Source organism: Meleagris gallopavo, chromosome 1, assembly GCF_905368555.1.
Source record: "Meleagris gallopavo chromosome 1, MGAL_WU_HG_1.1, whole genome shotgun sequence".
In the NCBI taxonomy this organism is placed as follows: domain Eukaryota; kingdom Metazoa; phylum Chordata; class Aves; order Galliformes; family Phasianidae; genus Meleagris; species Meleagris gallopavo.
Window position 1 is genome coordinate 7,561,529 of NC_139404.1, and position 63,475 is coordinate 7,625,003.

At 41.3% G+C, this 63,475-nt stretch overlaps 4 protein-coding genes across 11 annotated transcripts; 3 read left to right on the plus strand and 1 right to left on the minus strand.

Moving 5' to 3' along the window:
• Positions 1-16,774: 16,774 nt before the first annotated feature.
• Positions 16,775-27,592, plus strand: HSPA14 (heat shock protein family A (Hsp70) member 14). Its single transcript, XM_085216213.1, has 14 exons — positions 16,775-16,927; positions 17,021-17,101; positions 17,178-17,260; positions 18,092-18,140; positions 18,762-18,855; positions 18,950-19,040; positions 19,546-19,650; positions 20,412-20,573; positions 20,983-21,138; positions 22,339-22,441; positions 23,847-24,062; positions 24,449-24,622; positions 25,548-25,618; positions 27,014-27,592. The coding sequence occupies exons 1-14, from the start codon at positions 16,871-16,873 to the stop codon at positions 27,090-27,092; spliced, it is 1,521 nt and encodes a 506-aa protein (XP_085072339.1). The 5' UTR covers positions 16,775-16,870; the 3' UTR covers positions 27,093-27,592.
• An 836-nt stretch (positions 27,593-28,428) lies between these two features.
• On the plus strand, positions 28,429-38,143 carry SUV39H2 (SUV39H2 histone lysine methyltransferase). 3 transcript variants are annotated; one of them, XR_014881103.1, is made up of 7 exons: positions 28,453-28,534; positions 29,179-29,324; positions 30,267-30,938; positions 32,183-32,329; positions 33,847-33,976; positions 34,060-34,207; positions 35,050-38,143. XR_014881103.1 is itself a non-coding variant. In XM_085216236.1 (6 exons), exons 1-6 carry the CDS (start codon positions 28,516-28,518, stop codon positions 35,157-35,159), a joined length of 1,224 nt encoding a protein of 407 aa, XP_085072362.1. In that variant the 5' UTR covers positions 28,429-28,515; the 3' UTR covers positions 35,160-38,143. The 3 variants fall into 3 exon arrangements, 2 of the variants coding, with proteins under 2 accessions (XP_085072362.1, XP_085072353.1); XM_085216236.1 differs by lacking the exon at positions 34,060-34,207 and having other exon boundaries at positions 28,429-28,534; XM_085216227.1 differs by lacking the exon at positions 35,050-38,143 and having other exon boundaries at positions 34,060-35,043.
• A 263-nt stretch (positions 38,144-38,406) lies between these two features.
• On the minus strand, positions 38,407-48,894 carry DCLRE1C (DNA cross-link repair 1C). The gene is made up of 14 exons (XM_003201850.5): positions 48,747-48,894; positions 48,605-48,656; positions 47,653-47,737; positions 46,718-46,777; positions 46,100-46,155; positions 45,710-45,811; positions 45,350-45,422; positions 45,045-45,185; positions 44,443-44,544; positions 43,733-43,869; positions 43,105-43,159; positions 42,590-42,678; positions 41,676-41,776; positions 38,407-40,438 (listed from the first exon to the last, which is right to left on the minus strand). Exons 1-14 carry the CDS (start codon positions 48,853-48,855, stop codon positions 39,456-39,458), a joined length of 2,145 nt encoding a protein of 714 aa, XP_003201898.2. The 5' UTR covers positions 48,856-48,894; the 3' UTR covers positions 38,407-39,455.
• A 28-nt stretch (positions 48,895-48,922) lies between these two features.
• On the plus strand, positions 48,923-60,745 carry MEIG1 (meiosis/spermiogenesis associated 1). 6 transcript variants are annotated; one of them, XM_019617402.3, is made up of 7 exons: positions 48,923-49,078; positions 49,508-49,604; positions 50,962-51,094; positions 52,592-52,754; positions 54,341-54,460; positions 56,377-56,439; positions 59,960-60,745. In XM_019617402.3, exons 3-7 carry the CDS (start codon positions 50,991-50,993, stop codon positions 60,248-60,250), a joined length of 741 nt encoding a protein of 246 aa, XP_019472947.1. In that variant the 5' UTR covers positions 48,923-49,078; positions 49,508-49,604; positions 50,962-50,990; the 3' UTR covers positions 60,251-60,745. The 6 variants fall into 6 exon arrangements, with proteins under 6 accessions (XP_019472947.1, XP_085072401.1, XP_085072387.1 ...); XM_085216275.1 differs by having other exon boundaries at positions 56,377-56,493; positions 59,960-60,084; XM_031552774.2 differs by having other exon boundaries at positions 49,008-49,144.
• Positions 60,746-63,475: the final 2,730 nt, after the last annotated feature.

Genomic DNA, 63,475 nt, shown 5'->3' on the forward strand with positions numbered 1-63,475 from the left:
AGTCCAGCCTCTAACTGCGCAAAACTCACCTCGTGTAGACACAAGTGCAACAAAAACTTCATTTACTGAGTCTAGGAGTCATAGCTATCAGCTGTGAGTGAGATCTACATAGTAAAATTTGGGCCCTGATGGCTGGGGCTGCCCTGCAACACCAACTACTATGCAATGTAGGCAGTTTGGCACCAACAGGCATGTAATACATATGTGTATTCGTGCAATGCACTTGTTTGAGATTTGTTTACAGTGCTGGAAGGAAACACAGATGGTGGGGTTTGCTCCTGCCTCTGCAGACATTTCACTGACTCACATTCTTGCTTAACCCTCACAGGCGATGATCCAAACATATTATTGTAATATTCATAAAAACAGATTATCCAGAACTTTACCCACAGTTACCCACCTACACAAGTTTTAACAGAGGGGTGTCATTTTTACAGACATTTGGACCATGAATGAGCCCATGACAGACCTATTGCCACTGCACCTCCATATCACTTCCACACTCCATGTATCATAATTTAATTGAGTTCCACAATTAAAACATCCTCTTTTTCTTACACCCACAGCTCACAGGTGCAGCTTTCCACCGCTTGACTTGCAGGGCAGGGTTCTGCCTCTGCAGCTGCCTGCCCAACTGAGCCCAAAGCGCATTTAGCAGCTGTCTTGCTCTCACAGATTGCTCCAATTTCTATGAAAATAGTTTTAAATAGCTGTTTTCTCCTCGCTTTCAACTTCACAGTGATATGATCAGGTCATGACAAACCACAGCATGGGTGTGTTTTGCTCTACCTTCAAAAACAAATATTTGGCAAGAACAGAAGTCACTGGCATGCTCAAGGTGCTTCAGGCTTGGAAAATATGGCCCTTTATTCACATGCCTCAAATATGAAAATAACAGCCAAATCTCAGCAGCAACTGTGAAAATCTCATTGCAACTGGGTCTGTCTGCATCAGGTGTGGGTGTGCGGGTGGCAGAGGAGCAGCTGAGGCTGCTGTGCTGCAGAGTGAACCAATGCCTCACATCTCCTACACCCAAACACCCTTAAAACTGCTGATTATGGGAGCTGGTCTTATGCAGACAGACAGGGCAGGCATAGACTGGGGGTATTAAGAATGTGGATTCTAGCAAATAAATAGATGTCAAACTTGGCTGGCCCGAAAGTTGCCCAATGCTGGCTCTGCCTGCCCCATGCTGAGCTCCCTCCTGGGATTTTAGTTATTTTGGGATAGCTACAAATTTCATAGCTGCATTTTGAGATCCCATGAAATCTCTCAATTTGCAAAAACTCCTCAGAAAGGCTGTGGGGAAGCACTCACTGATAACAGTGTCACATCTAAGGAGCTCTTGGCTCAGCATAGCCACGTGCCTCCAACGCTCCCAACAAGACACTGCTCCGTCTCCACCCATAGGCACAAGCACAGCCAGAAGGTCACATCCCCCCAGGTCCTTTGGACAGAAATTCTTTTCGTAGTTCTCTTTCCAGCAACAGTAACCATTGCTTCACAACTTCCTCCTATGCTCCACAGCAGGTGGACAAAACGCTTTCTCTCACCATGTGATGCTAGGAGACAGAACGGCTCTCTTTTGCCAGAATCTACAAAATGGAGGTCTCAGCAGTAGGGAGAAAATAGCTTTTCAGGCTGCTGAGTTTGCTGGCATCAGCAAACGTTCACTTACAGAATGAGACTGCTCCAGAACGCTGCAGGCTGATGGCAGCTATTTTCTGCATCAGCTAATTGGGTTTGGGAGTCCCACCTGGTACACAACACATTCACAGAGTAAACATTTTCCTTCCCCCTATTTTTAAAACTATTTCTTAAACATGCAGATGATGTGAGCTCCTTTACCACTAAATAATTTTGCATAGGAAACCCTACCAAGCCATGGTACAATGGAAATTTTGGGGCTCTGCTGAGCTCATTTGACTCACGGCAACATGAGTTTATCCTCATGTGACGCATGGCTCCATGGTCACACCTCAGGCAAATGTAGTCATGGCTGAGGGCACAAGACAACATGGAACTCAAAATAAATACATATTCTTGGCCACAAGGAAAACTGGTTCTTTAAAAACTGCAGGCAATGGGTTTCATTCATTTACCAAATTTTTTTGGCAATGAAATACATATATGTGTTTTTTGTACATAGGTTTACCTCACTGCAAAATGATACGGTAACTTTGGATAGGAAATGCAGATCATCTTGCTTCCATTTTGGGAGGAAAATGGAGGTAGAAAGAAAGTTTCAAATAAGTTCTGCTTGGCCAGGTCCCCAAACTTTACACTCTCCTCCTTTATGAAGTGCTAGAAAATCTTAACAAGATGGAAGTGAAGATGTGCAAAGGCACACGTCTGGAAGATAAGTAACATCAGCACCAAAGCACAGCCTTCATTCACTACCAGCTGACACCCAGCCACCCCAAAACTGAGATTTTACACTTCAAGCCATAATTCCTACTCAGTTTCCTCCTACTGAGCTACTGTGAAACTCAGCTCAAGTAGTAGGTGAAATTATCTGCTGCAAATGGAGGGAGATCTGGTCAGAAAGGCAGTTTGATTGATAACTGATAATTACTGAATTAGGAAAAGAAATCTGGTGCTTCTCAGAGGTTCTAGCTGCCACTTTGCTTTTCTTCAGTATATGTAAAATGGAAAGTTCTGTGTTACATGAAAGATTGCTCCCTTAATCCCTGGAGGAGAAATCTGCCCAGCCTTTTCAACAAAACTGCACCAGTGGGCAGATGGATTCAGCCCTCCAAATAGGTAAAAATAAAACAATTGGGCTGTAAGAGAAACATACAGCATTAGTGTAAAATCTATTCAGAGTCTTAACATGCTCACTGGAGCACTTCAGCCACATTTGACACATTAATTTCCATGCAGTCCTGCACCTCCTTGTTTAGAGCAGATATACCCAAATATCTTACTAATACATACTTTTTTTCTATCCATCTATCTTTCTACTTATGTTTGTGACGAGAAATACTGAAAACTTGCTGAGAAAACAGGTAAGACAGGCTTAATTCAGTGACTTCAACACATCTATCTCATCCAGTGCAGGCCGACATGACCCAGGACCTCCAGCAGATGCACATCGTTCCAGGCCAGCTGGAAGTTCCACAGGTCTCCTGGGGTGTACTAAATGGCACTAGAGATGCTCAGACCAGTAATCAAATCTAAGTTTACCAGACAATGCAAGACTGTCAAGGGTCAGAGGTGAACCCTTAGTTGTTTTTTTAATTTGTAACACATTAGAAGTTTGGTCATTACTCCTGGGAATACAGGAAAGGCTCTTTCCTCCTGCTTGTGCTACATACGTGCACTCTGACCCTCTTATTCTTTTCCTTGCCTTTGCCAAATCTCAGTAACTTAGCTTTGAGTTACACCTAAGAAAAAGAAAAAAAAGGATCCTGAAGTTTGGCCCATCCTCCTAGGAAAACACAGGCACAATGCCTGCTCAATGGGCTGCTCAGGGACTGCATCAGTGCCTATGAAAATTACAGCATCATGAGTTCATTAACCTCAATATACTGACACAGAAAGCATGCTTACAAGTAACCACTGAAATTGAAGAAAATGCAGTCTGAATCCTTTTCCTACTGGCTTGTGATGTGGCACTGAACTATGGAAATAACAGCCTATTTCAAAGCCTTCCTACACACAAAAAGGCTTTTTTCCTAAGTTCTGGATCGTGTTTTATTTTTCTCCCCCAGCTAGCAATAAGCAGGTCTCACTTTTCCAGAGTGGCTCAATCAGATGAAAGATTTGTCCTGCCACTGCTGCCAATCTCAGGCTTTGGGACCAGCTCATACCTTGCCCACCAAGGCTGAAGCTGCTCACTCATGTTTCAGTTACAAATCTGTCCTGATTTTCTCAACTTTTCTAGGCACAACAATGCAGGCTGGGAGATGGCACACTCCCCTCTGGTGAGGTTAGAGGTTACTCTGCTGACTCCAATGAAGGGACAGGAGCTTTCTAAGGCAGAATGAACTGTGCTGTCCTCTCATGAGTTGTACTGATCTTCCTGCATCATCTATTTGTCAGCTTAAAATTAAGCTGTATGGGATCTACCTGTATGGAAAGCAAATAATTCATCTAAACAAGCAAAACGTCCTGGACTAGCAGGATTTTTAGGGAGGGAAGATTTAGGTTGGATGTTAGGGGGAAGTTCTTTGCAGAGAGAGTGGTGAGGTGCTGGAACAGGCTGCCCAGAGAGGTTGTGGATGCCCCGTCCCTGGAGGTGTTCAAGGCCAGGTTGGATGGGGACCAGGGCAGCCTGGTCTAGTATTAAATGGGGAGGTTGGTGGCCCTGCCTGTGGCAGGGGGGTTGGAGCTTCATGATCCTTGAGGTTCCTTCCAACCCTGGGCATTCTGTGATTCTGTGATCCTGTGATTCTGTGATTTTCTGGTTGTGTGACCATCCACTGTATAAACACAGAATAGCAAGGGATTTGAAAAATGCCAAACAAAATAAAATGTATCACAGTAAAATATTTCTTGATCTTAAATATGAGAGATGAGAGCTCAAATTATATTGAAATCCTCTGAAAACTTCAGTTTAGCAGAGTAAGCAGAGGCAGCAAAATCCCTGGCTATCTATGGATTTTGGCAGAATATAATACAGGTAGACAAGATGTATCAAAAGAGTTTAGTGATCTATCAAAAGAGATTAAATAGTTTATGTTTTAATTTATGATTGCTTCTAAAGTTCTTTAGACTGAGTGTATGTGGCAAGACGCTGCAAAGACAATAAACACAAGAGAAAATGCAGGATCGTTCAGTAGTTATCCCCAAACAAAGACCTATGGTGTATGGAATAAACCCCACGGTAAATCACAGATACAGATCAGACGAGCCATTCAAGAACTGTGGGGAACTATCTGACCTTTCTGAACTAGCAGGAAAAATTCACAAAATCAAACCGGTCCTTACCTTCCTCAAACCAGTCTGTGCTTATGCTGTATAACTGCAGAATCTATCACATTATCACTCTGGCATTGGAAATTTTTGTTTTAATTAGAGCATAGCATACATTTATGTCCTACTGATCATCTCATCCATGACAAAGATTACAAGTGAAACTCATTATTCTGTCCTTTGTGCACTACTTTGTGCTTTAAAAACACAGACTCAGACTGTTTTTCCAGGATTTGGCTTTATTCAGTAATAGAAAAAGGTTATCTGCAGGGTCCCTGCCTCTCTCTTTTACCACTAAAATGAAAGGATAGAAGCTTTTAGGAAAGCCTTGATGCTGCCAACAGAAGGTGCAGCCAAATAACAGTGTATGAGATTACAAGCTGATTTTTGCTAAACCTCAGCTTCCGATAGAACTGGGTGAAGACACAGTCACATGCCATGTTTTGTCAGAACTCACAGAGCCACAACCACCAGCAAGGTGCGAATGTAGCCTCGGAACCCTCCCTTCAGCTCCCAGCCTAAATCTTAGCAGAGCTCAGAGGCAGCTCATGCAACATGGCCGGAGTGATTTAAACCTGCCTCACGTCAGTATAACTCGTGCTTGTAAATTACAAACTCTACTGGTGTCGGCCACACTCAAAATCAATGGAGAACCTAATCTCTGCTCCAGTTGGGTATTGATTGAACTCCATTGACTTAAATTCAAATCTACTAAATCAATAGAGCTCCCTAGCACCGACACAAAATCTCAGGTTAGAGGTACTTCTGTCAGTGTAGCTTGTCCAAAGAAAAATCATTTTAGCAGGATTAATTTTTTTTTGCCTGGGTTTCCCTGTGGATATGGTTGGACAATTGCAAGTGGGCAAGTTAGTTCCTGAAGGCATTTGGGAGGAAACAGCACCACTGCAAGGAAGAAACCTCCACAAAAGACTGGAAAAAGCAGAAGGCAGGACACTCTGCATGGTCCTCCAAAGCTTGACTGTCTGTTTGCTGAGTGCTTGTGCATAACAGTGTGCGTGAATGCTGCCAGTTTTCTGCCAGAGTAAAATGAAAAAATGAAATAACTGAACCGCCTTGCAACAAACGTTTGATGTTAGAAGCTGATCAACCCATCATGGGGGTGGGTTTAAGTCAGCCAGTGGACCTGGAGAGGAACGTGTTCCGTGCCAGCTCCTAGCAAGAATTTCTTACTGGATTCAAGGCAAAGAATAAGAAAATCAGAAGAGCAGATGCATACAAATAGTGGTGATGCATAGTAAGAGGCAGAGTGTTTCCTAGCAACACAGGCTTTAGATGGTTAGTTTTGGTTAGCATTCTCTGGCTAACAGCTGCAATTTTCATCTGCTGCTCACTTGCCCACCCGTGCTGAAAGAGACAAGAAACAAGAGAGAACATAGAATAGAATCCATCTGTGCTAAAGCTCATTTCGAAAGTGAGATTCCTGCTTGTGTGGGCTCCTAACTGATGGATCAAAAGCAGCTCCAAATGCCCATTCCTGCCACATGTGAAGAGCTCAGAGCTGGACTTTGTGCTGCAGGACACACAGCTTTCACCTCAACTCTGCTCTGGCACTCCCCTCCTTCCCTACCATCATCCCACAGCACTGGAATACCCCATGGTAAAATCTGTTTTTACTATCAGCAAATAGAGACCCTGGACTTCACCAGTAATAGGGCAGAGACCTTGAGTTTTATTTACTTATGGAATTCTTCTGTGGCTTTACTCACATCATGTTATTAGCGAATAATATAGGAGAACTGTGTGTGTGTGTGTGTGTGTGTGTGCCTGTGCAAGTGTATGCACAGGTCATAGCTAATAGGGACCCTGGCTTACCTATTGCAAGGTAAATAATTCATGCTTGCATGTCTGTTAGTAACCTTTTCTGAAGGTGTTTGAAAAAAAAATGTCTTGTGTTGCAAGGTTACTACAAAGGCAATTCCTAATAAACTCTGCAACAATACCTTCAGATAATACCTGTGAGCAATATGTGCTTGGTACCAGTGTCTGCTCTGGGTTTTTTACACGGACGCTGAGGGTTCAGCTCCATACTCAGGCTCCAAAGTTCTACTTTCCCCATAACAATTCCACTCACTCCTCCCCAGCCTGTCAGAAACCTCAGGTTCAGCCCTGCTCATCCTGGAAAGCTCTTTGGATTTTAAGTCCAGTTTCCTTTCTGTAAGAGGAAAGTATGCAAGAGATGCTTTAGAGAGCACGTAAGGCTTCACATTGTCCTTAGCTCCACTGTTCTGCCAGAGAGGAAAAAAACACATAGCTGCTGAAAATTGCTGAAAGGCAGGCAGAGAGAGCAGCTGCTGCACCCCAAGCAACCTGGGCTTGCAGCCTTCTGTCCTTCAGCCTCCTGTGCTTAAAGTGTTTAAAGCTCAGGACCAGTGCTTTCGTGGTCCATGACACCCCTAGAGTTGGTGGCAGCAGCTCCTCTGTCACATTTCTTTTCCCCATAGCTAGAATTCTCCATAGCCCCTAAGAGGAAGGTCGGAGAACAAATCTTATCAGCCCCAGAGCAATCTCTCAACAGAATCACAAGACGAATGCCAACCCTTGTGCATTGCTGAGACAAAAGCAACAGAACCACAGGACAGGAAGCCATGGGAAATGGGGCTCCATTCACTCCCTTTGCTGGCTGCTTATATGCGACATTCAGGTTTTATCTGCCACCATACACTGTCTGAGTAAGAGGAGAGCAAGTGAGTTTTTGACATATAAAGAAAGCAAAGCCTAATTAACTGAAGGGGAAGAAGAGATTCCATTTATTCAGGTTATTTAAAACTCTGCAGTCTTTGTTAACAGCTGCTCAACTTGAACAAGCAACCTCACTCTCAAGAATTCAGCACCGCTCCAGCTTCATTGAAGAGCTGGGAAAGTGCCCATCCACGTGTGTGAGTCATCCAGACTGCTCTGTCTGGGATGAGAATACAAGCCCCAAACTCTCTTTTTCCTGGCCTGATCCGTAAGTAGACACAAAAAGATTATTTCCCTTTCTTCTTAGGTTTAGAAAGTCAAAAGAACGGAAGGAGTCTGTGGGCAGGGACCCAAGAGGGACAAACAAATGTGACCAGAAAAGACCCCAAAGCCCAGAAATTTGCTTTAAATCCTCAGCCTACTTACACAATCTGACGAATATCTGTCTTCTTAAACTTTTCACACATCTTTTGAAAAGGTACGTGGTCACCAACTGACTTCAGCAATGATTTTTGCAGGCAAAGAAGGGAACATTTTCAGCACTTTTGAGAGTCCACAGGTGTAGAAGATGCACCCAAAAATCGGGGGCTAACTTGGTCAGAAATCACCTGCCACAAGGATGGAAATCCCTCTTCTGTGGGGTTAAAACATCTCCTGGCAAAGCAGCACAGAGGTGCCAGAGACCTGCTCATAAAAAATGCCCACAACACGCAAATAAAGGCTTCTCTATTTCTAGGTGGTATTGAATGATGTTATTATCATTTTGTTTAATTTTGTATCTGTAATAAACCCTGTTGTAAACCTTGGACTGTGGCAGCTTGTCACATTAACAAACATAATGAATGTGCAATTAAATGAATTAATGCATAAGGTAATGCACCAATGAAATATTCCTCTCATGCTGGAGTGCACCACACAGAAAACAGTGGGGGATTTCTGCTAACTTTTACTGTGTGTGAAAGGCAAACAGACTGCCTGTGGTTTTAATTCAATGATGAGAGCCTACTGTCTCTACCTGTTTGACCTGCCCCACTGGGGTCCATGGTGAAGAAGTCCTCTTCAGCACAGGATTGGGAATTCCTGTTGGTTTGGCTCATGTCTTTGCTTTTCACTTTTCTTATGGCTGTAAGTTCTTCAAGATCTTGTGTTTCTTTCTCTGTTGTAGAACAGAACTCGGAGCAATAATATCTGAACATAAGAACAGCTCTGGGAAATCACCAAATGGTAACCTGGAAAAAAGACTTGAAAATTCATTTTAATGCATTTCTTCAAAGGGTGGTTCCATGGGAGAGATTGATGCTACTGATGGTGTCTGCTGTGTGGAAGGGAGAAGACAAAAAGCAGCAAGTCTTCTGCAGCAGCTCTTCTGCAAAAATCTCAGGGGTTGCCCCACACTTCCAAGGAAGTGAGGAGTCCCTGCAGCATCACTGTTTAACATCAGAGCACGGAGAGATTTTACAGTGTAAATGGTGTGATTGCACAAAGCTCCTGCAGTAGGACCCACCAACATAATGAGTCCCAATGGTGCAGTCCTCACATCTGCCCTGAAATTGAGTCAACCCTCATCAGCATGCACAGCTTTCCACAAATATGAGAGCTATTTTGCTTGTGTGCAACTACCTGGACCCAGGTGGCTAATACTAGTGACAAATAACAGGTGCCTGAAATACATCAGCCCTAAATTTCTCACCAAGGGAGAACAGGGCAGTTGTCACCTGATAAGCAGTGCAGCGTCCCTCCTCTGCACCCCTTGCCTCTCCCATTTTCAGTCTGGAAAGGTAAAAGGGGTTTCAGTCCATCTATTCAGTCATCAGCTGCCGAACTGCCAACAGTTGTGCTAATTTTCTCCTGCTGTAATGTGGTGTTTAGTGTCTCAGCCAACAATCAGGGAAGCTGCTGGAAAGAGTCCCACTGATTTCAATGACTGTCCAACAACATGGAGCCATACACGCTGAAAATTAAGCACTGATCCTCCAGACTCATTTCACACAGGCCACAGGACTGTCCTCTGTTACTAGTAATTATCATTATTATTGTCATTATGGGATTTGAAAAAAAGCCCATGAGAGCAGATGGACAGTGATTTTTATCTATCAAAATTCTGCCATTTAAGGAGGACTTTATCAGAGCCTAAAACAAAAGAGAATGGTTCCAGATGCTGTTCTGTTCTCTTTCCATCCTCCCAGCTGCTGACCAGTGATGGTGTCCACAGCAAAATTTGAATTTCATTCAAGTGAAATGCAAAACCTGTCAAAAAAAAAAGTCCTTACATACTGCAACAAGAAAATAAAAGCCTTAAGTTGAACAGCAGAAACTGGTAAAGCTGCCAAAGGAAAATTAGCAAGTTAGCTAAAGACAGGGTTCATTAACACTTTTTAATTTTTTTATTTAATTAAAAAAAGAGAGATGATTGCACTGTAGTTTAGAAATAGAACTCTAATTTCATCTTACAGAAAATGGTGGGCTTGTGGGAAAGGAATTTCTTCTGTCAACTCTGTACGGATCCCATTAACACTTCTTTTTTTATTTTATTAAAAGGAGCTCAGAATCTATCAACACTTTCATCTCAGCTCAATAAAGCTAATCCTAGAGTCAGTTTTAACATGGGCATTTAATTGTGTTTAATCACCTTCTGCAAAAATCAATTTAGGTGACACGATACTGACCAGGACTGGTCAGTAGAGATAAGGAAGAGTGATGTTCTAGCTACCCCAGCCTATTAAACCCATCTCTAAGCAGGCAACTAATTAATGTAGTTATCCTCATAACACCTTTGGGAGGAACAGAAAATGCTACGCTTGGGGTTTTTTTCAGACGAAGAACTCAAGAAACAGTAAATTTAAATGACTTCCTCAAGGTCACACTGCAAATCTCTGACAGCATGCAAAGTCACCTTCTTGTTTCAAGCTTGTACCCCCATCCCTAAATCAGTTTTTACACCTAAAATTAAGGTACCTGTCACTGACTTGCAGCTAAGTGTGACTTATTTTGGCAATCAGCTCTTCCTACACTGCTAGATTAGGCACCATTCTGTTTTGTAAGGAAGTGATACTACAGCGTACCAAATTCACCCAGTGCTCAATGAGCACCAGGGTTTCCACACAGAGCACAAAATCGAATTTCATTCATATTTTACCTTGGAACCAGCTTGGAAAGCTCTGGCATTGCACCATGACATCTTCTCTCATTCACGTTGTCACTCAGGCCTGCATTATTAACCAATAACATTTTATATTTACTGAGCACTCTCCAAGAAGGACCTCAGCACACTTCCTGCCTATTATTAAAACCTTCCAATGTCCCTGTAAAGTGATTCTGGCATCATTTAAGAGATGGGAAAACTGGGGCATGGAGAGGAAAAAGGCCAAAATGTAAAACGGAGTTATCTGAAGATTTTTCTATTATTTTCCATGGGGAAAAAAAAAAAAAAAAATCGAATGTACATTTTAACATTGCCAGATTTTACCTAAGTAATAAAATTGTTTAACCAACCATGACCATCACAGGTGTGCCTGGAGACAACAGCACCTGATGAGACTACGGCAATTCTCAAAACAGCAAAGAGAATACATATTTCTTTCTTTATTAACATGGATTGTGTATGCAATTATCTGAAGCACAGGCTTATTATTACTCTAAAGAAAATCACACACATTTTATTTTCATAATTGCGAACAGAGCTTTCTCAAATGTGACTTGTGTGAGTTCTCAATTCTAGCAATGAAATATATTCCCTGTGTGTCATTGGTGCCTTCCTCTTCTGTTGAATAACCTGCAATTGGATGAATAGTGGCAGAGGAGAACAGTGTCAGAGCAACATGGAAGAGGTTTGCATCTTTGGGACAACGTTACTTTCAAACTGAGACACTGGCAATTTCCCTCAGGAAACTTCAGTGTATGGGTTCACAACTCTTTGCATGAACACTGATCAGAGTCCCAGTCTCTTCCCTCTCTGCACTGTGCTGGTAAGAACACATCTGGAATACTGTGTCCAGTTCTGGGCTCCACAGTTCAAGACAGGAAACTGCTGGACAGTGTCCAGCATAGTGCCACAAATATGATGAGCGGCCTGGAGCATCTCCCTTATGAGGAAAGGCCAAGAGACCTTCAGTTTGGAGAAGTCTGAGTGAAGGATCTTATCAGTGCTTATAAACATCTAATGGGCACAAGTCAAGAAGATGGGGCCAGGCTCTTTTCAGTAGTGCCCAGCGGCAGAACAAGGGGCAATGGAAACTGGAACATAGCAAGTTCCACGTGTACATGAGGAAAAAAATTACTTTGAGGATAACAGAACATTGGAACAAGCTGCCCAGAGAGGCTGTGCAGTCTCCTTCTCTGGAGATATTCAAAACTTGCCTGGACACTTTCCTGTATGACATATTGTAGGGAACCTGCTTTAGCAGGGTTGTTAGATTAGATGTCTCCACGGGTCCCTTCCAACCTTTACAACTCTGTGATTCTGAGACTTCCAAACAAAAGCAAACTGATGTTCAATAGGCTTTATGTCATCTGAAGAAAAAACGTATCTTCTTGGGATATTCTCTAATAAGCACTCCAGTGTAAGTTAAAAAAAATAACAAACTGGCTTCAACTTTACTGCAAACCTACTGAGCCAAACTGGCTCAGCGCTGTAGATAATTTGTAACATTGCAATTACATGCTGTGTTGATGCCACCTGCAGGTATTAATTCCAGCCTTTCAACAGATCTTCCGGCCAAGCTTTCTATGCACTTTTTCTGCCAATTCTGATTCTGCAATCGGAATCTCGATCCATAAAAACACTCTGCCCAGCTTATTAAACATTAAAACAAGCATTTAATTCAGTGATTAATCACAATATTTAATTATTGACCCACTGACTCAACTTGCCTCTTCCCCGTCACCTAGCTACTGTGATCATGAAGCAATGAAGACACTGAAATCAACTTTATTATGTCCCTTTTGCAATGGATGGAAAGTGTTAAAGCAAACCCAGAACTCATCTGCATCCTCCACTGAAAGTCAACAACTTCAGGAGAGTTGCACAGGTATCTAGAAATCTAAAAGCAAGCAGTGCTTTAGTTATTGCCAAATACCGATGGTATAACTGCTTCTGGGGATTTAAGCAAGCTGTTTGAGGAGCTTATCTTATACAAATTTATACATATATATAAGATGGATGCTTTTACGAAAACAAGTGATGGGCAGACATCAGTAGGATGTTAGCACCTCCCTGTGCAGCCTCATGTTGTCTGGGGAAGGCCCTCTTTTTGAAAACCAAGAATGAAGTGCCACCTAGTGGATCTCCGTCGAGGTCTCCTCACAACCAAGCTCTCCCCTGAGTTTTCCTTAGCAGCTCCAGTGACTCCAGCCCCATCTCCAAGCTGGAGATCACAGTCTTCCAGCTGCCAGATCCTCCTTGGAGCTTAATTTCCCGATAATGAAGTCAGAAAACACATAAGAAAATTAAAAGGAATTCTCTCATCCTTCCTTTCTCATCCCAAGGGACATTTTAGAGTTTATACACTATTTACCAGCCACAAAACAGTCTGTTGTTTAGAGATACTTGCTCCTATTCTAAATACTTAACAGATGTTACTGCTTTCTTTTTTTTTCTTTTTTTCTTTTTTCTTTTTCTTTTTTTTCCTCTTCTATAATCTCCATGATTTTCCCGCTACGGACAGTATTTCTGCACTTAAGCCTTGCAGACTGCCTGGGAATACAGACATTATTTTGAGCAAGTTCATGTCACACTGTGTTTCCAGCTGGCCTCACGGTGGCAGGCCTGGTTTTTGGATGGCTGACAGATGTGCCACAGACTGGGAGAGAATGTGCACATCTGAGATTCTGACCTTGTTTCGGGCAGAGAAACATTTAGACACTGGTTTGGAAATGATGCTAATATGTTTCAGTAGCATACCAGGCCAAATCTACAGTGTTGTAGCAAAAGAGCGTGGTGGGTACATGCATGTACCTGGGAATGTGTGGAACATTAAGTAGACTGGGGATGAGTCTTTCTCCTGTTCCTGACCAGAGGAAGAGTTTTGCCCAGGGGTGCAAAAAGCTATCTTCTAGTTGCACTCTGAGTCCAGACTGCTACTGGCATCAGCGTTCCCCTCTTTCTTCCTACATTAAGCATTTTAAGGCTTTCACTTACTCACAGAACTGCCATAACAAGTAGGGCAACCTTTTCTTTAGAAGTGGGTTGTTACCCTATTTCTAAATTAACTCCAGCCCAGTACAACTTCACAGTTTCCCATTAGCTAAGGGAAACACATGAAGCACACAGACAGACAAGCTCTTTTTACTCCACTACTACTGGCTGTCACAAACAACTGATAAGGCATTTCCAGCTGCTCACAGGCAGGTTCACTTACAACTGGAAAGAGTGTTAACTGCTTTAGTTAAGATAAGCAGTACTTCTGTGTTTCTGTCCTGATGTATCCATGACATAAGAACACCTGGAAAATAACTGTAGATGTGCTTAGTAGTCTAGGTGATGTTGGTAGTGTGGCCAAAAGCACTTTTCCATGCATGCATTAGATATATCCTTCTAGGTTCTAATTCCATCTCCAGTCTTTTCATGTAAATGATGCTAATGGCACTAGGATAGAAAGCACAAGAGAAATAAGATTTCTGTTCTCCATGATCACCTCATGAACACAGACAGTTGCAAGCTAAGCTCCAGCTACAGAGCTCTTGGTCAGCCTTCAGTAAGCTCTGTTAGGGCAAGGGCAATAGTCCTATGACTTAGGAAACAAAACCCTCTGTAGTTTCAACTAGTAGCAAAGCTCCCACACATCCCAGAGATCCACAGGTCACTGACACAACCAATCACAAAGGCTGCCCAGCCAAGAGCTACCTTCAGTAGCATGTACACACAGGACTCACAAAAAACACACACAGGCAGGTGTGACCCCTTCCTCCATATGGCTGTTGCTTACAGAAGTTCACCAGTGCAGTCACACAGTGCACCTCCACATTCATAAACGCTCAAACATTCACACACCTCAAGTACCAGCATGGCCCAGCAACCCTGCCCAGATCCTGGGCCCCTTCCCCACTTGACACGTCAACTACCCATACCAGGGACCTACAGCACAGACCCATGCCAGTATCTGGCACTGAGGTTCACCCAGCCTCATCCAGATCTTACCAGTATCCGGTAATTAATCCTTGCAGCTTGCATATACACAGGAGAGAGGGTGCAAAAACACATAAATTAGTGTAACTGAACAGAGTTGGTTCCCCTCACTGCCTCCCTTTCTCATTATCCCTTGTTGCCTTGGAAAAGGTCCTTGTCCGGGTGCCTTCAAAAGAGCAGTCTCCTCTTACACATCCTTATATCTGTCAAGAGAGATCCACCAACACACACCATCAAAATCATGCTGGAACATGGTTTTCGGTGACTTCCATCTGTGTTTTAGCTCAAGTGTTGCAGCCCAAGCACATTCTCCTTTCTTTTCACAAAGCAACCCAACATCTACAGCTGCAAACCCATGTCCCTCCCTAATTCAGTGAAATTGATCTGAAGTAGAGCACAATGTATTTTGTAACTTGTGCTTAGAAATAGCTCATTTGAAAAAGTAGAAACCATACATTTTAGTAGCATATTTTACAAATAAAGTTGTTGAATTATGTGATTCTCATTTGCAAAATTGCAATAGTTTTCAAATGTTGTGAATAGTATTTGTATAGTATTGTAGACCAGAAAGCATGTTGCAAGGCTATTCTGTTTTGATAAGAGACCCTCAGCAAAAGAACAGCAGGCTTATCAAACGTCAAAGAAGCCAGGGACACCACACAATACCAAATTGTCTCATTAGGTTGGGATGCAACAGGGAGGCATGGGGATACTCCCCTCTATCTTCTTTCCAAGCTTGTCCCTATCCAAGGATGAGCAGATGTTCAAAAATAATGGCCGAGTGCTAAGTGAGCAATGTTATGATTTTGGCACCTATAATTTACTTATAATTGGCATTCTCCTACTGAGCATGCATCAATGAAGAAAGTTCATCTAGAGGATGAGCGAGGAAGACCACTGGATGAAGTAAAAGACTGTCAGTTGGACTGCCACGATGCTAAAAGGACGAAAGGCGGTAGAAGAGATCATGGAATAAAAGACTGGAGACCTCATAAATTACTACCTGATAGGAGTGTATATGTTAATTGTCCAACACGTAATTAATGAATATGTATTACCTGTGGGAATATAGAGGTCTCTGAAATATGTAATCTTTGAAGAATTTATGGTAAAAATATCCCCAGTGCTTCCCAGCGCCGTAATAAACATACCTGCTTTATAACATTATGTGGGTTACAGAGATTGATTCTGCACATCAAAACTCTCCAACATTAGGGAAAATTTCCTCTCGGAAAGCAGTGAGGCATTGGCACAGGCTGCCCAGGGAGGGGGTGGAGTCACCACCCCTGGAGGTGTTCAAAAATAGGACAGCAGTGGCACTGAGGGATGTGGTTAGTGGGAATGATGGTTGGACTACGTGCTCTTAGTGGCCTTTTCGAACCTTAGTGGTTCTTTGCCTCAGAAAAACAACAGCCAGGATTTTCAGAGGCTAAAAGCGAAGCACTGGGGATGTGCTACTGATGGGGATGTGAGACTTCAGCACGTCAGGAGGCGAGTTCTGCCTGAATAACATTAAATCTCCCTAAATTTTGGGCAGAGTTAAAGAACACATTGATTAGTAAAAATAATAACAATAATCTGTGGTAGTGCAGATGGATTTCTCCAGCAGAAGTGGACACAGCACGATGTACTTTCAGAAGTTCGCCACACCTGGTTGGGCTGTGCAGAATCAGCACTTCAGCATGACCGCCTCACTGATAATGACGAGACTTGGCTAAAAAAAATATTTACACTGTCTGCACGCGCTTCATTAAGTAGCCATAAAACCTCCTTAGCATATGCATGAAATAACTTCATTCATCCTTCTCCGTTTCAACTTCTGTTTTCGTAATAACCTGCTGTTAAATTAACTCCCGGCTCCGCGTACCGCGCTGCCTTCATCAGCCCTTTCCGGCCCCTAGCGCAAAGCCTGCCGCGTTGCCATGATCAATGACGTCACGCTCATCTTTTTTTTATTGGTCGCTTCGCCGATGACGCCACTCCCAAGCTGCGGGGTCGCAGAGAAGGACGGACAAACAGTGCGCTTCGTCGCGATTGGTTTAAGAGACGGGCTTTGATTGGTGGCCGGGAAGAGAGGGGGAGCGGGATTGGTTGCGCGGGGCATTGTGGGGTGGCGGGCGCGCGTGGCTGATGGCGGCCATCGGCGTTCACCTGGGCGCTACCTGCGCGTGTGCCGCTGTCTACAAGGTGTGCGAGCCCGGGGCGCCGCAGGATCGCGGTGGGGCCCGGGGTTGCGGGGCTGCGCTGCAGGGCGGCTCATGGTGATGCTTCTCTCTGCAGGACGGCCGCGCCGATGTGGTCGCTAACGACGCCGGAGACAGAGTGACTCCTGCGGTTGTGGCTTTCGCAGAGAACGAGGAGGTGAGGCTGCGCTCGGCGGCGGGTTGGGAGGGGCTCTGACTGGGAATTACTTCTTTTTTTAACTTGTTTAATTCAGGTTGTGGGCTTGGCTGCAAAGCAGAGCAGAATAAGGAACATTTCCAACACTGTGGTGAAAGTGAAGCAGATCCTGGGGAGGAGGTAAGTGATGTAGTGAAGTTAACCTGGCACTGAAAGGTGGGTACACCCAGCGTTAAAGGTTAATTCATTGAATTAGCTGGAAAAGATCCCTCAGATCATTGAAAGCTGGAAAAGATCCCTCAGATTATTGAGTCCAACCATTGACCGATCCCCACCACCTCAGTGCCATCTCTACCCTTCCCTCAGCACATCCCTGGCTGATGACTGCACCACCTCCCTGGGCAATTCCAGTGCCTCACCGCTAAGAAGAAATTTGTCCCATTATCCAACATTTATCTCTTCTCCTTTCACTGTTATCTGGAGACCAACCCCTGCCTTGCCACAGCCTCCTTTCAGGCAGTTATAGAGAGCCATGAAATCTCCCCTGAGCCTCCTTTTCTTCAGACCAAACAATCCCAGTTCCCTTAGCTGCTCCCCGTAAGACTTGTGCTCTAGACCCCTCATAGCTTCAGTTGCCCTTCTCTGGACACAGTCCAGGGTCTCGATGTTTCTCTTGTAGTGAGAAGTCCAAAGCTGAAGACAGTTCTCAAGATGCAACCTCACCACTGCTGAGTACAGAGGGATGATCACTTCTCTAATCCTGTGGGCTGCACTATTAGTAGTTGAAGGAGAGAGGAAGTCAGAACATTCACTTTGTTTTGTTGTTTTTTTTTTTTTAATCTCTATAAATGTATCTACAGCATGAGAAGAGGAATTTTGCCTAGAATGTAGCTTAATATGACACTAAAAGAAAAATTAAATTGACACTAAAAGAAACCCTAGCAAGATGAATTTCTTGCAGTTACTCTTGAGCAAACAACTTATTTTGCTATTCTGTGTTTGTCTTGACAGTTCTGGAGACCCCCAAGCAAAGAAATATATTAAAGAAAGCAAATGTTCGGTGAGTATGATCTAGTTTTTTGTTCTCAGAATAACTTGCTTCAGTTTACACTGTTGTTTTCTGCTGTTTGTGTTCTGCAGTGATCAGCTCTCAGTGTATGATCTGTTTGCTCTTGTATAGAGCATGTGTATCTCTTTACATAGTAGAGAATGTCATCACTTCCTGAGATGCGTCGCTGCAATATAGTCCAACAGAAAAATTACATACATCTCTTGACTGCATCAAGAGAAACAATTATTTTAATAACATTGTAGTATTTCTTAGGGTACTTTGCTAGTTACTAAAAACTTCCTGGCCTCTTGTAATATATGAGGAGAAGAAACATCTTGGAACATACCTTCCTTAGGATGTGTGGTTTTCCCTGGGTTTTTCACTGTTGATATCCATAGGTTTATTTTTATTGAATAGAAGCAGGCAAGTAGTTTAGTTGTTGTCATACAGAAAACATTTTAATAGCAAAAGGAAACTTACAGCACCGTGAATGTCACTGTTCTGTCTGTTGGATAATACAAGCTCCTCCTTTTTTATTCCTTAGCTATTAGAACAGAAACTAAATTGAACAATACTTTCAGTAGTAACCAAAGTATGCATCTAACAAGGGTATGTTGTCTTTCTTTACAGGTTGTTGAGAAGAATGGAAAACTTCAATATGAGATAGATAATAAACTTATTAGCCCAGAAGATGTGGCAAAACTAATTTTCAGTAAAATGAAAGGTATATAATAAATGTTCTTAAGCTGTCCTCATAGTTTTAAGATATGTTGATGTTTTGCTTTTAATCAACATGTTCTGCCTGTGTTTATAAACAGAAACTGCTCAATCTGCATTGGGTTCAGATGTAAATGACGTTGTTATCACTGTACCATTTGATTTTGGAGAGAATCAGAAAAATGCCCTTGGGTAAGAGGATTAAGATTTCTGTTATTTGACATGCCTAAAGCAGACCTGACAGATCAGCAATGGAAGTTCTTCTGCTGGACTTGAACTTGCAGCTGTCAATCAAGACATTAGGTTCCTATTTGAAACAGAGAAAATGTGAAGATAGGAAATAAAATCCTGCCTAGTAACTTTTCATGGCACTTACCTTTCTGAAATGAAATTCTCAATCAGTTGAACTGAATGGGAGTTTTCATATAATGAGAAATAGGATATGATTTAATATGCTGGCTCTTCTTTTTGTGGAGTGTGCAAGTCTGATAGATCAATGTTTTCCTCGACAAAAAAGCCTACAGCAGGTCCAGCTAACTGAAGAAAAAAATTGCAGCTGAACTTTTGTATTTTTCTTTTCTGGTCATTTTACTTATAACCAAGTGCTGAATTGGTTGTGTATCTAGTTCTGATGAGGTCTTAATGTGCATACCTTAGTGATTTCACTGTAGTTAAATGCTGTTGTGTGTTATCACAGGGAAGCAGCTGCAGCTGCTGGTTTTAATGTTATGAGATTAATTCATGAACCCTCTGCAGCTCTCCTGGCTTACGGAATTGGCCAAGATTCACCCACTGGGAAAAGGTAAATATTTTACTACTCAAACTTAAGCTGCTGTGGTTTAAATTTATAGAGATTTAACACATCGCATTCTAGCCTGAGAAATCTTAAATGAGGGAGTGCTGCATTGCCAGATTTTCAGGTTGGAATGTACAGTGTTTAAAAACTCTTTATTGTTCCAGTTTTTCACTTTTTTTTTTTTTTTAAAAGACATTGTCCTTAAGATTTGTCCCTGGATTGTGTTGTGCTTTAATGAGCTGACTGGCTTGAAGAAAAATGTATCCCTTCAACAGTAGATTTACACAGCCAGTTGGAGGAAGTGGGGTCACTTTACAGACACTTGAAGACTTAAAGGTTCTGCCTGGAATGTGTATTGAGTTCCTCTCAGGAGAATTCAGATAATTCATAAGGTTTTCAAAATAGCCATGACTGCCATCAGTGAAAACAGATGGCTTTCTTTCCTTACTGGCAATTTATTTTTTTTTTAATCATTTGCATATAATTGGGATCCATGACCTTAAATGTAGTGCTCAGTTGTGTTGTAGGATTAACGTTGCTGACTCTTGCTGTATAGAACAGAGTAACTTGTTCTTTAGGAGACATGGTCAAGTAGTGAGTGGTTACAGGATAGGTAAATACAAACAGCTGAAATCAAACTTTCTTGGCAGAACTGATTAAAACCTGCAATTCATTATACAGTAGTGGTGATTTTAGAAAGTATGCCAAAGTAAGCATAACTTTAGATGGCTTATTAATGCTACTTTCAATTTTCCTTACCGTGACAGCAATGTGTTGGTTTATAAACTTGGTGGAACATCGCTTTCTATCACAGTTATAGAGGTAAACAGTGGAATATATCGTGTGCTTGCTACAAACACAGATGATGGCATTGGTGGAGTGTGCTTCACAGAAGCTTTAGCACAACACTTAGCATCTGAATTCCAGAGGTAGGTTTTGAATGCCAAGTATGTTGTCAAGACAGGACATTGATTATCTGATGTTTGTTTTCAAAAAAAGAATTAATATTAACTTGTCAGATGTAGCAGACTGAGTCATTTTACTCACAAAGATAGTGAAGAAACAGTAAGCTGTTGGAGCTGAGAATCAGTTCAGAGTCTTATATCTTTATATAAATGTCTAAGTGAAGAGGAATGGCTCCACACAGTGTTCTTCAGTTAGAAATGGAATAGATGCTCTCATTCTCTGTGAATTTTCAGTAGAGTCGTTGTAGGTAATGCTAAAATGTCTACAGACAAATGTTAACAGCTCTGAGTAATATTTTTTTTTTCAGCAAGTTAATGTTGCCATTCAAATGCTTGCCTTTCTAAACAGACTTTTTTTTTTTTCTTAACGTAGGTCTTGTAAGCATGATATCAGAGGAAATCCCAGGGCTATGATGAAGTTAATGAACAGTGCTGATGTTGCAAAGCACTCATTATCAACATTGGGAAGTGCAAACTGTTTTGTAGATTCACTGTACGATGGATTGGATTTTGATTGTAATGTATCCAGGTAAAACAAACCTTGAAGCTACTACTGTTATGTAAAAGTGTGCTGTAAGATTTTCTGTTTTGTATTTAGAATGTTAATACGCTTTGGGATTTGGCAATGCTAGTTTTTGGAAACAGATGTAAGAGGGGAGGTCAACTTGTGGTTTCTTCTTTTTTCTTTTGAGCTGTCTTTCATGTTGATTCTGTCATGTCATGATCTGTAGTAGCTGAGCAGTAACACTAGAAATGTTTGTGTAATGGATTAAAAAAAATACACTGAAAAGGTACATGGAGATCCCATTTTTGGAGTCTGGTCCCTGATGAAAGGCAAACAGATACTAAATTACTCAAGATGTTTCTCTCTATTCTTCTTGTTGCTGTGATTCTTCTTCTTACAGGAAAGCGCTTTGGGACTCTTAACTAAATGAGCTTTAGAATGATAGGAGTCCTGGAAATCTTGATGTCTTTTTGACAGCTGTAATGAAAAATGTTTTTTATCACCTTGTTTATACTACTGTGTCCTGCTCTAAGTACTTTCTTTCTTGGAAATGATCTTTTAGTGAAGTATTTAGTAACTTTTTATCGTTCTTTCAGTCACCAGCAGCTTTGGCAAAGTGAAATTGGACTTTAGTTTTCTTTTTTCAAAGCTGTGCACGCATTATAGCAGCAGTTAGATCTGGTGAAGTCAGGCACAGTGTCTCCAAGCATGAGAAGCTCTGCTGTGTAGCATGTTTGGCTTGATTGGGATAATGATACTTGTGTCACAGAATTTGACTTACTGTGTTTTTGTGGAGTGAAAGATCCTATTCAGGTTTGAAAGAGCTTGAATTAAGCACTGGTTACTTTTTAATTTTACAAGTACCTACCCCTCAGAGGAAGCTTGATTGCCTCTGGAAGTTTAAGTTCAAATATTTTTCCTTCTTTATTGTTGTGTTCATGAGACTTTTTTTTTTCTTCAAGATTACACAAAGAAAAACGAACCTGAATTTCCTAAAGGTGTTAATGATAGAATAGATAGTACAAATACTATCTTAACAAAAGTAATTTCTTTAAGATTAATAAATTGGAAATCAGATCTTGACTGCTTAAAAATGGCATAAAATGAGGTATAGCTATAGAAGTAAAGTATATTCTAAGAGTGATTGATCTGCTTTGGGTGTTTGTTGCTAATGAATGACATTACACGGTTTTTATTGTTTCTTTTTTTTTTTTTTCTTTTTAGGGCCAGATTTGAACTTATCTGTTCTTCGCTTTTTAGTAAGTGTGTAGAAGCAATTAAAAAGCTCTTGGAGCAAGTTGAATTTACAGCTGAGGATATCAATAAGGTAATAATAATTGTCCGTGTTAAGCTTTATAGCTCCACAAGAAAAAGTAGGGGACCTGTTTTCCTTACACTGAGCTATTTCTGGATGTGTTTATGCATTTTTAGCTCCAGTGTAACAAAGCGTGTACATTCCAGGTCTTTAAAGGGTACTTGGACTAAAGTGTAAGGTAAATTCAGTCAATTATTTTTTGTTGATGCCTGCTGAGTGCGTGGCAGAGATTTGTCTCTGTTAGGTGTGTTAGTGTAACTCTCAGTAGATCTGAGGAGTACTTTCTGTAATACAGATTTTGCTTTCACTGCTTTTTGGGTTGGGTTAGCTGACATTTGAAGAAAGCCCAAGTTTCAGCTTGTTCTCATGAGTTAAACAAGGTGCTGAATGTCTGCTTGGTGCCACTGTTTCTCCTCCGTTCCTCCTTGTTAAGACATTAGATGTGAAATCAGTGCTTTAACGTCAAAGGTGTCGAGTAAAAAAATAGTAACTATTACTAGTTGCTTCAGATGTCCTTTTGGCTTTGGTACAAGAGAGTAACTTGATCCTAACTGCTGTGCAACTATCTGTAGGGAATATTGCTGTAATTGTTACTCATGGAATTGGTGGAAGAAGTTTAACAGCAGTTTGCCTTTGCAGCACAGAAGTAATAACAGGAGCATTGTCGTGAGTGTTGAGAAGCTTTTCCTTTCCACTCTGACCAACTGCATCTGGATGGCCATTTCTGTAGTTCACAGAAATACTGAAACTTGTGCAGCAGAAAGGCTGAATCATAAGATGTTCAAGGAGGGGCCAGGAGAAAGGTGTTTTCTTGGCTGTTAGAAGGCTCAGGGATAGACCTTTGTGTTGCCTACAGTTGCCTGGTTGGAAGGCATAAATAAGACAAAACATGACTTATTTGTGTAAGTACATGATGGAGTAGCAACCAGCACAACTTGTGATGGGAGGAAACAGGAGAAGGTTGTAGTATGAGGGCAATCAAACAATGAAGGTAGGGCCTGCAGAGAGATTTTGGAATCCGTATCTGTTTAGCTGCTTGTTGATGAGTTCTGAACAGGAGACTGGGCCTCTGGAGGTCTCTCCCAGCCTAACCAGATTTTATGATGGATTTCTAAATCTTTAAAATGCTTCTTCATCTTGTTGGTGCTTCTTATGAGAAACTTTTTCAGGATGCTATTTCAAACTTGCAAACTATTTCCTTTAACTTCAAATGCAAAAGGAAGAGAAGCTAAATGGAGATAGCATCAGAGTTGTTGTTTGTTTTTTTTTTTTTTTTTTTTTTAACAGCTATGGATACTAAAGGATCCCAGAACAGTTTATGGTTCTCTGTTGCAGGCTGTTGCCTGTCTTTTTTTGTTGTTGTTGTTTGGAAATTACTTTCTGAAAAGAGATTTGAAAACACTGTCGTATTTTCCAGGTAGTTTTGTGTGGTGGATCTGCTCGAATCCCAAAACTGCAGCAGCTGATCAAAGACATCTTCCCAAATGTGGAACTACTGAGCTCAATACCTCCGGATGAAGTTATTCCCATTGGTGCAGCGATAGAGGCAGGAATCCTACTAGGGAAAGAAAATCCTTCTCTAGAAGAAGAGGCGTTGTTTATTGAGTGTTCTGCCAAGGATATTCTTCTTAAGGTAAGGGTAAAATTACTTGAAAATGTTACTGCTGCAGTGGTTGTGTAGTACTACTTATGCGTTGATGTTAAAGAAATAATATTGTTTTAATAAATTACAACTTAACACCTGACCAGTGTATGTGTATTGGTATTGATAGAGCAGCTCCTCTTGACTCAAGAAGATGGATTGTCCTTGCTATTTCTTTAACAATTGCTGTGCCCTTGTAATTGCTGGATCTTTTTCACTTCCAGAAACTTTTTTTTTTTTTTAATGGAATTGTTGTGATGGTAAATACAGCAGAGGGAATGTATCTTGCATTTCTTTTCTCTTGGAGCACTATTACAAGGCTTCTGGCTTACTAAAATACTTTGAAAGGCATTAACTTTTTTTCTTTCTTTTTAAAGGGAGTAGATGAGACGGGGGCTGACAAATTCACAGTGCTATTTCCATCAGGGACCCCGTTACCAGCTCGAAGGCAGCACACCTTGCATGCTCCTGGAAACACTTCTTCTGTATGCCTTGAACTGTATGAGTCGTTAGGGAAAAGTCCTATGAACGAAGAAAACAAATTTGCACAAGTGAGTGTAGACATGTGCATGTGTGCTTGCAGTATAACCTACTTGGAAATGACATGGATTTAGGGGGTAAAAAATTAAATCGAGCAGTCATGCTTCCACTGTAACTTGTTACAAAATTAAAATGAAATGCATTTCTCTGGAAACTGTACTGGAACGTTCTATAAACGTACCGTGAATTACTGAGTGCTTTAAAAAAAAAAAAAAATCAGGCTTCCCTCTTGAGTTTATAAAAGTCTGTCTGGTTTTAAGGTTTTAAGGCACTGCTGTGGTGCATGCAACTCATCGGGGATGGGACACCATAACCAGTCCCTCTTGTACCTACTTAGAAATGGAGGTAATGAAGAAGTTAGTGTATGTACTGTAGTTCCTTTATGACCTTCCTAAATTAGGTTGGATGTTGGTATTAAAACCAGTTCAGATCAAGTGAAAATTTAACACCATGAAAAATGAAAAGATAACACTTGGAAGTCAGCCTTCTTAGAGGCTTGTTTCAAATACTGATCTTAGCTTTGCTTCAGTGTACTTTTACAGTATCAAAGAGACTTTTGGCTGAAACTGACAGAATGTTTGAGGGTAACTTTCTTCTTTCTACCCTGGTCCTGCCACAGGGTCTTGGAGGATAGAGTAAGGAAGTTGTCCAGAAGTTTAGAGTTGATATAAGTTCTCCAGCTATCTTGCTGATGGGCTCTAAAACATAAAAACACTGAAACAGTCATGCAGATGTTAATTTTTTTTTTTAAAAGGGAGACTTTTACTACAGGCGTGTGCAGTTTTCTGGGGCATGCTTTAATGTTGAATATTAATACCACATGTTAAACAGAATAAATTGCATACCTCAGTTACTGCGTGCATTGTTTTTCCTTTAGATTGCTGTGCAAGAAAGATCTTACACTTTTTTTATTAAGCTCTCTATTTTTCCTTCTAGATTGTGCTCCAGGATTTAGATAAAAAGGAAGATGGCCTACATGATCTATTGACTGTTCTTACTATGAAAAGGTACGCAAAAATATTTATTGTTCTGCCATTTAACTTGCTTCATCACACTTCTAACAAATGGTTTAACTATACCAGAGCAGTCATGCTCTCGGGTATCCCCAGGAAGGTGGTCTGGTAGTTCTGCTCAGTGCCCTCTTGGGAATAATGGAAGTGAGATCAGTCTGTACTAGTTGCTAATAAATACATGAAGGACTTCCTATGTACATTTATGAAGAAGTCTGGTGGTCCTCTCCTTTTAGAAGCATGTTAAGCATGAAAACCAGTACCATAGGAAATTGAGCTTCATAAACGTCCTTCTTAGAGAATTACCTGTTTGCTGTAAAGGATCTTACGGTTATGATAGGGGATGGGGAAGGGGATTAATACTGAAGAGTTTTTGCTGACTTTCTAATGTCTTAAAAAGTTGAGTATTTGGGCTGATGTGAAATACTTGTAATAGTTTATAAAGATATCCAAAGGTGGAATTCCAAGTAATGAAATCATTTTTGTCTTCTGAGGGTTCTCTTGAAATCAGTGCTGCTTTTCTAAATAATAAGAAAGTTCTTTAGGTATTGCTGAGAAACTAAATCCCTACTTGTTATCTGAGTACAAAATAATTTCATTTTCTTATGTTAACTATCAAGCGTATTCTATATTAATAGACATAAATACTTCAGTCTTGAACTGAGTACGAGTTTGCATTGGTAAGAGATATATCTTAAGATTCATATATGTAGTTGTGAGGTAAAAACTTACTAATTATTTTAAGAGTTCACCATTTCTTGTAAGTAATATTAATATTTTCTAAGGCATTACTTAGATTATTTTTAAGAGTTCTCCAATTCTAAGTTTAATATTTTAAAAAACTTAATTTAAGTATTAAAAGAAACACATCAGTGAAAGTTCACAAGAACACATTTCTGTCTGAATCTTGCATGTGGCTGTTTTATGCCTAGATTAAAAAGGATTTTATATAAACTTTTTTTTAGGAAGTTTTATTTCTTTGAAGGAGATTGTTTGAAGACTGTTTTGTAACAGTCCTCGTGCTTTGAGGAAGATGCATTTATCTGTTGATTGCCATTAGTCATTTCTCAGTATGACTGTTTCGAATATTACTACATATTGCATTTCCAAATCTGCACTAAGTTAGTTAAACAACAATACAAATATATAAGCTACGTTCCTGAATCAATTCTGTTATATTTGAGGAAAGCAAAAAGTTTAATGGAGAACAAGAAGTATGCATCTAAATACACAACACAGTAAACTAAAACTGAAATAAAGTTTAAATAAGCATATTCTTCCCTGCATGCTCTGCTAATTTTGCTTCCTTTTCATTTGCACAAGACTGCTGTTTCTCTGGGTCTTGAATACTAAATGCTGTGCTGAGATGGTCCTTTCTAATTTTTCTTTTAGGGATGGATCCTTGCATGTTACCTGCACAGATCAAGATACTGGAAAGTGTGAAGTCATCACTGTTGAAGTGGCATCATAATCTCATTTGAAAGGCAACGCCTTTCTGAGTCAGTTTTTGTCTCTTGCTGGCTTCTCCCGTAAAGTGATGACTGAAACGTGTTTAATGGATCACAGAGAACTGTAATAAAAAGTAAAAGATGAATTTGCCACCAACTCTGTTTGCAGTGAAAAACATGGTGTGGAATGTCAGGCTAGATGGAAGGCAACAGCATTGAATTATCAGCACCCTTTAAAAAAAAAAAAAAAAAACTTAAGAGGACATATCTCAGGTCTATGACTTAGCAACAAGCACGTTATGTCATCTAGCAAAACGTTTTTAAACTAATCAGGTCCTATACGTTTTCAGAGAGTATACCTGTAGTTTCAACCAGCATAAGCTGGCTGGCCCCTTAAGCAGGATTTTTCTGGAGTTACTTTAAGGTTTTTTTTGTCATGTTACCTGGAGAAATGTGTAAGGGTTATATGTGCTTATTTATGTGTTTATTAATAAAAACTTTGTACAGATGCTGTCATCCTCTATGCTGTGGCACTGTTCTCATCTCTAAATTACTAGATATTTGGATATCAATAGACACTCAATTTTGGGTAGAGGAGTATTAAAAAGAAGGTGCCCCTGCCTCTGTGATCTTTTAAAGTTAAGTGAATAACACGGCAGTACATCTTCTTTTAAAGATGGTTTTTTTTTTTCTTTTAAAGGAAGTCTTGGAAAACTCAAAGCCTGGTTCTGTTGGGGCAGTGCTGTCCCCTATCCCAGTACGGTTGCACCTTCCTTCTCTGGGCTTTGTACCAGGCTGACGAGCACCAGCTAGTGGCCGAATGTGCCTAATGGCTGTAAGTTTTACTGTGCTTAACAGTACAACTCGGTGGGGCTTATGGGGTTTTGGATTGAGTTGAAAGCTATTTGAACCGGGAGCAGCTCTTCTGAAAACTGTATTGTGATGAGGGAACGCTTTTGTTTGTTTAAAGCGTCTGAAATCTTTCTCTGTGACTCTGAACTGTCTCGGGGCAGTGTGGGAACGGGGCCTCCTGGCTGCCTATGGGGGGCTTTTGTCCCCCTGCCCGTGTGCTGCTGCTGAAGTGGTGCCGTAAACGAACAAAGATTGGACGCGTGGGGCTCGTTGTACCTGGCACGTGACAGAACTGCGAACTTAATGTAAAAGTGACTTTTAGCCGCTTGAAATGTACGGTACCACCGCTCGTTCAGTATCGTTCACTTAAGATTTTATTTTTTCTTGCTGCTTTCCCTCCACGGGAAGGGAGGACCGACCGCGGAGGTATCGCCGCGGCTCGAGGATAGGCGCCGAGCTCCCGGCCGACGTAGGAGCAGCCCGCCGCTCCGTGAGGAACAGCCGCGCGGGCGCCGGGAGGCGGCCGTTACTACAGCGCCGCCCTTCCCCCTCCCCCCTCTCCCGCCGCCTGCGGCCCTGCGCGGCCCCTCCAAGATGGAGGGCTGGCGAGGAGGTGAGGGCGCGGCGGCGGCGACGGTTCGGGCCGCGGCACAGGATAGGGACGGCGTCGCCGGCGGCGCCTCGCCCCGATCTCTCCTCCCTTCTCCTTGCGCTGGGCGGGCCGAGCGGGAGCGCGAGGGGAGGCCGTGGGAACCGCCGCTGAGCTCCGCGGGACCGTTACCGCCGCCCGCTTCGCGCTGCGGCGCCGAGGGACGGCCGGGGGCTTCGCGCGCTCCCTGGGGCGGGCTGGGGGGGGCGGGGGCGCCTGAGGTGAAGACGCGGCGCGCGAGGGGCGGCCGGGGCGAGGCCTAATCCTTCCTTGCCCGCTCGCCCCTCCGGGGAGCTTCCATTATACGGCAGTTATCCCGTTCCGTTCCTCGTGCGGTTTCCATCTGCAGAAGTCTGGTGCTGCGGTGTGTGCCCTCCGGCAGGGTTGTTTTTTTGTGTGTATCGGTACGCGCACATCCGTGCCCGAGGAAGGCTCAGGAAGGGAGCCGTTGTGTTTGGCTTTGCCCCTTAGAGCAGCGCTCAGTGTGAGACGTGTGGCTGCGCACGAGGCGGTAATGTGGGGACTCCGGGGTGAGGCGAAGCAGTGCGGGATGGTTTCCGTTCAGCCGAGACATTAAATAGGATTCTTTACCGATTTTCTTATTGTAGCTTGGTATGTGCCATGTCTAGCTTCACATGAGACCCTCCAAGAATTATGTAGGAAGGAAAATCTGAGATGTAAATCCATTGGAATCACCAACAAGAGTCTAAAGAGTTATGAGGTGGAATATTTGTGTGACTACAAGGTAGAAGAGGTAAGAGAAACACGCAGACGGACCTGATCGCTCTTTCAGCTGCAATTTGGAAGCCAGACCGAGGTGGCTTTGCCCGTGATGTAAAGCAGCAGGCTGCCAGCACAAGGTTGTTGACACCGAACAAAATACCTTCTGAACTTTGCAAATAGAAAGTGGTGTAGCTGAGCACGTTCAGTGTGCTGAAGGAAGCCTTTCTGTTCTGAAATTATGGAGATTCTGGAGCATAAAATGTTTCACCTTGTATCTAGAAGTAAAGCAAAACGCTGACGCTTTTAGGTTGTAACTTGTTATGTATTATGATCCTTCTCTGTTTGCAGCTGTGTACATTTTTCTCTGCAATGTTGTAGTCTGTTTGAAAAGTTAGTGCTGTGTGCTGCAACTGGATTCCTACGGCTTGGTCTTGCCATTGAAACTCAGCATCAGGATTTGACATTGTTACTGTTATTACAGTTGGCCCTTCTAAAATGAATACCAAGCATGTGCTTCTGGACTGTAAATACAGCATTAAGCATTTTGAACAGATTTCTTCTTTAGGAGCACAGTTGATATACGACAAACAGTGTTTGTTAGGTGTTAGAAAAGTTTAGGATTTCTTGGGGTTTTTTTTGTGTGATACAACTATATTCTTCCTATACATGTAAGTCATACAGCCAGATAGCATAACTTAACTGCTTTAAGATACTAGCATCCCCCTGCTTAGCCGTTTGTGATCTGAGATCTTCAAGCTGTGTACTTCCATGCCCCATGAGCTGATACGTAAAGTGCACAAAATTGTGCTATAAATTAACTTGCACACAGAAAAGTTGTTTTTTTCTTTTTCTCTCAGTTCTAATTGTTATGTGGACATCAAGACCTTTCTGTACCATGCACTAGCACTCTATGATGTTGTATTTTGGTGAATTGAATCATGGCTAAATCTGTTATCTGTTTCTGTATTTAAAGGGCAAAGAATACTATCTTGTGAAATGGAAAGGATGGCCAGAATCTTCAAATACTTGGGAACCTCAGAAAAATCTGAAATGCCCAAAACTTCTTGAAAACTTCCTTAGTGACAAAGATGAATACTTATCTCGGATGAAAGAAGGCAAAGCACTGAAAGTGAGAAACAGTGTAAAAGCTTTGAAACCTGCAGTTGCAGATTACATTGTAAAGAAGGCTAAACAAAGAATAGCTCTGCAGAGATGGAAGGAAGAACTCAACAGGAAAAAGAATCATAAAGGAATGATTCTGGTAGAAAACACTGTGGATCTTGAAGGTCCTCCTATAGACTTCTATTACATTAATGAGTATAAGCCTGCTCCGGGGATAAACGTAATAAATGGAATAACAACTGGCTGTGAATGCTCAGACTGCCCTGCTGAGAAGTGCTGTCCAAAAGAAGCTGGTTTTATTTTGGCTTATAATAAACGAAAGAAGCTGAAAATCCAGCCTGGCTTGCCCATCTATGAATGCAATTCATTTTGTAGGTGTGGTCCTGACTGCCCTAATAGGATAGTACAGAAAGGTACACAATATTCTCTTTGCATCTTCAGAACTAACAACGGCCGAGGCTGGGGAGTGAAAACACTTCAGAAAATTAAGACCAACAGTTTTGTGATGGAGTATGTTGGAGAGGTATGTATTTATCTCATACGGGTTATTTTGAAGGAGAAAACAAGAGAAAATCTTGATGAGCTTTCAGTTTTATCACTTCCTGACTTCAGCTGTATAAGTCTACTTTTGAGTGGAAGAATACACTGAATAGACATTTGTGCTGGCATTATATTATAAATTATATTAAAATTATATTGTCCAAAATGTTCTCCATTCCAGAGGCTGGATAAGAAGAGAACACATAAGTAAATAAGTATTTTTGATAATTATTTCAAAATTTCAGCATTTCTAAAAATGGGTCCTCTTTTTCTTTCTTGGCAGTCGCATTCTTCATTCTTTCCATATCTTTATTGTAGTTCTTGCTGTTCCCCAGGCACAGTTGTTACCAGACTCTGCACCCAGTCTGTCATCCCATTTCTGTTCTGTCTGCATAGCTTGTCTCATGCTATTTCAGAAAAGAACTTTAATGCTTGAGTTCCTCTTATTAGTTTGTGTTACCTGGTTCAGCCTCTGTTATGTTTCAGGGCCCTTTGCATCAGCTGCTGCTGGCAGCCTCTCCAATCCTGTCTGCCACGTATCTGCTTTGCTGATACGATGACTCAAAACAAGTCATTCTGTCCCTGCTACAAATGCTTATGGTCTTCACTATATTACCTCCATGCTTCATGCCCCAAGTCTCCCAAATTGTCGGGTTTGTACCCTTTAAATTAATTCCTGTGAGCATGCTGCTGTGATTGCAGTACTGCGTTGCTTAAAGCAGAGATGTGGCCTGTCAGAAAAATAAAATATTTTTTTCCCTTTTTATGTCTGTCCTGCTGCCAAATTGTGATTTCCTTGCTGATTGTTCTCAATGGGATACCTTTAATGTAGTGGGCTGCAGACAAAGTTGTTAAAGCTGTGGCTTCTGTCAAACATTGCTGCAGTTCTTCTGCTCCTCTGGATTTCCACCTCTGGTTAGCATTTACCAATGTCCAAATACTTAACTCGGTGATTATATTTTTATTTGTTCCTGAGTCAGAGTGCTATGCATCAGCCACAGACAAGTTACATCCAAAGAAGCCGCAGTCACTAATTAATTAATTTAGCTCTATACGTGTATTCTTTATTCATTATATACAGAATGCTACTATTTCAACTTGAAAAAAAGCAAATGTGTTTTTTTTTCCTAAGCAAAATTTTTCTAACTTGTGATTTTAATTTTTATTTTAATTTAGTAATAGTTAATAATATGATGCAGGTTTCTCTTTGTTTTTGTATTTTTGTAGGTGATTACAAGTGAGGAAGCAGAGAGACGAGGCCAATTCTATGACAACCAGGGGAATACGTACTTGTTTGATTTGGACTATGACTCAGATGAGTTTACAGTAGATGCAGCTCGATACGGAAACGTGTCCCACTTTGTGAATCACAGTGTAAGACCTTGGTTTATATCCTAAGTACTTAGAGAATTATCCTTATTGGGCCAGAAATATCTTCTCCTACTGCTAATATTTTCATAGTGTGTTCAATAGTGTGTTCACAATTCTTTCTGAAGGTTTTCCTGCCAACACAGTCCAGGCAATTAGACAGCACAGTGTAATGAGTAGAATGCAATACTTACTTTTACTCAGAGTGAATCTGGGAATGTAAGGCTGCACAAAGTGTAGGTTGTAGGGTAGTCACCGAATCTGCTGGTTCTAGACAAGCAAAATAGGGTTGGTTTGTTTGTTGAAGTGACTGGAAGGCCTAACACGTGAGAAATTCGTAATCAAATTAGTGAGGAGTCAGAGATGATGGAACTGCTGCGTTGTTTTGCAGCAGAGCAGAATTTCTAGGGATGTGAACTGTTATCATCAAACATTAGTAGCTGGAAAAAAGAAAAAAAATCCTATGCATTCTTTGGTATTTCTCTTCTGTGAGCAACTTTTTTTCCTTCTCGGTATGAAATCTAAACTTGCCAGGGAATGTAAAAGTAGATTTTAGACAGGAAATTTTTTGTTGTGTTTTATTTGCTGTTGATGTGAAGTACATGAAAAAATGAAACCTGACCTGCGTTTGTGAAGAAATTATAGTGATGTTTAGTTCAATAATGATGTGCTTGTTACTGATGTATGCAGTCTCTGTTGTACAAATACAGTACACTCACATCTTCAGATCTGTGAGCTGATGACATCATCGGTATTTCATGCAGGCTTGGTGGGGAAAAGCATGAAGAGTTTTAGGTACAGCCTGCTCTTCGCTTTTGGAAATGGAAATGAAGTATTCTTGCACTTGTAAAGTTAAAAGTCTAACTTCAAGTTTGGCTTTGTAATATAGGATCTGCTTTTCTTTTAAAAAGCACGTGTGCAGTTTAACAAGTGTTTTAGTGACTGCTGTCTTCTGAAACTTCATCTGTCAAAAATGAGAAAGCAGCTTATAGCTCATGCTTAGTTTGCCTGACACTGCTCCTCCTGCCTGTAACGGATCATTCAAAGCTCAGATTAGCAATTAAAAATAGTTACCTGCAGTATGAGAATATTATTTCTGGCCTAGAAGCAATGTTTACACTCATTATTCTGCATTTACGTTTGTGTGGCTTAAGGTGCTAGGTTGTTTTTCTTTCAGCTTATTATTGGTATTATTAAGCCTATCAATTATTTTTGTGGATTTAATAAGTAGATCTTAACCTTTGTCTGATTTGTTGCCATATTTTGAAGTTACAGTTATTTTACATAGGCTGTTAGGTATCATTGTAGTCTGTACTGTGTGAAAGTTGCTTTCTTGAAAGTGCTCTGCTTTAAGCTCTGAGTGTTCTCCTTTAACGCTATTTCAGAACTGTTGATTTCAGAAGATAGATGACTAGTTTTTTTAGACTTCTGTCACTAAGAACCATTTCTCCTTTTGCTGAATCCTTCAGTGAAACTTACTGTGCATTTTTTTAACAGAAACTACATTAATTTTTGCTTCACAGTGTGATCCCAATCTTCAAGTCTTCAATGTATTTATCGATAACCTTGACCTGCGTCTTCCTCGAATAGCACTGTTTTCCACAAGAACCATCAAGGCTGGAGAAGAGCTGACCTTTGACTACCAGATGAAAGGTCTGCAGGTTTTACATTGCTCTTGAGGGAAGTAGGGGGCACTGGCTAATTTTGTTGCAGTCTGACTAATGTCAATGTTTTAGGTCAGGCATTGCATCTCACTAGAACAGATGTCCCTCACTGACAGCGCAGACAGCGCACAACCAGAAGCTTTGTGTGCACCTCTAGTGCATTACTTCCATCAGCACTCCTGGTTCAGAGCAAGGGGTTGTGGTTGGAACCTCTGACAAGGTAGCTTGCTTTAAAGATTTGTCGCAGGGCTGCTCAAAATAATGGTCAGGACAAAAAACATATTTGGAGACGTGTAGAAAAGCTTCCCTTTATTGAAGCTGGCATTTCAGGTAAACCACTTTTTAAAGAATCTCCTTAGAAGCAGCTGCTTCTAACTGACAGTTATGAAGGCAATTGTAACAGCTGAGTGATGTAAGATACCGTAGGTGTGTACAGTGATTGTTATGCAGAGACTTCAGGAAGAAATACTCTTGGTAAAATATTATCAGCTTCTTTGCTAACTATCTTTCCATTCAGGAGTTCCTTTTTTTTTTTTCCCAGTACAGTATAAAACATTTGAATCTGGTTGGCAGTGGTGTTCTGTGTGTCAAGTTTTGCATGCTTGCAAACCACTAAGCCACAATATATTGTTTTCCCAGCTATTTAATTTCCAAAGAAGTATTTTTATGCTCCAGAGCTGTACCACATTCTTGCAGAAGCTCTCTTTCAATATTGACCAAGTTCTTTTATTGAAATCTATTTTAAAAAACTCCCCTTTTTTTTGTGGTGTCTGTGATAGTGATGTTCAAGGCAGACTGCAGTCTCAGCTGACCAGTATATGCCTATAGGCTTGAGCCTGAAGGTTCTGAGTTCATTGAGCTTTGGATCCTGACATGTGTGACAAGTGTTGGATAAGCAGTTGTAATGTGGGTGTTGATAGAATTCAGCATAGCTTCACACACCATTTTTTTAAGAGCTGGGGTGGTAGAAGGCTTTTTGAAGCCATTTGTCTCTCTTGAATCCCTAGCTCAATTTCAGTCTTTCCATTAAAATGTCCTTCTTTGTGTTTGTCTGTGTCACAGGTTCTATAGATCTGACTTCAGACTCTGCTGATGGTCTCAGCCCATCCAGAAAGAGGATCAGAACAGTCTGTAAATGTGGAGCTGTTTGTTGCAGAGGTTATCTCAACTGAGTTTGAGTACCCAAAGTCACAAATACTTTGTTCTCTTCTAAAAGAGTTTTAAGGAGACTCTTCTTTCATACATATATTATTCTTACAGCTCATGGAAACAGATACAACGAAAACAAGATGTTATGTTTGTAATTGAAATGGCATTGGCCAAAGAAAGAGATCTAGTGTTTCAGGTTGAAACTGATAATGTGGATTAAAATTTAATTTTTCTATCATCGTTATTTAGGAAGCAGTAAACTATATGGTAAGAAAACTCTTTAAAATGTACCTTGATTCTGAATATTAAATGTAAGCTCACAGTGGTAGGCCTTTTAGGAGCTGATTTCAGAGAGAAAAAGTGGTGTTGCAGATTTTCTGTACCTTGCAAAGAAGGTATTAGAAGGCATTCAGTTTGAGTTCCTAAATCATAGCAGACAGTTCCTTTCTTTTTTCTTTTTTTTTTCTTTTTTTGTGGTGGTATGTTAAAGGCTGAGAGAGAGAGTAGCAGTAACATCTATGGCACCACGATGAGAGGCATCGGACCACGACTAGAAGGCGGCTCAGAGGAATGCAAATTGGAAAAGCTCCATTGAATTCCACACAATAAAATCATCGGTATTAGTTGAGTCTGGGGGTCTTAAACATCTTTATCTGATGTCATGTTGTTTAGAAGCTTTATGAATAGAATTTCTTAAATCATTACGTTCTGACTTTTAGTTCAGATCCTGTAGGAGGTCTTCTTTTCTGCACAGAATTTGTAAATATTTGGTTATTATTGGTAACACACACAGTTTTGTCTTCATTGCAGAAATTTGGCAGTCATTGCTGGAAAAAAAAAAAAAAAACTGGCTACAGTTTGGGAATAGAAAATAAAGTAATTTAAGGAAAGCAGCCTATTGCCCATCAACACTGATGCATTCTGGAGATATACTTAGTTATCTGTTAGGTGTAGAAATAGCCTGGGAATTGATTTGTATTAACAGTTGTTTTTGCTTAAGTTTTTACATACTGTGACTTTTTTTTTTTTTAACCTAGTGACAGATTTCTAAGATATTAGGCCTATTTTTCTCGTGTTGCAAAAATATTAACTTCAGTGAAGTTAGGCTAGGGTTGAGCTACCCATTTGCTGTAGTCATTTGTAACATGTTCTTGAATGTAAAGGCTGAGAAGAATACTGTTCTTCAGCTGCTTGAATCATTTTATTATTATTACCTTAAAGTTGTCTTGATCTGTTCATAGTATGTGCTACGTTTTGCTTGGCTTCAAAGACACTGAAAAGCACTTGAGTTTGGTTATGAGTGGAGTTACAACCAAGGTCCATGCTCTGGGGATATTTGAAGGGCTTATTTCTCATGGATAAAAAAAGCTTGTAAAACTTGCATGTTGCTTACAAATACTTGCTTACAAAACGTTGACAGTCAGGCAGAATGTTGTTGCTCCCTAAATGGATGCTAGCTATGTATCATAGGTCAGCTAGTTGCCTTTATAAGGTGCACAGCTGTTGTCTCAGGTGAATGAAGTCAAGTACCCAGCACGTATCAGTTTCCTTAATTTGTTAGAAAATGCCTTAAACTTCACGCTAGTTCCCAGCACTCCAAGAAGAGTGTTTCAGAGGATAACACAGGTTGTCTGTTGATTAAGAAGCACCGTTGCATTGGCACTGAACATCTGGCTCTTTGGCAAAAAATGTCATTTTTTTATGCTTAGAGACATTAAAATCAGTTTCACAGTTGGAGCAAAGAGCGTGGGCCACTGCAAGTCCTGTCTGAGTTTTGTAATCTACAACACAAAGAGATACACGTTGAAATTATTGTTTTACATGAGTAGGAGGAAACTTGCTTATGTTTAAAATTTGACATTAACAGGCTCGGCTGTATCCACACACTTGGATAAATGCTCAATCTAATCCATTTATAAAATGTCACTTCTCCAACAATTTTTAATTTATTGATGTGGAATGTTGGAACTTTAACAAACTCTAGATTATCTTCTGTCATTTGGAGTTGTTTGCTTTCTCTTGCATGTAGCCCAATTTAGAAATGCATTCCACACGGATGGAATCTGCAACGTCCAGCTCCTGAATCTGCTGCAGTCTGCAGCCTTTCCTCGGTGCAGGAGTGCAAGAGTTCTGCAGCAAGACGTAGATTCCTTGCCACATCGGTTTCTCTGGCCTCTGCTGTGCAAGTTGACAGAATGGCTTACCACCCTCTTTGATTTAAAAATCACAAATAAATACACGTTCTAAGATAAAAGTCTTACCAGTTGTACTTGAGTTCCGTGCCTGCCTTTTTCCCAAGGCAGTATATGTTATCACCAGCATTGAAGTGACAAACACTGTTGTTCTATAAGGATATGTATGTTACCTCTTGTGTGTTAAATAAAGGACCTTTAATTTATGTTCTAGGAGGTAACAGTATTTTGTATTTATTTGAAGTAAAATCACATATCCAGTTTCTAATTTAGAACACTGAACAGTGTTTATGTATTCAGTGCATTTGCAGTTGATAACTGAGCTTAACGGAATACTGCATCACTTTTAAAATTCCTTTTGCTGTTTCTATGAGTTCAGGGGGGAAATTGCCAGATTGGAAAAGAAGAAGAAAGGTATTTTCCATTTCTTAAGGAGCCTAAACCAGCCTAGCTTCTGCCTTTGTTTCGCTTTGTGGTCTGTTAGCATCTTCATGGCCACTACTTCAGTGGTGCATGTGTACTTCTTAAGAGTCAGGTAACCTGTGCTTTGTCATCTGGCTTATTGTTTTTGTTGGGTTTATTTCTGAGGTAGCAGAACTAATGCTGCAACATTATCTGTAAGATTGTCTATTTATTTAATCTCAAAGTTAAATCAAGTCAATCTTTGGGTTATTTCTAATGTATGTCTTAGGACTGTGTACTTTAGCATATGCAGTTTGTAAGCTCAGGAACATTTTCTTCTCATAATGTGTGATCTCTAGTATTGCTACCTTCCTACAGTTTTTGACAAAATAAATTAAATTTAGTTTTTTTTTCTTGCTGTTGTCATTTTTGGGGAAGAAAACATCTCACTCTGTCAGCTTTAAGAGTGCAGTTTGTTGCTGTCCTATACACGAATGTGTTTGCACTGAGAGGACTGTAGTTGAGCAGTCATGAGGAAATAGTGTGTTTCCTATTTAGTTCAGGCAGATTGGAACTGGTATAAATAAGTGGGGCTCCCATCTACTGAAGCACGCTGTAAACTGAGCCCTGATCTGAAATTTATCCTACAGTTAAGGAATCAAGCCAACAGACAGAATTCTGCTCTCCATGACTTTATTCAAAGGTAGATACGACAGCAGTGTCATTCATTTTAGCCTGCTTAAAAAAAAAAAAAGTTGATAGGTCTGTATTTTGGACTTCAAACAAATCCCAGGAACAGAGAGTAGGCAAAGTGACAGTGGAGAAAACACAGATTTGAATATAATTCAAATCATACACAGATTATAGCAGTTTTTTTCCCTGCAACTGTCTGCAATAGCAGGATGCTGTTTTTTTAATGTTTGCATTTCACTCCAGATACCAGAAAAACAGATGTATGCAGTGTGGACAGCTGTCACACTGAAAGTCTTTTTAATTATCTAGGCTTTAAGCCTCGTGGATTGGGAAACTCAGAGGTTACTTCTGTCGTTTGGGTTTTTTTTCCTAAAAGGATTGAAGTTTAACAAAAACCCAAAGCTGCAATGCCAAACCAAAACAAAGGAATTGACAAGTTGGTGGTTGTGTGTTAGATTTAAACCACAGGCACTGAGATACGTTATCTGCTCGGTTTAAAGAGAGATGAGTTTGATTTTACAAAAACACTGCTGTCATTGGCTCCTCTGTTCTGCAGTTCTTTAAAATAACCACAGTGAAAAGTTGGGGTTTCAGAAAGTTGAAGTGCAGCTCATTTCAGTGTTTGCATGGCCATTCAGGGAAGATGCCATATTCTTCCCCCCATAGTTAAACATGTGGTATTATATTAAAGTTTGAGATCACGTGTAGAAGGCAAACTCTTAGAGCTCATGATAAAAGAAAACACTAAATTTAATTTAGTGTTTCACCTCTAGCTCTGTTTGATCTATTTTCTATCTAGTTACAGCCTTGGAGAACCAAGCCTTAGGAGGTAGAATGCTTTTATGGTTCTTTTCAGAAACACTTTCAATATTTCATGGAAAGAACAATAAAGTTATACAGACTGCAGAAGTCTATTTGTAATTGTAGTACAAAAATTGCATAGATTAGCATAAATGCAAATAACAACAATAAAAGGAAGAATAATTTCATGTTTAAAGAACAAATTTCACTATTATCATGATACAATCAGTTCTACCTCTTTTCAGGAGAGTTTTTTCTCATTATGCTTTCACCTGCTGCTAGCTTCTTGTATAAGTAGTGCAGTTTATCTCGTTGAGGTATTTCAGCTTCTGGAGTTAAGGGGATTTCAAAGTCAGAGGAGCTCTGAAAGTCCCTCTTCAGTTCTAAATCAGGAGTCCTGGAACTGTCACTTATTTCCACTAGCAGATCTTGAGCTGAAGCAGTGCCAGCTTCTGCATCTTCATCACAGTCTTCAATTTTCAAGTCACAGATGACATCAGAAGCACAGGATGGATTTTGGCCAAGTGGTTTCCACCTATTGTTGTCAGCTTGGCCGTCCATGGGAGTCTCGTGCGATGGCAAAGCTGTTCTGCTGCCACATCTGCTGAAGTAGCCAAAGTCAGCAGCATTTCTCTCTTGGGAGGCAATGAGAACTGTGTCTATTTGGCTATCCCAGCCCTGGCTCCCTTGTTCTGATATGTGTGTCGACTGAGAAGAATTTTGGGAGGAGATGTGAGTTGAGTCACTCACTCCATCCGAATCACTGAGGAGTGACTGGGACCCACCAGCATCTGCTGAAGATGGGAAGTTGTCCTCATTTTCAGAGCTTTCATCTACTTTGTTACACTTAAAAAACATATCCCAGCGAGGGATATCAGCATTAGACTCCTGTTGCTTGCTAGATATTCCATTGCAACTTGCTAAGGAATTGGCATCTGGCTCATGGGAAAGAACCTGAGCTGTGTTTTTTTCAGAATCATCTTCTTTGTCATCATCATCATCATCATCATCATCATTTGACTCCTCACAGTCCACGAAGTCTACCTTGAGAGAGGTATAAGTTGTGTTTGCTCTGTAGCTTTCTGTGCTCTCATTTATGTTTCCTTCAGCATTTTCAGACTGTGCAGTTTTGGATGGCTTACTTTCTTCTCCCTGATATTTTGCAATCTTAGGCCTTGCAAAGGTTGGTTCTGTATCAAAGAGCTCATCTTCATCTGTCAAGGAAATTTAAAAAACAAAAAAAACCAAAAAAAACAACCAAAATTTATTGAGAGCGAAGTTTGGACAGAAGATAATTTAATAAAGTAATTTAACTCAAAGGGAAGCTTAGCAGGACTTTAGTGAGCATGCTTACCTTGCCTAAAACCTTACAATCTACAGCAGTTAATTCTACCATTTTGGTTTCCATTACTCACAGTGTAACTGAATTCCATCAGAGCCTTCTTCATTGACTAGAGGCCTTAAGTTCTAGCATTCTGTAGGAACAGTGACTGCACAGGTAAAGGAGACCTCTTAAACAGTATCCCTCAGAGCCATTACTTGCCAAATCAGATACTTAAAAAGGAGAAGAAATACATCAGCAAAAGGTACTGTTTAGAGGAAATAGGCTGCATGTTATTAGCAAAGTTATTTCTGCTTGCTAGACATAAACACAAAAACCAGAACTCTTTATACTAGAATGAGGAGAAATTTAATCACAGAACTAAAGAGGTCTCTAGGGCTGTCAAACAACTATAAAATTCTTGTTGCTGAAGGAACTAATGTAATTTCTTCCATGTTTTGAACAAGGGCTGACTCGAACATAAAGCCAACAGGTCAACAGTTATAAGCTGGTAGGGCAGGTGCCCCTCTGGCCTTCATATGCATGGTGCAGATCACACACAGTGCTAGTGGATACTGATGTGGATTCATTTATCCAGACCTCAGTCATGTTTTGCCAAGACTACATCAACCTTGCATACCTGGCACTTCAAAAACAGCTGAAAAGAATGCAGCAGGCCCAAAGTCATCCTCTGGTTATGTGGGTTTCCAGAGGCTTTATGTAGCACCCACTGGTGTATATAGCAACCACCAGAATTTCAAAAAGATACTAGGTGCTAAAAAGCCAACTGTTCAAGATAATGAAGAGGACCAATTCTTCTGAAATACCACACAGTCCTTCCACAACACAGGATGTGATGCAGGGATGTTTAAAACTAGCTTTGTTAGTGATAGTCTAGGATCGTGGAACAGAATCCTAAAAACGTGCAGACTGTTAAGTACATTTTAAAACTGCAATTCAGTGCATTTTACTATCACCCTCATGAAACCTGATTTCATTTAATTTCCATTTCTCTTTTCTAGCTGTACTTTTTTTATTGCTTTGGACACAAACTAGTGAGCACCGTGGCTTTTGGCACCTCTAGTCTTTGACTTTCATTTAGGGACAGTACCACCATCAGAACTTCTCACCTGTATCAGATAAGTTTCTTTTGCAGGCTCTCTTCAGTGTTCCTAGGGGCTTGTACCTGGGTTCTGTGTTTCTCCTGTATGATCTGCATAACGGCTGTAATCTGAGGTAAATGAAGAAATCAGTACTGAGAACTCGGCAGATATTTTCAGGCACAAAAGCAACTCTTTTGACATTGCTTCATTCCTTTCACAGGCACTGCAGCAAAAGTGTGAAAGCAAATGCAGCAATAGGTGGGGAAAAGGTTGCCACTTTGGTGAGCTGAGACAGCTTAAAATGCTAAAAAAAAGATCTGGCATTTATTTACCTTAACATGTACAGCATTTGTAAACTATATTTTAGGCTCTTGTTTAGAGAAGATAAGATGACAGAGTTGAAAATCTGACTGCAGGTTTATTCAATTATTGCAAAGTATCTCCTTTCCTATTAAGGAAAAAACAAAAAGGAGCAAAGAAACAAGTCCTCATTTTGTTCACACTGAGTAATGTCACTACTATTCTACTCCATAACACAACTAAGCTGCCACAACCTTTAGCAGCACGTGACTACAGGCCTGTGTGATACTGTACATGGGTGCCTGCACAGAGACTGGGAGCTCAAAGTGCCCAAAGAAATTCTTTCTTCTCAGCAAATAGTACTGACAAACAGAAATAGGTCAATAGGTAAAGAAAGTGGGATAAATGAATATTCAGATGCCACCCAAACACAGTTATCAAAAAAGCCTCTATACATAGATATAACTATAACTAAGAAAGAAGTTTAGAGAGTTGAATATAGCTTAACAAAACTGCATTATCAGTAGAGCTAAGCAAAAGGCACTGGCCTGCTTGAAAGGCAGGGATTCAGGAAAGTTGTGATCCTTATAAGGGCACGGATTAGGTAACCTTCACTCACAAGTCAGCTTACTGTCACTTACATTTCCATAACTTTGTCTTCCGACCCACCCACTGGTAATACGTTGGGATACACATTCACAGGACAGATGTAGCTCAAAAAATCCTTAATCTAAATTGAAGAGAAGGAGAAATAGCTTAAGAAATTGCATCAACAGTTAACAATTCCACTTAAAAACTGCACAAACACAGTGAGTACTCTCCAGTTGTCTGATATAAAGAATGATATGACCCCTAAGTCAAACACTATGGAAGTGTAACAATAACACAGGTCTGAAAGGATGCTAAGAATTCAGTCTCACCTAACCACCACACAGTATCACCAACTACACAGACAATCACCACCTCTGAAAGAAAACGTCTGACAAACCAGCAATGATGACTCCAACAAGTTCCCTGGGAACATAATTCAGTGCTTCACCATCCTCACTACTGCAGATCTCATCAGCCTTGCATTCTTCCTACTGGACTTCAAGTCCTTACATTTTGCAGATGAGAACATCCCTTTCAGTCTACTCAGTACTACAAGTATACAAACCTCACTGTATGAAGAATGGAAAGAGAAACAAGCTCTGTAGGTACTCTCTCCAGTCCTACAAAAAGAAAAATAAGAGGCACATAAATTAGCTGGTTTTCAAGCTCACTTAACAGGCAAGATTAATTTAATCCATAACAGTCCATTCTGAGATTCAGTTACATAAAACGTTGGCAGGACACACACCTAAAATTTCTGTATGGCCTAATGCTCATAGAATCATAGAATGACCTGGGTTGAAAAGGACCACAGTGATCATTTAGTTTCAACCCCCCTGCTATGTGCAGGGTCACCAACCAGCAGACCAGGCTGCCCAGAGCCACATCCAGCCCGGCCTTGAATGCTTCCAGGGATGGGGCATCCACAACCTCCTTGGGCAACCTGTTCCAGTGTGTCACCACCCTCTGGGTGAAAAACTTCCTCCTAATATTTAACCTAAGCCTCCCCTGCATCAGTTTAAAACCATTCCCCCTTGTCCTATCACCATCCACCCTCTTAAACAGCCGTTTCCCCTCCTGTTTTTATGCTCCCTTCAAGTACTGGAAGGCCACAATGAAGTCTCCCCAGAGCCTGCTCTTTTCCAAGCTAAACAAGCCCAGTTCCCTCAACCTTTCTTTATAGGAATGCTCACCTCACTATTACATTGGTTTTCTTGATCCTTTCTCCAAACCACATAGTGGAGGGTTTGATGCTAATTACGTGCAAGGGAGTTCCATTTTGGCAAGTGATTCCACAGGGCAGTCTGTTCCCTCGAAAATAGTCATCATCCTGTCAAATACAAAATCAAATTAAGTCCAGTCTTGGTATTTTCCCCAAGAAATTAAGCCACATAGTATCTAGCCAAACCAAATTTTCACTTCCAGTTCTTTTGAATACCATCTCTTCTCTGTTGCATTCTACTTTCATAGCTGACAAAGCAAATCGAAGACCAATGCCCCGGTGCCATCTACAGTTCTACTTGCCACTCTTTCAAGTTGCAGCCTTCAGCTTCAGACACGGTGGAAAGGGAGGGCCATAAATTACAAGCACACAGTGCGTGGCTGCAGGAGGCATCATACAGGCTGGTTTTGATATATGAAAATGAACAGTACCTGACTGATTCAGTCTGCTGTTTGTCTTACTTCATTTAACGAGTTTCAAAATGCAGTTCAACTATTTCTAGCATCAGCTATTATATTTTCTAATTAAAAGGAAAAAAAAAAAGCCTTAACCTGCTAAAATTCTCATTTTCTACCGCATCAAGCAACTATTTGGGCCAAGTTTGCTCTAGGATAGCAACAAAACATCTACAATCAGTTCCTTATAGCAAGATTAGCAAAGGCTTTCCAAAATGATGCACACCTTAGGATGTCGACAGGCATGAATCTGAGTGTATCGGTCTGTAGTTATATGGTAGAGGATTTCTGGCATATTTTTGAACATATCAAGCCTATTCACGTGCACCTAAAAAAAAAGGCAGAGTTTACTCTTAATTAGTTCACTGCGTTTGCCAAACTGCAGCTAGAGCACAGATATGGTTCTGTTCTCAACAAATGCCAGTAGGGATTTATTAATGGGTAACTTGTAAATATTCAAGTGGAGTCTTGGATAGACAGAACAAGCAGAATGAACCTCCTATGCTACAAAGGGCTGAGCACTCATCAGAGAAAATTAGAATGCATCTGCTATTTATGTTGTGCAAATGAGAAGAATTTTACAAGACATAAAGGAGAGAGGTAAACGCTGAGCTGAAAAATGGGGATTAACTTCTCCCTTGAGAGTCTAGATGTTCCAGTAGATGTCACCATCATCATGAAACCAAATAGTTAACTCACTTCTGAGCACAACCGTAGGTTTTTTTTTTTAAGCATGGTGTGCACACCATTCACATACAGTAGTTCTCTAAATGGCCATTTCCAGTTCAGTTGGTAGTTATCACACAGAATCTGTTCTAAAACAATTACCTTGATTCCAAGCTCCTCACTGAGGTTTATGAATAAATACTCGTATCCATAAGCAGCTTTGCAATTCAGCCACACAACATGATAGCGACTGAGCGAGGTCCAGCTTCGCACTAATTCTAAGATCCCATTCAAACACTCCTCCTGAAAGGTGTAGAAAAACACTGTGATTTGTCTCAGAAGATATCTGTAAAGTGCTACGATTTGATAGGCAATATCACTTCACATTTTCAAGATTTAATTAAAAAAAAAAAGGCTCATTAATTTATTAGTGGATTTAGGACCTTTCACAGCCTATTTAGACTTACCCTGCTTGGTATATGATAAAATCTAGGATCACAAAAAGTGGTGTCCAAATAAACACTCTGGATGTCTTTTACTCTGAAAGAGAAATGTGATATCAGAGTGAGCAATGCATTGCAGCACTAAGATGCACTACTTCCTCTGTCCTCAAAAAGGATGCAATTCTTCCTCTTTGTTACAAAGAACAAGTCAAAAGAAGCTTGTAACTGAACTCCTTACTGCAAATATATTTAATAAAAATATACATATATATGAAATAATTCCCAAATTGCCCATGTTCATATGATCTTTTATTTGTTCTAAATCCCACAGATAGACAAAACTCACCAAGAACTGAATTAAAATGCTACTGCTTTTTCTCATACCTGGTCCCTGAATGCAAAAGCTCCATTCTGGCTGCTTCTCCTTTTGCAAGCCTGAAATCCCCTGTATACAGCACAGTGCCATTTTCACCTTGAAACAGAAACCTACAAAGAGAAACACTTCCATCAAACTCAATAAAAAGCATTAACTGTCAAGTGTCAATTTGTTACTTTGCTCATATAAGTCTGTGTGAGCAGAATATGGCATAACAGAAATATGGGGCTCAATTTTGTCCTCGAGTAAGTTCAGGCAAACCCAATAATTCAGTCAGTATGGCTGGGATAACCCAGCTAGCCACTGCATCCACAAGCATAGTCTTTATTGAGAACTTTGTAGGTTCTCTACAAAGAAACCTCCCAGCAGAAACACTTAGAATACTGAATAGGACATACATGACTGATCCTGGACAGTGGCCAGCTGGCAGGAGTGTCACCTCTATATCTTCTTTCTGCAACAGAGGGGTTAGCATTATTTTCACACTGGAACGAATACTACTGGTACTGTCTCTGACAAAGTGAAAGCGACTTTCCACAGCCACCTGCATCACTTCACATTGATTTTGAATGAAAAGACTTCTTCACATTCCAACAAGCCCTGGAGAGCAACAACCATCCTTTCATGGCAGAAGAGATGACTGAACGTTGGTGCTGATGAGAGTCAGCCAGCCAGAAGACAGCCCTATTTCTTTGGTTCCTAGCAAACAAACATGGAAACATCCTGGGATATGCTTTGCCTGGAGATGATCTACCAGACCTACAAGTTCTACACTTAAATATGTGGTGAAAAATCACAGAAACAATGCATAAACTTGAGATCCCTAATACAGAGGAAAGACATTATCAGAAAATGCACTCTGATAATAAGGAAAGTGGAGAAGAACTCATGTAACTACAAATTTTGGAGGAAAAAAAGGAGAATGTATATTTTAAAATAGCTTGTCCACTTCTGATGTTACAGATAAACTTTACCAACTATTACAAACATACAATTTTTCTTTCTTTATAACTTACCTCCCCAGTTGTTTCATCTACTAAAGAAATCTGAGTTGGAGTTTCAACTTCCAGTGCAACCTGTAACAGTGAATAAATGCATTACATGATTTAATGAACATCATGGTTCACGTTTGAATAAGATTTCATTATGTAAACACCTAACTAGCCAATATCTGAATAGTAAAATTAAGCTGACTTCCTGTAGAAAGTCATACATTTCTATTTCCAGTGGATAAAAAGGTTGATTTCTAAAAATGGAACACAGATACCTCAATTAACGTGTGCACACTTAAAAAAGTATGCTGGACTCTCAGCAGTGAGCAGTCACACTTCTCTGGTGGGATCACGTGCCTTGTTTTTAGATAACTGTAATGCTCAACTCCCCAGTCCCAGAGCACACCAGTGATCTTGCAAGGTTAGGTCTCCATGCTGCAGCATAACTTCTCCTCACTGTTTCCTATTACCAGAAGCAGAGTTCACCAATTGCATGCAGCAAGCCTTCCTGTGCTTGTATAGAGGAGACTAATTTACAGATGGCAATTAATCTTCCTATTTTGGCATGCCCTATGTTAACTCAGAGTCCTCCAACATGATCTGTGCCTCTCCCATCATATTTGTATACAGCTGTCTTGCCAAGAAAAAGCCAAAGTGAAAGACTCTTGTCACCACCCCTCTAGGTCTGACCTCCAGCTTCTCAGCTGAGCAGCCTGCTCAGAGCAGTGGGTTTTACTTCACAGAAGACCCCATCCCAAATTTCTGGGCACTTCCAAGTGATCCATCCAGCAGGTACTCACAAAAGCTGAGAACGTATGGCTTCTCCATCACAAACAAAAATCAATCAGACAACTGTCAGACTCCCAGATTGCTCCAAAACACAGATATACATGTCAAAAAATACTTTATACTAAGAATTCAAACCATTTGGAATTTAAAAATTAAAAAAGAAAACTTACTATGTGATTCTCCCAAAACTCATATTTTGAGTTAGTCAACAGTAATTCCTTAGTTACTGGAGAGCAATATAACTTAACTTTCAAGCTGTAAGAAGAAGGAAAAAAAAAAAAAAAGAAAAAAAAAAGATGAGTGCTTTTGTTTGTGTTCTTTTTAAGCAAAGGCAAGGAGCAATCTAAAGATGCATCAGTAGCCAGCACCCAGCACACCAAAACACACACACAGGCTCCTCTGTCACCCAAAAAAGACCTGCAAAACAGCAAGCCAGCAGTAGCTGTGCTGCACCAACCTGAAGTGGGATCAGGAGGAGCTGCTGCACCTTTGCAGAGCACGCTTTTCTTCAATGCAGCAGACCCAAAATTTTACCTACGTGTGTCTGTGCACGTGTATTTTTATGCAGGCATAAATAAAGCCTGTTGTAGATGGTCACACGTACGGATATCACAGCTTGTTTGCACACACAGCAAGGTCTGCTCCAGATGTCTATGCTTTCCCTAGAATGCACTGGAATGGGTTGCCCAAGGAGGTTGTGGATGCCCCATCCTTGGAGGCATTCAAGGCCAGGCTGGATGTGGCTCTGGGCAGCCTGGTCTGGTGGTTGGTGACCCTGCACACAGCAGGGGATTGGAACTAGATGATCACTGTGGTCCTTTTCAACCCAGGCCATTCTACGACTCTACGGTTAGGCATCTGGGACAGTTCGCAGCCAGCAGAATGGAAACCGAATGGATCCTACAACGGTCTGGCTTTTGCACAGCACACAAAGAGAGCTGGTGATCAAAGCGATTCTTTGCTTGCATTTGAAGAGATGCAACATGTACTCTAATAACCGAACAGTGCCCAGGAACAGCCCGGGCACTGAAGCTCCGTTATCCCCGCGTTCAGCTGCTGGGCTGCTTTCACTACAGCGCTGCTGCTCCATGCCGGCTAGCTCTCTCCCATACAATTCAATACCTGCTCTGCAGCCTCCTCCTCAGGGCGGGCGCCCTCAGCCCCTTCATGTGATCTGAGGAGAAACGGCACGGCGGTCAGGGCGGGGATGGCCGCAGGGTGGGAGAGATACCATAGAGATGGGCGGGAAGGAGGGGCGGCTCACCCTTGTGGCAGTGCGACAGGAAATAGGCGCGTGCGCGCAGGTTGTCGTGGTCGAAGCGGTCGATGGATAGCTGAGGGTATTCGCGCAGCCGGCCCCCGAACCGGCTCATGGCGGCCGCTTCCGCCTCGTTACGCCCGCACCGCCTCGGCCAATCGGAAGGAAAGCTCGCCTCCTGCCAGCCAATCAGAAGCACGCAGAGGGAGAGGCGGGAGCAAGGGCTTAAAAGGGCAACGGCAGGAGGCGGTTGCTTAGCAACGGCGCGGCGCGGTGGCCGTTGGTGCTGTGAGGAGGCTCTGCCATCCCCGTCCCGTCCAGTCCCGGCGGGCACCGAGGTCTCTGAGGACAGGGACGTGGGTGTGCGAGCGGGCTGTGTGGTGGTGATAGGGCTGAGAGTCATGGTGATGAGACAGGGATGAAGTCTTTCGTGGTGGTGGTGGTGGCAGAGGGGCTGGTGTTGGTGTGGTGGCCGTGGGGCGTGGGGTTGTTTTGGAGGTGCTGTGTGGAGACCTTCCTTAGGTGGGATGGGGCAAGAATTGCATCGGTTGGGGTTTGGCTGTCTTAGGCCTCAGGCTTCAGAGCGGGGTTTGGATCTCATGGCTGGGTGGTGGGAGCCTTGCTCTGCCTTCATGCTGAGCTCTGCCTTAGAAGCTGTGGACACAAGGTATATTCTGAGCAGTTTGTCTCTACTGTTGGTGGTGGTGACTGTTTAAGTGCAGTCTTCTGTTGTACAAGTTCTGTTTTTTTCCCTTGTGAATTTTAAGGAAACAGAAGGAAGAAACTTGGGAAACGAAGCAGCACTGAGGAGCAGCTGATTTAATGAGAGGCAAATACACAGCTTCAGTAACTTGAAAGAACTACGTAAGCAGTTACCTCTAGTTTCTCAGCTTTTAATAGTGCTTAATATCATTAAGCCAGACACCAAAGACTTCAAATATCAGGGAGTTCTTCTGTTCCAGTGCCACAGAAGCAGGCTGCTGTGTTTCATTTTCCAGTGGGTAGCTGGTATGAGAGTAATATTCCCAGTAAGTGTGCCCATTCTCACATGTATACAGCCAGAAAACGTGTACAGACTGAAAACAGTGCATTTACTGGCACTCACATATGTATAAACAGTGCTTATGTAAACATGAATTATGCACGACATTGGTCTGATTTTCCCTCTTCAGCTGATCAGGACTGAGGTTCACTTGTGAGGTGTCCACACTTTGTTATAAATACACCTGCATTCACAAATCTTTAAATATTAGCATTTTACACTGATGTCTGTCTTGTCTGACAATTTCCCAAATGTCCAGTAGTTATTTCATGTTCTGGATGAGACAGAAAAAAAAAGAAGAGAAGAAAAAACTCTGAAAATGTTGTTTGTTTGTTTGTTTTTAAAGAACTTTACTATGCATGTGACAGAGCGCTGGCTCAGCTTGTCTGGAGAATTTATGGATTCTCCTTCCTAGGAGATCTTCAGAAATTGCGTGAATGTGATTTGGGGCACCTTGCTCTGGGCATCCCTGCTTGAGTGGGGGCTGGACCAGATAGACCCAGAGGTCACTGTCAACCTCATCCATTCTTGGATTTTGTTCAGTCAGGCCTAGATGCCTGCCTGAATACCTTGGAAAATTCAGAGGTTCTCATTTAAAGTTTGTTGAAATCATGGGACATATCTCAGCAACACTTCTAGGACCCTAGATAGGCCCTGTGAGTGCTGACTTATACAAGCATTAAGGATATAACATACACACAGTCCCAGGCTGGTTTGGATTCCACTGAAATTAAGCTGTCATTGACCTAAAAAAAAAACTTTTCTCAAAGCTGAAACAGAGGTATGTGGAATCTCGCCATTTCCTCTGAATTAAGGGTAGGCAAGCGTTTTAGCAAAGTCTACTTCACTGTTCAATTACACTCTCTGCATAAAAAGCGCTAGTATTTTGCTGAAGTACATTTTCTTACCACTGTCTTGCATTCTTTCGCTTATCTATATCTGTCTGCTGTCTTTTGTTTTTTTCACTGAACTGTAGACTGTACGGAGTGTGGCTCATCTTGTGCTCTTGTACCAGCTCTGTGCTTGGAACTCAGAGGCACCACAGTAAGCAAAGAGTGCCATTTCTTATAGGTTGAAATATCAGCCTAAAAATATCAGGATGTATTTATTTATTTTTTTTTAATTATTGAAGTCACCAAGCTGACACTTTATGTGACGCTTACACGTGTTTTTGAGCAGGAAGATCTGTGGGCAGGCAATCCAAAATAATGGTGAGTCAGGAAATGCCAAGTGCATCGAGATGTCTTGAAGAACTGCATTCATCAGATGAATTCAGCACATCCTCTAAGGAAGTACTTAAGCCCAGTAACATGTAAGTTATCATAAGATGCTTAATAAGTGCTGAACTATTATTAATTTAAGATCTAATGCCATTACTTACAGTATGGTCTTTCTCAAGTCCCAGATTGACAGTGGCTCTCTAACACAAACAGCATATGCAAAATTCTACAATGGTTACAAAAGGGCCCTTTGCAGCAAGAGATGAAAGAAGTATCTTGAGATAGCAATACTACACTACAGATTTATAATAAGGATATATGCCAAGCATCTAATTTGTATCTGACACCTCATAACTGGGTGTGAAAATTACTTTTTTTCTTTAATTATTATTACTAAATGGCTGCCTTCAATTACAAAACACCAGTAAGAGCTGCAGAGCCCTTAGTATTTAATGTTTGGAGTGCTGAGCTGCAAGAAATAGATCAGTGTTGCTAGAAGAGAGACTTTGTGCATATTTTTTATTGATCTTTAATGAAGCATCTGCAGTTAAGGATGAAAGGCCTTTCTTTTCCAATGGCTTATACGTTATATGACAGAGATGCAGATTTCAGTTTCCACATTATGGTAGCAATTCTTGATACTGTCTTCCCAAAGAAGTACAAGCTGCATTTTTTTTTCTTTACTGCTCTTTTAAACTGACTACTTTAATAAGCCACCAGCTTTCAACTTTTTGAACTCTCAGTTGACATTGGAACTTGCTAAGTAAGGAAATTCTACCTTGTTTGCAAATGGGTTTTGTGTGGGGAGAGAGTCGGTAGCATCAGTAAGATTTTGGTTGGGCAAGCACTGACTAGGAATGTTGGCAGATTTTGTGCTTTTCTTTCTACTCCATCCAACTGATTTCTTAGAACCAGTTCTTTGTTATCTTCACTGTGGCCATATGACTGGCAGCGCATTCCTTCCTTCTGTTCCTCACCTATCCTGAATGTTTCATTTTGTGCTTGCCATTTTGGTGTTCCTTCAGTAGGAGGAAAGAAAAACCTGAAAAACTTCCTGTCTCAAAGGAGCAGTGACTATGGAGATGTGAAATTAGAAACAATTAATGGGTTTTCTTTGTTATTTTATGCATCTCTGTGCACCAGTAAATTTTAGGCAGCACTGTTAACTCAGAGTTGCAAAAATATCATGATAATAGTTTCCTAGATAGAGAAGTATGGGTGTCATGGGTTTGTTTGAGATCGATTAGTGCATTTAATTTTATTCTGATTGTTTATAATTATTATTCGCCCAGAGAGGTTGTGGATGCCCCATCCCTGGAGGCATTCAAGGCCAGGCTGGATGTGGCTCTGGGCAGCCTGGTCTGGTGAATGGCGACCCTGCACATAGCAGGGGGGTTGAAACTAGATGATCACTGTGGTCCTTTTCAACCCAGGCCATGTTTTTTTCTTTTTTAACCTCAGACTTGGAGAGGAAGACATCATATTGTTTGGACTTTATTGTTTCAATTTTGTCTACCCATCCCTGTTTCATCCTAACAAGATCGCTTGCTTTTGTCTTCTCTACTTACTTTTCAAAAATCTAATTTCAGGAAAATGTCAGAAGTTTCTGCAGCCGTGTCTAAAGCTGACATCAAGCCAAAATCTATATGTCATGCCAAAAAATGGTCAGATGAGATAGAGAACTTATACAGATTCCAGCAAGCTGGGTACAGAGATGAAGTTGAATATAAACAAGTAAAACAAGTTGATACGGTAAGATTTAAAACTCTGCAAGAGTTCTTACACTGAATTCCTCTTTCATGTGGAATTATTAAAAACTGAATGTGCCTCTTGTTTCCTGTCATTATGCTGGTTTCTGATACAGTTTTTTTTCTCCCAGATCTGATTTGAATTCTTGTGCAATTATTAGCTGTGCAGAGTAATTTATTTTACAGAAGCAAAAGAGAAACACAAGCCAGCCTGGTTTTGTTCCCCATGTCTTACACATTTACAAATACCACCATAAATAGATTTCTTTGAATAGATGTAGCTGTTGTCCAAAAGACTAATTCAGTTTTGAGGGAAGGAATATATTAAAGGTAATTCTCTGTAAAGTCTCCCAATATCTCTGCCAATGGGCCTGATAGGAAACACATTCATTGTCCAGGAGCTCAGTCCTGTGCTATTGCATAGTAGCATAATCAAATGTCATGCACACTCAAAATTGGGTTTCTATTGAATCTGACCAAAGTAGAAATATCTGATGGCAGCTGTTGCATTACAGGGAGTTGTGTTACAGGCATTTGTCAACAGAGCACATCTAGGGCTTGGTCTTCTGCTCATTGCAGTTGATGCAAAACTCCCTAGCACATCAGATGAGATATTCAGTGGTTTCCTGAGATTCAAAAGAGCAACAGAGGCTAATAGAGTAAATAATGCGCTACCTGCATCGAGTTTCTGTAATTCATTTTCCAAAGCAACGTATATAATATGAAACATACAATTTTAAAAGATCTTAACCTCCTGCGTACATAAATGCTGCAATTAGTGTGGTAGGATGAGTCCATTCAAGATTTATGGCAGTGTGTAACCACACACAATTAAATCCTCATAAAAGCTGAAGAGCATCACTTACGCTGATTTAAAATGTGTGTTCTGTTGAAACTTGCCAGGATCTGGTGGTTCTTTTCCAACTTACACATTTTGAAATGTCGTATTTACTCCATATTATGCTTCCAGACTGCAGTTATGATTAATGATGCAATTACAATGTAGTTGTAACAAATTTTAAAGCTCTTATCTTCAGACAGAGGATGCACATAATTCAATTGTATGCCAAAGTAATGCAGAATTAAGCTACTGCTTCTGGAACTCTCCAATCAGAGAATGCTGTAGTTTAATATCCTATTCTCAGCTCTCCCTGGAAGAGAGATGGGATTCTTATTACTTGATTTTTAAGGTTTGAGCTGATCAGAAGTAATCACAGTTGTTCAAACTGGAGATAGCTGTCAAAACCATAAAGCTCTTAAACTAATGGCATGAGCACTTGTATGTTCAGAGCTTCACAAAATGAATAATGAACAGCACCATGATGGTGCTGGTGTCCTGCAGGACTGATCCTGCTTATTCCGAGACTTCTCTGATCAAAAAATTATTTATATTAGATCAGAAAACTGTTTTCTAACATCTGGTTCTCAATCTTTTTTAATACTTATGCAAGCTAATGCAAAGTCTGTTCAGAACCAATGTTGTTTTCCCATATTTTCCCATAGACCCTTTATTTTCTACAACACAGGGCACAAGCATCACTCAGTGCAAACTTGCTCCAGTGAATGAATATCTCTTTGTTTTCTTTGTAGGTAGAGTGTTGGCCAGAAACTGGATTTGTGAAGAAGCTTCAGAGAAAGGACAACACCTTCTATTATTACAATAAGCAAAGAGAATGTGAAGACAAAGATGTTCATAAAGTGAAAGTTTATGTATACTAATTTTGCTACTTTCCAAAGTTTGTACATTTTTAAATAAATCTTTTTGTTAGTTAGGATCTGGAAGTAAATGAGATTTGTATAATCCAGCATTTAAAGTATAAATGCCATTCTTGGATAGAATGGGGAGTACAGAACATGTTCCAAATAATTTGATATCAAAAAGATAAAAAGCTGCAAAAGGACTTTGTGTATTTGGTTTGACTGTGCAAAGTCCATTATAAGTAGACTCATTAATCTTTACTCTGAACAACATAATCTTGTCTATATCAGCTAATGTCAGCTGCAGTCTCTTGGTGTAATTAAGGGCTACGAGGCTCCCAGTGAGTCCAAAAGGCTAATTGTAGTGCCCTTGGAGAGGAGCTGCAATAACGAGCAGAAAACTTTATTGTTTTAGTTTGCTGTTTATTTAGTTGTTGTTGTGTCAGATCTATTCCCCAGTATGTTTGCTTAGCGTTTCCCTTTCTGCCCTTAGCAGCCCAATTTAGGAGTCTTCAATCAAAAGGCTCTACTCAAATACACTTTCTCACATTCTCTGTTTATCACTGAGACAAACCAGGTCTGTTTTTTTTCATTATTTCCTCATTTGAAAGTTCTTGATCAGATAACCCTGCTGGAATAAACGTTCCTACATGCCACTTCTTGTTAATGAGGGCAACCCACCAAGTTTGTTTCTGGTCACTGTCTTTGTTAACACTGTAAGGTCAGGATTTCTGTCTGTAATGCTTGTTCTTTTTGTTTGCCTCATCATCCCAATGTTGTGAGGCCCTTAGCCAGTTGTGCATCAACAAATAAACTGTCTTACACACCACATATCCTGACAGCATTCATTGATTTGGAAAATTATGCTGTTTTACGGAGGAAAAGAAAAATAGTTATGGATTTACATATAGTAGGATCAGGGAGTACAAAACTGCAGAGAGAGCTTGGAAAACATCTCAAGTAATATTTAAGATTAGGTAACCTACTTAAATGAAAAGGGGGGTTCTGGGCAGAATTACCTACCTTCAAATATCACCTTTTCAATATCAATATCTACAGCTTCTTATTTTACACCCTTTGTTCTGAACAGAGGACAGCACAATGCAATTCTTGTCAATGTTGTTATGCAGCACCAGCCTGTTGCTGTGCCATCAGCTGTGCAGAAGCTGTCCACAAGTGTTTCTACATTGAGACAGCTGGTAAATGTGAGGTACCTCATAGTTACCTTCACTTTAAGTATAATACTTGAATCCACCCAAACTGTGGATAAGTGACCTGCTGAAGCTGACTAATCTAAACCAGTAGCTGTGTTCATGGTAGTTACAGACAATATGTTATTAATTTATCCTGTCTCTAGACTAAAGCACAGGATGATCTCAATTAAGTTTTAGGCTTGGATGTAGATGCTAGCAGGAGGACATTATGTATGGCAGTGTACATTTTAATATCTGTATCTTAGGGGTATTCTTCACTTGAAAGTAAGGCACAGGCCAGCTCAAGGTGCAAGGTAGAGGGTCACAATAAGCAGCATAGATACATTGTTCAAAAGATCTTCTTGTCAATAGGTGGCAGTGCTCTAGTCACCTTATTTAGATGGTTCGGAGATTTTTAGCCTAGATTTTTATTGACTGTATTAGAGAAACAACTGGAAGGTACTCAGAAGCAGCTGTGAAGCTTTTTTGCTCCAGGAAAGTCATTGTGTTGTATAAACAGAGTCCTGCAGTGATAGTCACAAAGCATTGCTGCAGTAAATTTTAGTTCAGATTCTCTTTTTTTTTTCTTTTTGTTTGATTGCTTTTTGATTTTTTGATTTGCATACTTTGTAAGAGAGGCCTTTTTTTGTGCTTTGCAAACAAATAGCAGGAACAGAACAATTATAATCCATCCATTTTGTCACTTTACAATTGAGGCTCTCCCTTTTTCCACAGATTCCAAAACAAGAAATCTTCCAGTGGAGATGGAAAGAGACATTTCCAGGTAGACGTTTCCAGGTAGATAAATTTATCAGCAGAAATGACTGAATTATTGCCATCAGCACACACACAGTAAGTGAGAATGAATTTGGTGCTGCCATTTTATCAATCTACAATAAAGACAGTTGGGTATTCAAGCAGAATTAAAACAGCAGGAAAGTTTTTTTAAGCTTTTTATCATTTTTTTTTTTTTAATAAAAGCCTTTTTAAATTGAAACAAATGTAAAAGGTTATTCTGTGTTTCCCTCGCTTTACCTGCTGGCACCAAATGTTTTTGCAGTGCTGCAGATTTCTTCTGCATTATGCTTTAAAACAGCGAGGACGCATTTCATACAGCCCACGAGGGCTTCTTTTCGGTTCAGACAAGTAAGACAGCAATTCACACATTCCACTTTGGAAATGCTTTTTTTTTTTTTGTATGAGTCAGCAGATTCCTCATGCTTAAAGAGATCGAGCAGCTTAGATTTTATTACTAACATTTTTTCTGTTCTGTGTGTGTTGAATCTCACTGTCGTATGTAAAAGATTAATGGGGTGAAAAGGAAAGAAAAACCCTGTAATCAGTGCAGTTTATGGCATAGCTTTAATCAGCCCCGATGCCATGTTTGAAAGTTCATTCACTCCACTACCAAAAAAGCAGGTCTTGTATTGACAGTGACAGTTTCAGCTAGACTTGTCCTTTGGTATCCAGATTGTATTCACATTGCAGTACAATTTGTGCCAAATTTAAGGTTATTGAAACCATTTTTAAGGCCTCAGCTGTGTAACGGCCCTAGCTGTGAAGCCAAAACAGTTCCTTTTCTGCTGAAAGAGAAACAGATATGGGGCTCTTGCATGAATTCAGCTTTGTCTGTAATCATAAGATAGCATTAATCTAGTGTAAGGCTGCTTGCTTGAGTTATTCGTCCTGAAGAGGATTTGGTATTCAGCTCTGCTTGCTGAGGAGGACACAAGCAGCAGCATAACACCCAGGTGCAAGGCTGCCTGTCAGCAAGCCCGACCAGCTGCCCAAAGTCCAAGGTACTCAGGCTCATTCTAATTCACTTTGTGGCTTTGTAGCAGACAAAAATGGATGCTCTGTGTGTTTGCTGAAGCTCAGAAGAGGTGCCAAAACAAACCTTTCCAACACCTATTTTTCGGGCTTTTTGTTTGACAGTTTCAGATAAAATGGTGAGGGTGCAACCCCTCTGAATACATCTGGTCACCCTGAGGAAATAAAGCTGTGTTTTTGTATTTTAGGCTGGTTTTCAACATTTTCAGCCTTTTCTTGAATTCATTATGCAGCCGTATTGTTTGAAAGTCATTCACTGTTGATTGCCTTACAGTCACAGCAGCTCAACTACCACACAAAATATCAGTGTAAGCATTTCACTGTTCAGTTCTTGAGTGGACAGTTCCAGTTCTGAAGGCTTTTGAGCCTCAACCTTTCAACTTTTAAACATCATTTCCTACTTTCAAGTTGTTGGAAATAGCTTCAAACTTTGTTAAAGAGAACTTTAACTCAGCAGCTGCTGATGTCACCTGTGCCTCACGTTGAAAAAAAGTGAAGGCCGTGTGGAGGCAGTTTGAATGGAACTGCTGTATTTTCTTTGCAGGTTCTCTCGTATTTCCTTGGTTCCACAGGACTCTTCCATACGCTGCAGCTATTTGTGTTAGGTGCTGCCAGATCATAGGTTGTTTTGTGAACTCAAAGAACCATGGAATCATAGAATGTGCCAAGTTGGAAGGGACACACCAAAGGTCATTGAGTCCAATTCCCAGCTCCACACAAGACCATCCAACATTCAAACCCTATGTCTGAGAACATTTTTCCAAACACCCCCTGAACTCAGGCAGCTCGGGGCTGTGCCCACTGCCCTGGGCAGCCTGTTCCATGCCCACTGCCCTTTAGTGAAGAAAGTCCCTCAAATCTCATAAAATAACCCATAATATTCACATTAATCATGTTAACAATTATAAACAAAGGCTGGATTAATTCTTCTAATTGCCCCTCAACCACATCAACCAGGAATTCTGGCTTTTTTACTTATCTTTGTTGTCACTAGCTTGTTAATATTTGTGTGCACGCTTAGTTTAGCATTATCCTGATATTTGTTATTTCTGTGATTCTGAATAGCCCTTAACCAACATCCCATTGGCCCAGGGCATGGGTCATGGAGACAAAGGCAAAGGAATACCTAAAAACAGGAAGAGGAGGTCAAGGGAGGGAAGGATAAGCATGTGTAGGGGATCAGCCAAAAGATGCACATAGCTTTGGTGAGGCCGTGGCACAGGCTGCCCAGACAGGCGAGGATGCCCCGTCCCTGGAGGTGCGGAAGGCCAGGGCCCCCTTGGGCAGCCTGATCCAGTGGGGAGCAACCAGCCCACAGCAAGGGATTGGAACAGGATCTGCTTTAAGCATCCTCCAAATCCAAGCCATTCTGTGATTCTATGATTCTATGATCTGGTACCCACACAAACCTCCTCCCACACTGGCAGTAGCTCCACTCTGGCTGGCTGGGAGGCGGTCCCGGCTCCTTGCTGCAGATGTTAGTCAGGAGCCTTGGCAGGAACACCCAAATGCCTCATCCGAAGGCACAGTGCCCTGCCTGGGCTGCTCTGTTGGCAGGGGACAGAGCACGAGGCAGGGCATCACATGCGGCTGCTTCTTCGGGTTTGCTCAGTGTGCCCAGGAGGTGTCAGATCACTAAGGAATGTCATTACACTTGCAACTACAGAGACAGATTTGTTTAAAAGTTACTGGATTCATATTTTGTCAGAGCAGAGCACTATTTCAACAGAGAGGGGAGATCTACATATCTGGAGGAGTTTCAGATAAAGAATCAGAGAAAATCATTAAGGTTGGAAAAGACCACTGAGGCCATCCAGCCCAACCAACAGCCCATCCCACTGTGCCCACTGACCCATCCCTCAGTGCCATGTCTGCCCTTTTCTTGAACACCTCCAAGGATGGTGACTCCACCCCTCCCTGGGCAGCCCGTGCCAATGCCTCAACGCTCTTCCTGAGAAGAAATTTTTCCTCATATCCAACCTGAACCTCTGCTGGCACAACTTGAGGCCATTCCGTCTCATCCTATGGCCGTTACCTGTGGAAGCAGCTGGTGTGGGCTGGAGCACCTTCCCCTGCTCTTCTCAGGGAAGCTCACAGCCATGCCTCTGCTCATAACCTGCCAGGAAAATGAAGAAAGAGCTGGATGTTACTGCATTGCTTGCACATATATCACATGCGAAAGAGGGAAAATTTCATTATTCATATTTATATTTAATGAAGTATTTCTCTGTCTGAAGATAGTTTTTCCCCCCAAAAAAGTAATTTGTGTTGATTATCTTCAAATGCTGTGACCTTCAGTTGAGATTTCATGATGGGAAGAAGCAGATGGTAAAGCCAGCGAGGCATGCCATGGGATGGGGCTGCGTGCTGGATCGGTGAGCCCACGTCTCCCTCTGCTGACTGCCTCCTGGCTCCCGCAGCCTCTTCCTTTATCGTATAGGATAAAAAGGCGGTGATTTTTGTTACTGTTTTTTTCTCCTGCTGACAGATGAACGCCGTCCCCACATCCCAGCTGGTGACCACAGCACATGTGCAGAAAGGAGCTCCTCACATCAGCCCCCAGCACCGGGTGCCAGTGTGTGTCATCTTAGCAATGCTGAGTTCACTTTGGATCTCAGTGCACTGGATCTTTCCATCCACCATGAAACAATGCACGAATCCTCAGCTAAAGGAAGATGTCCAATTACAGTTGGAAGAGGAAGACAAGGAAGAGACTCAAGTCAAGTTGCTAGAAGCGAGGAGAAGCAAGAGAGAACCCTTTGCTGGGTTATTGCATTAAAGATGGATTATGCTAGAAATGCCCATGCAGAATTTGGAATTTGTTTTCTTTTTCAGTTTGAAGGTGTCTGCGATTCCACTCAGCGCCAATTTAGAGACCCCTCAGTCCTTACATGCATCCATGAGTACAGCTAGCCCTGGTAACTGCTCTACAAAAAGGATCTAGCTCCTACTTTTCCCCACAGATAACCTTCAGAAACCTGCAGCCTGGCCTTGAGCATCTCCAGAGATGGAGTGTCCACAGCTTCTCCACATCTGGAACACCTTGGAAGGACCTGCAGAGACCACAGCTCAGTGACGAGCTCAGGACAGAACTATGCAGACATGGCACAGATCTCCAGCAGATGAGGTTGTGCAGGCAGCAGCATCACTGATGAGGATATATTATTAGCCTTGGGATTTAATAAAATTTTCATCTGTGTGCTGAATGAAGTCTTCACCCAGAAAGGAGAAAAAGCCACACGATGGCCTTCAGAATAAATAAAATATTAAAGGAGAGATTATGTATATTATTTATGAATTTGTGGTGCTGATGTTCTGAACAGAATCCAAAACCCTCTGTGATTTATGGGCCCAATCTATTTATTGGGAGCAATGCCAGGGCTGTTTTTGAGCAAGGAAAGCTCAAGCGTAGTGAGTAAACCTTGGAACAGTACAGGGACTTCAACACAGCCAGTTTGGTAGAATCACAGAATGGCCTGGGTTGGAACTTAAACCCCACCCAGCTCCAACCCCTGCCATGGGCTGGGTGCCCCTCACCAACTCAGGCTGCCCAGGGCCCATCCAACCTGGCCTTGAGCACCTCCAGGGATGGGGCATCCACAGCTTCCCTGGGCAGCTGTGCCAGTGCCTCACCACCTGATAGATGAGAGATGTAATGCATCCTAAACAGGAGCAAGGGAAGAGCAATTGCATCCAACCTGATCACAACAAACCATGAGAAACCATCTGAGATGTCTTTTTGTATTCTTTTTCCCATTAAAACACATTTAGCCTTTTACTACAGAGAAGCTTTCCTACTCTTCACCGAAAATTGGTGTGTGTTCCTTAAATTGTACAAAGCAGTGACTCGGTGTTATGGGGCAAGAAAATTGTGGCAGTCACAAACATGCTTGTTTTGAACTTGACGGTGACAGTTTGTTGTTTTTATTTTTTTTTTTATATTTGGCTTGATTCAGTATTTGCAAATGGGGCAAATCATTCAATGGCTGGACTAGATGACCTTAGTGGTCTTTTCTAACCTTAATGATTCTGTGATTCTATTATTTTATAATTAGTTCTATTCTGCCGTGTAGTAAAGAGGGCACAAGGGGTCCCCTGAGCTTAGAAATGTGACAAAAAATCCTAGACCACAGCTTTTCTGAGTGATGTTGCATCAGTGAGCATTGGTGGAATTGTCCATGTCCATCATCACCCTACCACGTAAGGTATGGGATACACACTAAGGGCATTTCTAGCATTTGTTCTGTGGATGAGGTGTATTTTGAGTGCTAACATACCTGTTAGGCTAGATTCAATGTTAAGGAGTTTAACTCCATATGCCAGTGCTGGAGGCAAGATCCCACTTTCCAGAGGAGACTTCATGTTTGACAGACATTGAAAGATGAGCTCAGAAGGTAAGGGTGGAGAGAAAACTAAACCCATAGCACAGGCTGAGCCTGCACTCACATTCATGATGCCAGTGGGATTTGTGATGCTGGAGCTCTGGCTGTGGGTGTGAGGCCATACCAAATGCATTTAAGTGTGACAGTATCTGCTGCCAAATCATCTTTTTGCTGAGCTCGGATTTGTGTAAAGCAGACATTGCCGAAAAGGACATCTCATTTCCACTGCCGATTCCCTTTTCTTACCTTATTTTATTTCTCATAAGCCAACCAAACTTCATCCTTTAAGCATTTTTGTTTTCTGCTCCCACAGCTCCATCTGAAGGGCTGTCCTGAGCTTCCCTCCTTTGACAGGCTGAAATCTCCCAGTCTGAACATCATTCACAGCCATTTGCTTCCACGCCAGCAAAACCCATTAGCTTAAATATTTAGCTTGTTCCTTAGCATTTACTCCTTCTCATGTGTAGAATAAGCCCACAAAATCTCTTCTTGGCCACTCAGCAGCCAAACTGAGCTTTCCAGTCTTCTCATGTGAGACAGCCCCAGCCTGGTCATACATCCTACTACCAACCAGTGTCCTCCCCTGCGGACTCCTGCTACAAAGAGTTATTCATCTCCAGCCTCCGGAGGGATTCAGCTGTGTGTGCAACTCGTGGATGGGGCCACGTGCAACAGCCCAGAGGTCCCACTGAGATACATGCTGTCAGAGGATAGCACCTCCTGCAAAATCAGACCCACGGGAGATTGCTTGCATAATGATCCGAACATGTCTTGTTGGGAAAGAAGACACAGCTCAGTGAGACACTGCATTTGCCAAACAAGTGTTGCCATCCAGAGAAAGAGACATAATTTATCATAGAATCACAGCCATAAAGGCTCAGGGAGCCTTGAACTGAGCCGTACAAGTGAAACCAATATTGAATCACCAGGTATCTACAGGGGGGCTATGAGGAAGAAGAGGACAGACCCTTTATCAGAGTCGGTTGGGACAGGATAAGGGGAAATATTTTCAAACTAAAAGAGGGCAGAATTAGATATAAGAAAAAAGTTTTTTACAATAAGGGTAGTGAAGCACTGAAACAAGTTGCCCAGAGATGTGGTGGATGCCCCCTCCCCGGAGATACACGAGGTCAGGCTGGATGATGCTCTGTGCACCCAGTGGAGCTGTAGATGTGCCTGTTCATTGCAGAGGAGTTGAACCAGATGACCTCTAAATGGCCTCTTCCAACTCAAAGAATTCCATGATTCTAAATGGTTGTATTGGTCTAATGAAGCCCAACCACTGTAGAGTGAGCTTAAGTGCAATGGTTGGTGTCTTCAGCTCCTCTATCAGCATTTCAGATGCTATGCATGTTCAGTAAGGGTTGGTGCTTTCATCAGGTTGTGGCTGGATTTTGTATCTGTTCTTAATTATCAGTATTTAATTGGGTAGCAGAGAAAGTTGTACCCATTTTTAGCCATAACTCCACGACTAAATGTAGCACACAACACTGGGGCAGCCACAACCCCTGTCCTCCAGCAATGAGGTGCATCCCTGGCTTCAGCCAGACCTGCCCAACCCTTCAAACTGATCTGGGCAGAGCTCAGGCATACAAGCAAGAGCTGAAATACCAATACAAAAC

Bases quoted from the DNA above. Each gene is read 5' to 3' on its own strand.
- SUV39H2 (XM_085216236.1), top strand. The intron at 32,330-33,846 runs GTAAGACCTTGG...TTTGCTTCACAG, and splicing joins CCCACTTTGTGAATCACAGT to TGTGATCCCAATCTTCAAGT. The intron at 33,977-35,049 runs GTCTGCAGGTTT...TCTGTGTCACAG, and splicing joins CTTTGACTACCAGATGAAAG to GTTCTATAGATCTGACTTCA.
- HSPA14 (XM_085216213.1), top strand. From the start codon at position 16,871: ATGGCGGCCATCGGCGTTCACCTGGGCGCTACCTGCGCGTGTGCCGCT. The intron at 22,442-23,846 runs GTAATAATAATT...CGTATTTTCCAG, and splicing joins CAGCTGAGGATATCAATAAG to GTAGTTTTGTGTGGTGGATC. The intron at 24,063-24,448 runs GTAAGGGTAAAA...TTCTTTTTAAAG, and splicing joins CCAAGGATATTCTTCTTAAG to GGAGTAGATGAGACGGGGGC.
- MEIG1 (XM_019617402.3), top strand. From the start codon at position 50,991: ATGGTGAGTCAGGAAATGCCAAGTGCATCGAGATGTCTTGAAGAACTG. The intron at 52,755-54,340 runs GTAAGATTTAAA...TTTTCTTTGTAG, and splicing joins AAGTAAAACAAGTTGATACG to GTAGAGTGTTGGCCAGAAAC. The intron at 54,461-56,376 runs GTATACTAATTT...CTTTTTCCACAG, and splicing joins TTCATAAAGTGAAAGTTTAT to ATTCCAAAACAAGAAATCTT.
- DCLRE1C (XM_003201850.5), bottom strand. From the start codon at position 48,855: ATGAGCCGGTTCGGGGGCCGGCTGCGCGAATACCCTCAGCTATCCATC. The intron at 45,186-45,349 runs GTAAGTCTAAAT...TACACCTTTCAG, and splicing joins TTTATCATATACCAAGCAGG to GAGGAGTGTTTGAATGGGAT. The intron at 43,870-44,442 runs GTGTGCATCATT...TGTATTTGACAG, and splicing joins ATGCCTGTCGACATCCTAAG to GATGATGACTATTTTCGAGG.